Source organism: Balearica regulorum, chromosome 2 (genome assembly GCF_011004875.1).
Source record: "Balearica regulorum gibbericeps isolate bBalReg1 chromosome 2, bBalReg1.pri, whole genome shotgun sequence".
In the NCBI taxonomy this organism is placed as follows: domain Eukaryota; kingdom Metazoa; phylum Chordata; class Aves; order Gruiformes; family Gruidae; genus Balearica; species Balearica regulorum.
Genome location: NC_046185.1, coordinates 23378387 through 23450475, shown reverse-complemented (window position 1 = coordinate 23450475; position 72089 = coordinate 23378387). Strand labels below are relative to the sequence as shown.

The window sequence follows — 72089 nt, the reverse complement described above, 5'->3', positions numbered from 1 at the left end:
AATCAGTGTTATAGACTAGAGGTGTATGGACTGGGAACTGACCACTTGGACCGTGACTCACCACTTCATTGTTCTGAAGAACATTGTTCTGAATTATTTGCCACTTGATGGCTCTTCCTTCATGGGTTGCTGGTGGCCCAATCCAGAATGTGCTGGGCGCTTATGCTGACTGGTGCAAGAATCTTCACGTGCTTTATACAGGGCACGTCATCACTTTGCTGGACTGAGGGCTGGAGCACCTGGTGCGCTGTACGACAGAGCCTGCCAGGTAGACCTGTCTAGTCATTAGCTGCTCTGGCAGCAACAAGGATCGAAGCGTATCTCTCAAATTCAGTAACAATCCAGAAGGGAACGAGAGCTTATCTGCAGGAGGCTGCCTGGAGAGCTGAATGGAGAATTATAGCCCTACGACACCGTTTACAGAAGGTTGGTTCAGGAGCTTTATAGCTAATTAACACTCCCTGCAGTTTCATGGGCTTTGCCGCAGCAAGGTGTTCTTGCAGGTGGTGTATGTCCTAACCGGTGCTTTGGATTCAAAACTCTTAAGAATAGAGATGCAAACAGGGAGCCGACAGATATTCAAAAGAGGACAATCCGCTGAGGACAGGAGACAGGGCAGCCCTTCCAAAAAATGAGGTCACTGGGAACGTGTCTACATTCATGAAAGATCTGTTGCTGAGTCTGAAGCTGTTCCAGTCTGGCTCTGCCCCAAAACACTGCCTTCTCTTTTGACAAGCAAAACTATAAATTACAGGTGGACTTGAATCAGCAGCCAGGATCTCAGAAATTGCGTATGTTTCTGAAAACATCTGATTCATGTCCGAAATTTGCTGCTGGTCTCTGCTTCACTACATTTCAGGACTGAATGTGTGAGGATGGGCTCAGCTTCCCCCGGAGTTCAAGCTGTGTGGATCTGGAGACCTTTCTTGTTTCACCTGTACAACTACTACTTTAGCCTGAATCTAACCCACGTTTATTTGACAGGCTGAATTCAAGCTGCCAGTTACAAGCCTACATCCCGAGAGGTCCTTTCTCCTGGAAGTTGCAGAATCCTCCCTGCAGACCAGGGCAGCTCGTCCCCCCAAAACAACATGAGGTGGAAAGTCACATTGGGGTATGTGACTTAAAAGGGAGCTCGAGAAAGTTGTCTCTTCCAACTTTTTGTCCCGTGATGTCTTGCACCATGTAGGTGACCACAGCAATCCAGAATGGCTTATTGTATGTGAAAAAGCTGATTGCTCCTTCCTTGAACTCTCCCTCATCCTCCACTTTTTAGACAGTTAATTGCCATCACCATTCTGTGAGCAACGAATCGATGGCACACAGATCTCAGATCACAGCCTTTACCACTTCTCTGGCTTCCTCCCTGCTGCTTTGCCCCTTTCAGAGGTTTTAAAAAGAAGGTAATGGCAGAAGAGGGAAGGTTGCCCAGAACTGCTGATATCCTTTTGCTGACCCCGAAATGGTCATGTCTTGCAATCCTCAAGGAGCAAGGGACGATGCCACCTTTTGACTCACTTTATTTTCCTGGCAGTGCTGCCCCTCTGCCCAGGGAGGGGCTGAGGTCTCTTGGGGTCCTGCCACCCCCTTTCTTGTGGCACAGAGTGGGGGGGATGCTCTTCTTTCTGTATTAAAATGTGCAAAATGATGGCACTTGAGGACAGCCTCACCTCTAAATGACACGGTGCCCTGGAGGGACGTCCAAGGTTGCTCCCGGTTGGATGGGAATAACTGAATTAGAGCCTCAGCCTGCTCCCACCAGCCCAGTGGTTCATCCCCCAGGCGTGGTCCCCAGGCTATGTCCTCAAGGCCTGTCCCCCAGGCATGGCCCCTCTCTCCACAGGCTGCCAGTGACATACAGGGTGCTTGAGAGCCGGAGCTGGGTGCAGGCAGAGGAGAGGCCAGCGCTGCCGCAGCAGGCAAGGGCTCCGCAGCAGCGGGGTTTCTGCCCGGCTGGAGCTGCCTTCTGAGGGCCACCAGCTGCACATCCCCTGCACCGCACTGCCAGGACGAGAGGGGACAAGGCATACGGGAGCAAAGGCAGCCTGTCCCCATGGGTGCTGGTGGGGGCGTCGCATTCATGCCTGTAATCCTGCTACCAGCTTGTGGCCAGTGACTAAATAACCCCAAGTCAATTTTTAACTTTCCCAGCACATGAGCTCCTTTTTCAGCAAGATGACGTGGTCCCCTGGGAGGCTCAGGCACTGACGAAGCAGCCGTCTTTCTGGATTTCCCCTCCTGTGGCTGACAAAAACCACCGCTTCCTTCCCTGGCAGCGGGTGAGTGCCTCCGGCCCCCTCCCCGCCCCATTCCCTGGGGCAGCTGGGTGCCTCCCCAGTGCCTGGTACAAATACCAGGTCCCCATACCATTTTTGTGCTCCCGATCCCTCGCACCCCCAGGGGAAGGATGGTGGAAAAAGCTGTCCCAGATAGCACGTGCTAAATGCACCAAGAGGCCTTGGTGCAGCACAAGGCCGGGAAAAAGGGTTTCAAGGTTCTTGACAGCATGTGGCCATCACACCTGAGTGGCACTTGGGCACTGTCACTGTTGGTCCCACTCCAGGCAGAGGTGTCAGAGTAGTTGGTAGGCACACAGCCACCCTCCGTCTCACTTAAATGATGATTTCTTGTGCTGGGGAGCATGCCCAGCTGCTTTTGAAAGGGTGCTAAGAGCTTTCTGAAAGAACATACATGTGCTCTATTGAGACAGAGCAGTGCTGCCTCTCTTCTTCCTGAGCTGGAGGTGAGCCCTGATCAATCAAACAATTAGCACTGATTAACCAGGAGGAAGAGGAAAGTTGGCTCAGGTAACATAGCCTTGCTCCCTGAGTACTGGAGCAGAGTGCTTCAGGTCACAGCACTCCTCAATCTCAGACTTAGATGCATGGGGTAAAGCTGTTCCTGGCTGCTTTTAAAGTAGGGAATAAGTGTGAGAGCATCAGGGCTGGGCAGCGGGGAGGCCTAGGGCAGGAAGGGATGGGAGCAGGGGTGGGGGGACAGGGGTGGGGGGACAGGGGTGGGCAGTGGGATGGGGTAGGCGAGGCATGGTCATCCCACAGGGAGCTGGCTCACAGGCCTGCATTTTGAATGTACCTTATCTCGGTGGTCCCTAGTTCTCAGACATTTGTACTTTATCACTTTAATTCCTTGTTTCCTGGTTTTCAGCAATCTGACCTGTGCAGCAGCAAGGGCAGCGCTGCAGCAGCCCCAGGTTTGCTTGGTTGTTTTCAATGCAGCATTGCAAACAGACGCCGGAGGTGCCTGGCTGCAGTGCAAAACCACGAGGACTCCTCCAACCACAAGTGCGCAGCCCAGTCCCAGAAATCTGAGTTGCCTCTGCAGGTGTGGCCCCAACTGTTGAGAGGCATCAGATCCGCTCTGTGATAGCCTAAGGGCCGGGGATGTGGTTTTATTCATCAGGGAGCTCTGGTGGGTTTTGTCCGGTTGAAATCGATGGCATTGCTGGTGGGAAGCGCTGGCTGCGTGGATGAATGGGACCCGTGCGCGCTCCTGAAGAGATTCATGAAGGAATATGGGCAAATCCACTGTCTGCTCAAACTGAGAGGCCTCCAACAACCTGATTTTCACCCTTTTTTTGTTCCAGGAATGGAATTTTTAATACAATATTTTGTCAGCAGATTATCTGTCTATTTGACAGCAATTATCTGTTGAGAGCTACAAGGGCATTGCCAGGGCATGCAGAGATGCAGTTAGAAAAGCAAAAGCTCAGCTTGAATTGAAATTGGCCGGAGATGTCAAAAACTACAAGAAAGGGTTCTTCAGGGAGGTAAACAACAAGCAGAAACAGAAGGAAAATACTGTCCCGCTGTTAAACAGGAGAGGTGAATTAGTCACCAACAACGCTGAAAAGGCAGAGCTTCTCAACATTTTCTTCACCTCTATCTTTACCAGCACTGTTGGGCCTCAGGCCTTGGGAACAAAACTCCAGGTTGATGCAAACACAGAGCAGCCATCAGTGAAGGAAGAGTTGGTATGTGAACTATTGCAGGAACTTGACCCCTACAAATTGATGGGCCCTGACAATGTCCACCCGAGGGTGTTAAGAGAGCTAGTTGATGTTGTGAGGCCGTTCTCCGTAATCTTTGAGAAGTTGTGGAGATCGGGGGACATCCCAGAAGACTGAAAGAAGGCTAATGTCACCCTCATCTACAAGAAGGGCTTAAAGGAGGTTCCAGGAAATTTTAAGCCTATCAGTCTTACTTCAGTCCCTGGGAAAGTTATGGAATGAATCCTCCTGGGGGCTATCGCAAGTCAAATGAAGCACGTGATTGGGAAAAGCCATCATGGATTCACCAAGGGCAAATCGTGCTTGACAAACATGATCATCTTCTACGACAAAGTAATGCTCAGTTGATGTGGGGTGAGCAGTGGGCATTGTCTGCCTGGATTTCTCCAAGGCTTTTGATATGGTTCCCCACAGCCTCCTCCTAGAGAAACTGATGTGTTACGGTCTAGACAAGTGGTCCATGCGGTGGGTAGTGGGACCAATGTTGTTTACTGTCTTTTCCTCTTGTGTCCAACTGGAATGTCCCCAGGAGTAACTTGTACCCATTACCTGGCTGAATCTGCTCCTGGTGAGGTTCTGACTGGACACAAGAGGAAAGTTTTTTGCAATGAGAACAATCAGACATTGGAATAATCTCACCAGGGAAGTGGTAGATTCCTCAACATTGGACAATTTTTTAAGATTCAGCTGGATGGGGTGCTGGGCCATCTTGTCTAGACTGTGCTTTTGCCAAGAAAGGTTGGATGAGGTGATCCTCAAGGTACCTTCCAACCTGGTATTCTATGATTCTATGATTCACTTCATCATTAGTGGGAGCAAGAGAGACTTTTAAGCTCTCCTACCTCCAGCAGAATCCACTCGTACCCAGCACCTCAGCAGAGGCAGCCTGAGATGGCCCCACTTAGCTGTTCCTTCCCCAGCACGCTGGGGACAAGGCTGCTTGGGGGAAGCTGGGAACAACAACGCAGTGCTGCAGTATTTTAAGCACAAAGAGAAACCAGGCTATGATTATATTCCATGAAGATGTGAACAGATTGAACATGGTCTAATTTATGATTCTTATGTTAAAATTGCCATGTGTGAGCTGCTAAGGTGACTGAGGATTGAGTGACAGCAGCAAGATGCAGGTCAGATTGCAACAGGCATCAGAGCTGCACGGATGCTCAATGGCAGGTTCCTCTTGTTTCTCAGATCCACATGGCATTTGGTGAGGTTTATGTGGAGATGAATGTCTCACTCTGTTTTCAGTTGGCTTGCCCAGGAGCATCGTGGGGAGGTGTGGGGACCAAGAGCAGGTTGCGAGAACAGACCTTGCAGTGCCGTGTGTGCCTCTGTCAGCCTAATTAAAGTCTAATAATTGGAATGGCCATTCTCTTTATTTTTAATTATGAGGTAGCACTTTATTTTAGAGGGCAAAAGTAACCCTGTAATTATGTTGTACAATTACTCAGTTATTAGCCGGTCTCTGATGCTGCAGACACCCAGGAGTGCCCATGGCAGGCTGTCGTGGGCCTATCCGGGCTGGACGGGACCCCTGGCAAAACCATCCCGTCCTCTTAACCAGATCACGCACAGACCCTGCAGGGTTGAGGACAACATGAGGCTCTGAGCATGAGCGGACAACCACTGACAGTGAGGTGCAGCCGTCCGGGAGCCTTTGGCTCAGCTTCTGTGGGCTGCCGGGGCCTCACCGTCCCGCATCCCCAGCGCACCCAGCTCGGCTGCTCTCACCCACAGGCACGGGCTGGGTCTGCCAGCTCCAAGCGCCGCCCACACTGATGCCCCATGCTCGGCGGGAGCAGCCTCGTGCCGTAGGGCATTGGGGTGCACTGCAGTGTGCAAACTGCTGAGCAGCATCTGCCAAGAAACTAAGGTGTTTTAAAAACAAATTATTTAAGAAATAAAGAATGGAGGAGTGCAGAAGGCTGCTACGAGCAGCCCTGTGCTTCTCAGCCATCCGACCCCAGCCTGGGCTAGTGCATGGGGTTGTTCCTCCCCAGGGGCAGGAGATGGCATTGCCTCTGCCCAGACAGGACGCAGCCCTGCCTGCCTCCTTCGGATCTGAAGGACAGAAGAGTTTTTGTGGTTGCTGCAGCGAAAGCTAAAGGGGCTACACTGGGCATAAGGGAGGAGAGCAGTGCGTTGCTGCAGGGAGCAGCTTGGCGTCCCCTGCGGGCTCGCAGCCGTGCTTAAAACATGCTGGATGGGTTAATTTTTCTTTCTGCTGACAAGTCCTGGACAGGTGGAAACGCTGTTCTCAGCTCAGGCTCCATCACCACCTGCTGCCTGCACCCCACGCTCTGCCAGGCGTGGGCAGGTCTCTCATCCTCCCTCCCACCCCCACGGGTTTGCTGCGTTAGCTGAGCCATTCCGGAGGCTGCCTGGTATTTCAGTCACCAGAGAAATTAGTAACTGATTTATGTAACAGCTCGTGTGACTGCAGGGTCTTCACAGAGATGTGGCTGCAAACAAGTACGCTGTTGGAAGAATGATAAAAAGCTGCCAAAAAACGACCTCACAGTTAACCGTGGGGATCCCGTTGCCAGGCCAGATGCCACTCCAGTGCCTCGCAATGGTGTCCATACCTGTGCACCACAGCTGTGTCCCATTTTGCCGCACCTCAGCTCTGCAGGTGAGGCCCCGGCAGCCGCGTTATCTCGTCCTTCCCAGGGCCGGAGCAAAGCTCCCACCTTGAAAAGGAGCTTCTGGTTTCCCCCGTTTCTACATGCATCAGGTTGGGCCCTGTCTGAGCAGCGCAGTGCTTGGCACCAAGATGTCTTCTCACCCAAGGCCTGTTCACACCGCCATCGCCTGCCAGTGCTAGCAGCGCCTCTCCTGCAGCTTCTGCCTATGTGCCCAGCAATGCAGGAGGCTGTGTGTCGCCAGGCCAGCTCGCATTACAGCAGGAGCTGGGTGCTGCCTGCTCTTGCTTTCCTCCTGGCTCCCTGCCGAGGTGTCAGTGGCCATCTCTCACCTCTGGTCATCGGGACTCATGGTGGGGCAGGAGGGATGGCCTCCCCACGCATGCATGGGCAAACCTGGGCAAAGCAATGCTGGGACACCAGAGCCTGCAGCAATTCCCAACTCTCCCGGGGCTGAAGCTCTGAGCTTGGACATTCTAGGAGTTATTTTGGGCATGTGCATGTCCATGGGCCACCATCAGCAGACCTGTCGTCCCCATGCAGGAATGGAAACCCCACCGGTTCAGCAGCGGTAGGAGGGAAGGCTGAGCAGCAGTGCCAGCTCCTCTCTCAGCAGCTGTGATTTAGCAGCGAAGTCTAAGTAGGAAATAACAAAGAAATACTTGCAAAATAAAAATGCTTTTGATGTGAATAGAAATGTTTATAATAATCCAGATTTTTTTCCATGTAGATAAAGCTCAGAAAATGTATTTTGTCAAAGTGACATGCAGCGAGCTCTAGTAGGTGTACGCATTTCAGGATAAAAGGAACAGAAGCTGCTCGCTTGATGAACCTGAAAGGTTTCTTAGAATTACAAAAGGAATAAATGATCTTAATCATATTAACTCCTGGGTGGTCGCCTGAATCTTAGTAATGAATGCTGCTCACATCCCAAACAGTGGTTTTAAGCCCACACAATAGACAACTTCAGAAGATCTCATGATCTCTTTTTCAGCGCCATAAGTTACCGCTAACACCTGAAAGGCACTTTGGGTTTAATTTCCAATATGAGCATGCCTAGTTCGATAAACCTCGGTGCAGGAAGATAACCGCTGCTCTTGCCGGTGAGGGAGCGCCCTATGGCACCGGCACATCCCAGCAGCCTCCCCGTGCCTGCGCCATGGCCTCGGCATGCAGAGCATCCTTCTCACTGGCGTCTCGGAGAAGGTCCGTGGCTGACAGCTGGTGAGAGGCGAGGAGGGGCTGCGGGAGCTGAGCTGCTCGCCTCTGCCGTGCAAACGTCTGGCCTCCCATGGGTACCGGTTGCAACAGCACTACTTAAAGCAGTTCTTGCCCAGAGCCACATCAGCTTAGCGTGGCATCTTCCAAGCAGCTGCAATCAGGACATCAACTGTTGAAGCTGCTATATGGTCATGTTTATAAAGAATGAAAAGCAATGTCTAGATTGTACCTTTCCCTCCAGCACCGTGTTTTCAAAGGCAGTTTCTCAGAGTGTCTTTTGATCTCAGGTGAGTGGGGCCACTGAATTTTGCTGTGCTTCCATTGGTTCAGCAGTTGTTGACAGTCTTCTTGATTCAGGAAATCAAAATTCTTTGCCAAAGGACTTATTCAAATGCAACATAAATTAGGCTTTTTTAATCTTACTGCACATGTACTTCAGGAATTTTGGAATATTAAGAACCCCCAGAGACTCCTTTCTTCTCTCCAGTTACCATGGTTCATCTTGACAAGCAGCGATACCCCCACTTGCAGGCAGCTGCTGGCAATGCCACAAGCTTTGGGGAGCGATTAGGGCAAGCGGGAGAATCCCGTGCTGTTTGTGGAAGAGGCTCCACAGCGGGGTTGTGGTGGGTGAAGTGTTTTTAGAAAAAACATCACGGGGCAATGGAAACCAAATTAACAGCTCTCCCTTTCCCATCCCCTCTCGTAGGAGACAGCAAATGCTAGAAACTGTAAAATTCAGTTTATTCACTCAGGATCCTGACCATGTGTGATGGAAAGATTCTCAAATAAGAATGCACTGAGAAATGCTGTGCCCAACATTTACAATGTAAATTTGGTCTGATACAACATATTGTTAGTATCTCCCTACAAACATGGCCTGGCTTCTATCTCCAGCTCATCATGGTTACAGCAGCATGCAACTAAACCCATAACCCAAAATGTTAAGAGATCTCATCAGCACGCTGTTTACTGTTGAGTAACAAGGCAACATGAGGATGAGATCAACTCACTGATGAACACCATTACATGTATTGTCTACAAACAGCAAGTTCACCTTCCTCTCTCCTTAGGGGAAAGAAAGATGAAGCAATGTGATTTTTTTAGCGCCTAACCTAGTTTCTTTTCAGGTACAGAAAAAATTGTAAACATTTTTAGGCTCAATAACTATTTATATCTTATATCAAGAGAGTATGCAGGGCAGGATTCAGCACTGCATGACCTCTGTTTCACGGAGTGGCTCAAGGATGAATCAGCCCGGTTCAGGCCATAGATGCTCACAAAACCCACACCTTTGCCCCACGGGAGGGAAAAGCTGTGCGCTGCACGTGACTCTTGCAAGTTTGCAGGCTCAAGCTCTACGTGCAGGCTGTGGTTTCCTAATGGGCTGTGATCAGAAAGGGTAATCCCACACTCTTCTGGTGTTGACACTGGTGTCTTTGTGCCCTTAAGATCAGGGACCCCATCCAGTAGAAAATAAAGATTAATTAAAAAGATTTACAGCTGCATGAGTTTTCTGATTGTGAAACCACAAGAAAAGACATGTAGGAGAGCCCAGTCCTCCTGGGAAAGAAACACAGCAGAACTGTAAATCTTTCCCTCCACTGTGAACTACAACATTTGCTGTGATGCTTTTGCTTTTTAATTGCAACACATGCTTTCTGCCTTGTTGAGCTTCCAATCCAGTTTTTTCTGAAAGGCAACAGCAAGGTCCCACCTGATTTCAGAAACAGCTAATTCCCCACCAAGCATGGGGTGCACCACAGCAGCAAGGACCGGAGGCCCACTCTGACAGGTGGCTGCGTGTGGGGACTACCGCTCCTTTCCTTCACTTTGCAGTGAAGATGAGGTCAGCGTCCTGACATGCACCACTCTGTGCAGATAGCATCAATGTGCTGCAGACAACTTTGAATTAACGATAAGAAAAACTTGCCCAGGTCCCAGCTGCAGGTTTCCTGAATGCTTTTTCTGCTTGAATACTTACTCTCAGCAGCTTTGCGCGTCATTTCGCTTTAGTGCTCTGCTTCGTGTGTATGACAGGTTGAAGCATCGAGGGTTTATTATCTGCACAGCTCCTCTGCTTATTCAGAGATTATGATTTTAGCAAGAAATAGCTTCTTGAGGCCCCGGGGTGCCTGCAGGCAGAGGGATCACTGCAGGCAGGGCCTATGGAGTGGTACCATCCCCGCTGAGGGGTGGCTGATCGGCTCCACTGCCCTCCTGCCCCGGCCACGTAAGCGCAGAAGTGAGAGAAACCTGTGGGGGTTTGCAGGAGCTGCCTGCTGCCTTCCCTGCTGCTCGGCAGTGAGGGAACGGGCTATGAAAACAAGAAGGTTAGGAATCTCCCCGCTCTTCACATCGTCATCTCCAGCCACGCAGAGTGTGCCCGTTCTGGGGGCTGCTTGTGCACATCGGCTTGGGAGCGCTGTCAGAGCTGCCTGCTCCTGGGGACACGGACTTTTAAACATATCCAGCCTGGCATTGACGTGGGGGGGAAGGGCAGAGGACAAGGCTGCCCACACAAGGCAGGTGGAGGGGGCACTCCCCCTCTGTCTCCTCCATCTACAGCATCAAGTTGAAGGGTTAGATGCTTTACAGTTCAGCACGTTGCCCTCTTTTATGGCTCGATGCCAAGGAATACTGTCCAGGGGTCTTCGTGTTCAAAACTGCTCCATTAGGCTGGATGCGGTGTTGAATTTGGGGAGCCCGACATCTTTCTCCTACTACGTGACACCAGATGCTTGCTGTCATGAGATGGATAATGATGCCGTTCTATGAGCTAGGCAAAAAGAAAGATTACAGGTATCTCTGGACAGAAAACACACACGTTGCCACTCTGCTAAGAGAGCTCATGTTCATTATTTACTATAGAAAATGGAGTTTCAGTGTGGATTGCCAACAGCACTTACTTGTGGGTGCCAAGGCTTTAGTACTTGGGTCTCTGGACAATTCTCCGCTGAGGTTACATAGCAGATGGAGCTGCTGGGCAGTCACGGACAGAGACATGAACTCTAGCATTGCATCCAGCCGCTGGAGGAATTCTGTGGATGCACTGAACAACAGCTGAGAGTGTAAGCCCCCCAGGGCATGTGCTTTGTGTGCCTCTATAGAGCCCAGCACAGCATTTGCTGCCATTACCAACAGCATAAACATCTCCCAAGAGATTTCCCTCTTCTCTCAGATAATTTTGCATCTTCTGGCAATTCTGAGAAGAAACAAACCCTTCTCTTGGTGCTCCTTCCTCAGCTACAGAATCGCCAGACTTCTACACAGCATCCTCAGGCTCTCCGTCAGAGATGCAACTAAAGGTGGGTGTCAGATACTTTCAGCAGTAGCCCTTAAGTAACTACAAAAATACCTGTTTTTCCATCAACAACATAAACGTTTCCATTTTTTGAAAGGTAGATTTTATGTCTTGCTATAATATGCCACTGAAATTGCATTAGAGTATCTGATAGCTTCTCAATCTGTTGTGTTTTTTTTTAAATTGAGTTTTATCTTCAGCTGCATATGGTCTTAGCATAAGGAGTTTAAGTCTATGACACAACTGGAAACCTCAGCACATGCTACATTAAAGAAAAAACTGTAGAGAGAATCTAATATCACAAAAAATAGTATTACAGTACATTCTGTAGGGCTAACAACTAAAAGAAAATGTATCATCAGAGTGTAACAGACATTTCTTGAATCAAGAATCAAGAATCAGATGAGTCGTCTGGCTCATCCCTCTTGGACATCTTACTTCCTTGTGAAAGATACTTAATTGATTCCTTAATTTGTCCCAGGAACCTTGTTAGAGAGAGTGTGATGTAGCTTTTGCTCAGTATGCGGCATGAAGCCTGCTCCAAATTCAGCTTACATTTGCTCAAAAATATCTGTGATTTTCTATAAGATTTAAATTACTTCTTGAAGTTCTTGTTTGAATAATAAATGCTTTAATTGAACATGTCAATTAAAAGATACAAAAACCTCAAACCTGCAGACTGAAGTCCATTCTTTAGCCAGGGAATAGAGGCAGGAGCAAGGCAGGCAGCCACCCTGATTTCTCTGCCAATGTCTCAGCTGTGACCTTTGGGGACAGAGTTCAGGCTTCCTCATTATCCTTCCAAGAAAATGTGATTTCCTATTACCCTACCACAAAATATAGAGAGCACCAATGACAGATGGTGTGATTGCAGCAGAGGAGAAAGAGCTGGCCTGTTTGGTCGGCCTTTGATGGATGAATGCTGTCATCACCAGTCTGCACCGGATGCCCACAGCGAATCCATGCAGCTCCTTGGAGGTTTATCACTCGCATTGCCTTCTCAAGTGGAGGAGGAGCTGACAGGCAGGTGAAGGAGGTTGGTCACATCATCTTCCCAGGTTCAAATGAACTGAATTTCTGGGGAATCATTTTGGAATATTGCATCAGAGATGATGGCCATAAACACAGGCTCTCCATTGGCTCTCCATTTCACTCGTTGACTTGTCATTTGTACTATCAGCCTCAGGCTTTTCACGTTCCAAAGCTTTAAGGACCATAATGTGTTAACTGACTAATCTGCAAAAATGACTTGGGCATCCATCGTATCGGCCTGCGGGGAGATCTTCGTGGCTTCGTCCCTGAAACTGTTTGTTCAGAGTTTCAGAAAAGCGAATCGCAGATGAGGATGCAGCCCTCAGAGCACTGCCATGTTCAGCAAGAGTTGCTAAACATGCATATTGCCCGGTCAAGATGCTCACAGAGACAGGGAAGCAGCACAGCTTGACAATCAGGTGTGGCACAGGACAGATATTGAGCTCTTGAACTTCTTTGGGGAAGAAGATCATTCCTCTTCATTTTGCAACTAAATACCAGATATACAGTATTACCAGAAGAAAGTGAACAGACAATTCAATAATTGGCTATATTGTTTCATCCGTTTGATAGGGGAAAAAGAAAAAAAGAAAAATCTTGGAATTCAGCAACAGAAAAATGCAGTATTTTTTTTTTAGTCTGACTAAAGTTTCTTCTTAAAAAAACTTCTTGGCTGAAACCAGCACAGCAACTTCTTTTTCTCTTCCTTTTGTTATCAATCCCAATGAATTAGTAGGATAAAGCAGCAGGTGACTCATGAATCACTGTGGCTCTTCAGATGTATGAGGCACAACCTGGCGAGACTACAAACTCATTACAAATTTAATCGCGGTGATCATTAAAAGCCACCCTCCCTCTCCACACACACATTTTCTGCCACCACCATGCACCTCTGCATCAGTTTTAGCCTTTCACTTGACTTTCAGGTAGTATCCCTAATTAAGCCCGCTTTATCTGGAAGGTATCTTGGATCCATCCTTTACCTTTCCATGGGTTTGCAACATGAGGTACTACCAAAATGTTGCCAAGGGACTTCTTTGGAGATTCCCTCCCCCCCCCCCCCCCCCCCCCCCCCCCCCATTATTACTATGTTTATCCCACCATAAAAAGTCTCCACTGCATGCCATCAGACCTATTTCCTTTCCCTCCTTGAAAAACCCATCAGTCCTTTCACTTTCTGCTTGCTAATTCCACACCTCTCTCCCAATCTGCTTCCCAGGGCTTCCTTAGGCAGTCTGTCTGTCCTGGCAGTTGCTCCTGACAGCAGGAGAAGCGGAAGGCAGAGAATTGCCTCTGCTCTGCAGCTGGGTGGGTGGCAGGAGGGTAGCTTCGGCATGATGTCCTTGGCTTGTACACGCTGCAATTCGGAACATCAAGGCTGAGTTTGATTTTACTTTGTAAGCATATTCAAAACCTTGGGCCCTGTATATGCTGCAGATTCAAGAGCAGGGAAGAATCATTTCTGGTGCGTATTATATCACTGTAACGGGCATTGAAGCAAAAACTCCCTTTGCTGACCGACCTCTCAGGGTAATAATTTTAAGCTCCTGCAGTAATACAAAAGGAGAGACTGTTGAGTCTGTGCTGACATGCCCCAGTGCTCATCAGGCACTGGCAGGTTTTTAGTTAAGAAAAATCAAAATCAATTACACACTTCCTTTAAAACCCTTATCTGTGCAGCATTCAGTATCTTCACTCTGATGATGATGTCATTTTACAGGTTCCCTTATAACCTTAATTGTGACCTGAATTTCTACTGGGAATAGCAGTAAAACCAAAAACAAATTTTAGTCAAAAGCTCATCACAGTTTTGTAAGTAACATAGGCCTGACATATGCTTAACATACAAATTTTTAATTTAGAAAAAAGGCGGGGGAGGGGGAGAGAAATATATGTATATGTCTAACAAGTCTAACTCTGCTTCTCTCTGCAGGTCACATTTAATGAACCCGATCCCATTTTGCAAAAGTCCAGACCATTTTTCTAGGTCACATTCCATCTAAAGATTCCCATTTATCAAGTCCACATGTGAATAGTTTGTGAAACACCTTCTCAGCCCTACAAAATGGCAGGGTCCCACTCAACGTGCTACTCTAATCGTCCTCACTGCAACGTTCAGAGGGCTGGCTCGGAAATTGGGTCATGCCATCTCCTATGTGCTTTGAGGTTAGATTCTTGCTGCCTCACTTCCCTATCTCTCTCAGCATGCCGTCTTACTTTTTTTTTGTTGTAATCTTGTTATTAGCTTTTTCTTTGCTCACCTCACCCAAGTATCTGTTTGCATTCTTTGTAAAATAATTATTTATCTTCCACAATACATAACACCACAGACTCATCTTCCCTAATGTTTAAAAGTAAGCTATTTCTACAGCCCCAGCTGTGCAACCTTCTGTTTTGTTGGTTGGCACACAGTGGATTTCAAGCCTGACAAAGTAGACGGGGGAAAGATGGATAGTACATAAAATTTGCTATGCAAAAGTTAGACTTCTTTAATACTACTGACGGGCAGCAGTAAGCAAACCCCATCCTTATGTCTTGGCAGGTCAGGCCTAAAGTTCGAGCTATGCTAGAATTGCAGACTGACCATCAGCCTGCTTCATCTTGGAGGAAATCACTCACTGCCGATGTTTGCTGCTTTAGCTAACAGATTTACACTTGTTTTTCTGCTGTTGTTAAGAGGTAAGCACTTTGCTTCAGTAACTGAGTGATTTTTCGCTCTAGTATAAGAACTTGTCAGGCTTTCATGGCCATGGACACATGGCAGGATGAGAACATAGGAGGGGAATGGTCTGGATTCACACTGAAATGCCTTACATCATCTCAGCTATAAGCATTAAGGAATTAACCTTCTCTTCTTTGACTAGAATCATGAAACCGAGTACAGAAATGCTGTCAGGTCTCAAAAGACACACACAGATGTTTATTTAGTGTTTTCTCTACAAAGCCTACAACCCACAACCTCTGGTCATCCCAGGACACACTAAGCAACCAACTGAGCCAACGGTACATCCTTCTCTCCAGTCAGAAAAATTCTCATTCATGAAATGCCACTTGCTGGCAATCCAGAGACAAACTCACTGACCTAGAAGGGTTCTCCAGCTCCTTTTGGCAGTAGGAGTTGGAATTAGATATGCTGATGCTAAATGGCTTAGCATTAACAGCAAAACAGCTTAACTACTCTGTCCCAGAAGGTTAAACTATAATGAGCCTCTTAAAAGATACCCATTGCAATGGACAAGCACTAGGCTTTGCAGCACAGGGTTGGGCATCAGTCTTCCACTCAGTAAGTGGCCATGCAGCAGCAGAGTCAATCCAGACCAGAACATTTCTAAGTATTCCTTTTGAAATGTAAAGAAAGGAAGGAAGAAATTCTTCACTATGAGGGTGGTGAGGCACTGGTGCAGGTTGCCCAGAGAAGCTGTGGATGCCCCATCCCTGGAAGTGTTCAAGGCCAGGTTGGATGGGGCTTTGGGCAACCTGGTCTAGTGGAGGGTGTCCCTGCCCATGGCAGGGGAGTTGGAACTAGATGATTTTTGAGGTTCCTTCCAACCCAAACCATTCTATGATTCTATGAAAATTATCAAATTTAGATGTAAAAAAATCACCCAATGGAATTAAATTTGACATTCATCTATGAACGAGAATATTTTACAGTGATAAAGATTTATACTTAAATAATTCTTTCCTTTTAAAGGATCTTTAAAAATTCAGCAGCATGGGACTTGGCTTTGCAAATTCACACATGCTGACAGGCTGCTACATCTGCCCTACCAGTCACCTGGGGTCCATGCATGCTTGCCAGTCTGCCTGGGATGGTCTGCTGTGATGGCAGCTCAGGTGTATGATTCTGAGAATTTATGTAGACAGCACTCTAATCTACAGCAGTAGTGGCACTGTAAAGGAAAGCTTCCAATATGCAGATACCACTTTACTCACCACAAACTTGTAGACTCCTGATGAAACGCTCCAGCTTTAAAGCGCTACAGCACAGCTTATACAAAGGACTGGGATTAAAAGCAAGGAGAAGAAAGAACTTGGAGCGAGCAGGGGCAGCAAGAGAATAATTCCTCCCACCAAACCCAATGTTTCTTGCCAGGTAAGAAATGGCTGGTCAACAGAAATCATTTGCTAAGTTGCTTCAGGGAAGCACATCTCTAGTAGGAAAGAAAACATACAAAACGCTCACCCTAAGGTGGGGAGGGGGAAAAAAAAAAAAAAAAGGAAGCCTACAGTTAAAAATACTTGTTGTCTTCAAGTCTTCCAAGCTCTTTTAAAGACAAGCCCCAGACATGTAATCCAGAACATGACGTATTTGAAGTTCTGTCCCTGAAACCTTTTCTTTTTGCCTTCTTCCTCCCAGTCAGGAATCACATAAAATAACAGGCCTGCATGAATTACAGCATTCCAGATCTGCGTCTAGTAGTTGAGCTTGGGGGGCCTGCACGTTTCAGCTTCCTTCAAGGCTTTCAGTCACTACCATCTGGTAGTGTCTGGAGATTTTGCCAGTAGGGTTAAGCATCCATCTAAGCAGCTGCATTAGAAAAAGTTTCCTTTAAAAAAAAAAATTTTCTGCAGAACAACTCTACCAGAAAGTTCTCCAAACGTGTCTAAAACTGCCCTGCTCACTGCAGGAACCTCATATGTTCCAAAAATGTGTATTCCTGAGAGGCCAAGCAAAACTGCCCAGCTTGCACAGTGAACCACTGAAGCCCTTAGAAACTCCTACTTCCAAGCCATAAGAGTTGCTGCATTTTGCTTAAGAACAGAATCTGAAATTGCTTTTTTAGAACTAGAGAAAAAATGGCAATTTAGGACATAGCATGATTGACTTGGCTCTACCCCATAAGTATTTCACTGTTAGCCCAGTGGAAAACCAGCGGATACATCCCTCATCTATATGGTGGAGATAAGGGATGCGTAGCTACAGCCCAGTCCCACGGTCCAAGCATCCTCCTGCACCAGCCAGTGCAGATGACTGATACCCCTAATGTTCCCTCTCTTGCCTCCAAAGCAAATCTACACCTCTAAAATAGCTCATTCTGCTTCAAGCAGGCATTTAAAGACTGCTGTGCTTTGCATCTTCTAAAGCTCCATGTCAACCTTGCTGAGGAGAGGGTAGAAGGTAATTTGACCCACAACTCAAACGACTAACGATAGCGCAAAGTGCTGACTCCAGTCACCAACCCGAGGGGGATCTCTTACCCTGAGACCAAACCAGGAGAGCAGCCTCAGCTTTTCTGCTTTCAGCTGGAAACTTGGATTACATGAGGTAAGAAGTCTTTGGGGCACTCTCCTGTCACTTGTCTGTCAAAAGCAGAGCTTGGGGACAGCGGGACACAATGTAAAGAACATAGAAGTGAGCTTCATTTTCTGGATTTGCATTGAAGTTGTCTTTTGTCATGAATATTTCTGATTTTTTTTTAAAAACAAGTAATTGTTATGGCAATTAGCACTTGCCAAGTTTAAAATGAATTTGTTATTTCAGACTAGGCTACAAGAGAATAGAAAAAAAAAAGAGAAGAATCCTTAAGGCAAATGATTTTGTTAAAAGAGAAGAATAAATGAATCAAGCAACCTTTGCTGTATAATTCATAACCTCAAGAGTAAAAAGCATGCTTTGGTCTGACTCATCACAACTAGCAGCCCCTAGTATTCCAGCTAACAGGTAATACTAATTTTTCTGAGGGTGGGGTAGGCAAAAAAATTATTTTCAGTTATACCCACAAGATTAATGCAAGACCTTTGAATACAGCTCAAAGGCTACAGCAATTGTTTAGAATATTTCTCACTTTTAACAGACTCCTTACAGGAGTGTTGAGGCACCTTAAGGCCACATCAGTAGTGGGCAATTTCCCCCTTTGAAAGGGTACTTTGAGTAACCATTGGTTTAACCAGCCAGCAGCTAAAACAACCACACAGCCCTTTGCTCATCGCCCCCCCCCCCCCCGCCCAGAGGGATGGAGGAGAAAAACAAAAAGGTAAAATTCTTGGATTGAGATAAAACCAGTTTAACAGGACAGAAAAGGAAGAGAATAATAATCATAATAAAAGAATATACAAAATGAGTGATGCACAGCACAACTGCTCACCATCTGCTGACTGATGCTCAGCTAGTTTCTGAGCCGAACTGCCTCCAAGCCCACCCCCCAGTTATATAGGGAGCATGACATCATATGGTATGGAATATCCCTTTGGTCAGTTTGGGTCAGCTGTCCTGGCTGTGTCCCCTCCCAGCTTCTTGCGCACCCCAGCCTTCTCGATGGCAGGCCAGCGTGAGAAGCTGAAAAGTCCTTGACTGCTTGGCAACAACTGAAAACATCAGTATGTTATCAACATTATTCTCATCCTAAATCCAAACCACAGCACTACAGCAGCTGCTAGGAAGAAAATTAACTCTATCCCTGCCGAAACCAGGACACCATTTTCAGAAAGGCTGAGATTCCCTAACTTCCAACAACCCGTAACTACACCGAAGTAAATAAAGCTACTTACCGTAAAAAAAATCCCAAGAGAGAGTTGGGAATAGAGACTAAATCTTGACTTCCAACACATTTTCTTATCCATAGAGCTGTCCTTCCTTCTCTCCTCCATTCAGAATCTGGAGATATCAGCCTGGCAGGATCTTGCTGAGACGTGAATTACTGGAAATAAGGAAGCACACCCCGTCACACACTACCAGCTGCACGGATGGCTTACCAACAGAAGGTGTAGCTACTTCAGTGACCTGCCTTCCAAAAGGATACAAAGCAAAAGTCAAGATGAGTAGAAGGCAGGTGCTAACTGGACTGTCGGAGTCTGCTTCTGCAGCGCCTTGGACTTGCATCGTTCAAGTCTTCCCCTGAAGGAACACAAGGCTGCAGGTGGGTGCTGTGGGCTGCCCTCAGCCCAACAGCTGGCTCAGTTTAAACACCTTCCACCTTTCAGTGTTTTGCCTGTTCAACCTGTGCTGCGCAGTCCCTGGTTTGTAAGCACTACACGGTTCCCATAGAAATAGCGTTCTGCATGGCAAACGCGTGCAGTGCTACTACTGCACTAACAGCTCCAAGGATTCAAGGCCCCTCTGAGCCTTTTCTGCTCAATGAAGCAGATTACGTTGCAGAACAGGGTACGTGCTGCGTGCAAAGCAACGCAGCCACATTTTAGGAGGGTCTTCAATGTCAGAACAAAGACTAAAAGTACATGAAAATATGCCTGTAATAACAGGAGGCTGATCATTCAATACAGGACTTTTTTCATGATCAAATACTGTAGATCACTCTAGTGGAGGAATGGAGGAAATGAAGACTCATGGGTGAACCTTCTGGGACACTTAAAAGATCAGCTTAGGTACTGAAATAAGGCTTTTTTTTTTTTTAAAAAACCAACCCAAAAACCAGATACGCAACCAAAACCAACCCAAAACCTCCACACCAAAAAACCCCAATGACTTCCTATGTAAGGTACCTTCATATTTTGTGTTTAAAGACACAAGAATATAGTATTTCTTCTGCTATATTCTGCTGGTCCTTATTTGATTATGAGCTTTTTAATTTTCAGTAATGCCTTGACTTCTCCAAGTACATGGAGTAACTTTATAGAACCCTATGAACTCAAAACTTTCTTAAACAGTTGGATAAAGGTTTTTAAAAAAATAACAAAAAAACCAAAACCCAAAGAGGCACTTCCAGGTCACAGTACTTCATATAGCTTAAATTTAAACCTTTAGAGTAAAGCAGTTTACCATGCAACTTGAAAGCCAAATGCTTTCAGTAAGGGAAGCAGGGAACATCTTCATTAAAGCCTTTCCAAGAGACAGAATGCACATTTATTGTACATGACACATTTATTGTACACTCTTTCCTTTCTAAAAGTGGATCTGATATCCCCAAAGGAATTTTTTAGTCATGGTCTGCCAACTTGCCTTGCTTCCAAGCCTGGAATGTAGCCCTTTGTTTTGTAAATGTATTTGATTACTGCTTTTTCCTTTTGACAAGCCTTTCATGTATTGAAGAAGTCATCGTTTTTTTCAGTGGTAATTGAGGGATAGACTAAATTCTCCCTTAGCCTCATTAACCTTTGCTGTCCATGTTCTTTCTGTTCTTAATCAGATTCTAATTTTTATTACTTATAATAACAGATTACTAACTTTCAATTCCAGGAATGGTGACTAGTATGCCTAACTACTTTAAGGTTTAAGATTATCATACCCACCTTTTCTACCACTCTTGATCCTTAAATTCTGGGATGAAGGGCTCAGCTGCTCTAGAAATGGAACATCACATTCCAAATGCAATGACCATATGTATTTTAACTTTTTTTTTTTTAAATACAAAAACCCCACTATACTGAACTTCTGTAACTTGCTGAAGTCCGCTGCACGTGCAAAAGAGTAAAGCAATGGAGTTCACGTTCAGTGACCTGGTTCGGTTCATCTTATTCTTCCAGGTAAAAGATTAAGCTGGTGACACCAAGAAAACATTTGAGTGAAAATTACCTAGAACTAGACAATACTTACACTGTGCAGGTACAGCTCAATCGAGAAGAAGGCCACTCAAGCTCCCCTTATGCTGACTACATAAACACAACAAGAATATTTTAATACAGTTCAAGTGTTTTCCAATAGCCTCAAGTTCCTGACAGAGATGTGACACTGTGTGAAAATCAGTCTCAATTTCCCCGTAATTATTTCAGTTTCAAACCAAGTATCTACAAATGCCACAGTTATTCTGTGAGTACCATCAGCGCAGACCTCACTGGGGATGAGGAAAGGAAGAGCATCGTTACTCTGGGGAGCCTTTCCACAAACTGAGCTGCAGTGTCTGAACCCTCTGAATTCTGTGGAGGCTCCTGCTCGGTTCTCCGTTGAAGAGCTAACAGCAGCAAGCTACGGGTGTCCGTATAACTAGACCTATTCCAACAGTCAGCTCAAAGAACTTCGTATGCCTTTTGCCATAAGTCTGGGGACCAGATGTTTGTTACAGTATCTCCAGAGTACCAGCTGGACAGTCAGAAAGCTATAGGCATCTAAAAATTGTAAATTAATTAATTAGAGCAATCTTAAAACCAGATATGAAGTATTCAGTCTTGACTTTGCCGAAATTAACTAAATGACGAAATGTGTATTAAGATTTTCCGTAATAAAAATACTTCCATATTGAATTTGTGTATAATACTGTCATTACTCTAAAAGGTGTGGGAAGACAGATCACATGAAATCTACACCAAAGGTAGTTGAAAAGTCCATTCATAAAACTTTTATTCCACTTACATCAACTTAATACACATGTTCTGAACAGTTATGCTTGGATTGTTCATGAAAATTTCATAAGACATTAAACAAAGCTAGCCATCATCTCAAGTTATTTCCCTGTTAACTATTTTTACAGCACATGCATGTTAGGCAAGTATCAAAAAAAAAAATCACAAAAGCAAAAAACCTAAAAAAGTTAAATACATGGGTTTTTGTTTTACTGCTGTGCTCGATATACAGTGTCATTATGGATATCAAGCAATTCATTTTTTACTGCATCTTTACTTGTACATTTGTTCTTAGGTTGCTTAAACCATTTAAATACAAATAAAATGTGTAGCAAAAATAATGAAAGCAACAGCAGGTAACTTTACAAATAATGGAATGTGAACCGTTTCTCTGTCCTTCTCTAGAGAAAGTCGACTGGGTTATCAAACTGTCTTAAGGAACACTTCAGCTGCAATCAAAGATGTACACTTGATTGGTATATTCCACAGATTTCACATGTTGACTTGACATGCAATATCTATGGGACACCAGTTTATTCACAGCCATGTGTGCTCCGGCTTGACTACTCATGCTAACTACACCTGTGGCTGCAACCAATTATCCCTTTTTCCATCATGACAGACCAATATGCAAGCAGTCGTCTTTGCTTGACATAGAAAGCTGTTTTAACACTGGCCTTGTGGGAAACCACAATGTACCAAAAGTACTATGCCAAACATGTAAAACTTGTATAAAAATTTCACAACCCTATATTGGCCATCTCAGATGAAAACAGATAAATTCCCCAAATGTTAACTGGCTCTATTCCCCTAATATTAAACAAAACCACATGGGAAATATAGAAATCCAAATAGAAGTAACATAAACCTGTCAAATCGTAAACAAAAACTATTTGTGGGACAGCATGGATGACAAATGGTCTACTGTGTAAATTTCAGAATGAGGCAGACGAAAGTTGGAAGGCTGGTTAATTCTCCCCTCCTTCTCCTGCTTCAGCTTCATCTCCTTGGGTATCCGATGTCCACAACTGTTTCGGAAAGAAAAACAAGTAGAGTATGTAAGATATTAACATTTATGACTAATAATTAATTTTGCAAGAGGTCCTACGAAGCACCATGGGGAAAAGCACACATTAGCATTAATATATTTCTCTTTACAAGAAAGCAGACAAAGCAAATTGCTATTACTTCTACACATGACAAAACTGGAAATCTAGTCTTAGGTGATCCAACCCTACACTGCATTTATAGAATCATAGTATGGTTAGGGTTGGAAGGGACCTCAAAGACCATCCAGTTCCAACCCCCCTGCCATGGGCAGGGACACCCTCCACCAGACCACGTTGCCCAAAGCCTCATCCAACCTGGCCTTGAACATTTCCAGAGAGGGGGCATCCACAACCTCTCTGGGCAACCTGTGCCAGTACCTCACCACCCTCACAGGAAAGAATTTCTTTCTAACATCTAATCTAAACCGACCCTCCTTCAGCTTAAACCCATTCCCCCTTGTCCTGTCACTACACTCCCTCATGAACAGTCCCTCACCATCTTTCCTGTAGGCCCCCTTCAGAAACTGGTAAGCTGCAATTAGATGTCCCCGGAGCTGCCTTTTCTGCAGGCTGAACAACCCCAACTCCCTCAGCCTGTCCTCATAGGAGAGGTGCTCCAGCCCTCTGATCACCTTCGTGGCCCTCCTCTGGACTCTCTCCAACAGCTCCATGTCTCTCCTGTGCTGGGGCCCCCAGAGCTGGATGCAGTACTCCAGGTGGGGTCTCACAAGAGTGGAGTAGAGGGGCAGGATCACCTCCCTTGACCTGCCAGTCATGCTTCTTTTGATGCAGCCCAGGACATGGTTGGCTTTCTGGGCTGCAAGCGCACACTGCCGGCTCATGTTGAGCTTCTCATCAAGCAATACCCTTAAGTCCTTCTCCTCGGGGCTGCTTTCAATCCATTCCTTGCCCAGCCTATAGTTGTGCTTGGGATTGCGCCGACCCATGTGCAGGACCTTGCACTTGGTCTTGTTGAACTTCATGCAGTTTGCACGGACCCACCTCTCCAGCCTGTCCAGATCCCTCTGGATGGCATTTAATGAGGAAGTTTGTGAACAGTCAAAACCAAAGCCTCCTATCCACAAGGCTCACTAAAATACGATTAAGAACGGGTAAGAACAGACACATGAGAATGAGGAACTAAGACTACTCTGTTTCCTGTGGATTTGTACCTTCCCCTCCAGCGAGCTTTACGCTTCTTTCTGAAACAAGAGCTTAAGTAAAGGTCTCTCACATGCAACATTAGAGTGAATGCCACCTTTTCTTCAAAACAGGCATCTAAAGTTTTGTGGTGGCTTCTATTTTTTTTTGGGGGGGGGCGGAGGGGAGGGAGGGGAATGGGACAGGGGAGTTAAACCCGAAAACATTTCAGTGAAATCTCTATCCCTTGGCTCTACTCAGCCAATTGTGCCCCCTTTCAGCAACTTTTGGAACACAGTGTTTCCAAATTTGGAGGGCAGGGCAAGGAGGAAAGAAATCATGCTAAATATGCAGTATGCACAAAATCTTATTTTCAGCGCCATTAAAATATCATACTAAGGAGTCATACATCAAGATTAAGTACCAACTAATGAAACTAAGCATCAGTTCAGAGCAATGCCCAGGGCAAAGAAATTTTGTGAACCAAGTATTTCCCCACACTGACTGCTTCCAAATTATTACCAGCCCAGTATGATTTGTAATTTCTCGCTTTATGGAGTTACAGCGGCATTAACTAAATCCTCCATGCTCTGTAGCATAAGGTGGTAAAACAAAAGAACAACTAATTCTATCTCCAGTCTACTTTCTACCTACACTAAGGTCTCACAAGATGCTAAAAAAAAAATAAATCCATCATCAGAAATATTTTATCCTTTCCAGGAGTACAAGACAATAGAGAAACTTGCACAAGTAGCCTTGTTCTTGCTCTAAAAAACACACTATCTGCACTACATGTTCCTTGCTGAAGGCATTAAACAACAAGTTCATTTACTGGAGACAACAGCATACTCGCCAGTTTCTAGCCCCTGCACTACATTCTACGCTGTATTATTAGAATATTATGTTAATCTCAACTTCAGTGCTATTCTTGTAAGGAACAGTTAGTAAAAAACACTTTTAATTAGAATTTTATCAGAGGCTTCTATCCTAAATCCTCACCTCTACATATATATATATGTACATATATAAACATTTATTCATTAAATAGAAAAGGGCCTGACTGGTACGAAAGCAAGATTACCAATTGAAAGCACAGTTTAACAAATCTGCCAGGGAAAAAAACCCCTAGAGGGAAGGGATGCCTTTTTTTTAATGTGTTTTGTTTTTCAAAGAAAAAACAATTTCATAACAGAGCAAAGAAGGAATTATCCCAGTAAAACAGATTTTGACTTGATATATTAAGCAACCCTTTGAACACTTCTCTGCCTTCAGTCCCCACTGAAAACAAACACAGACTCTTCTTCAGCCATACAAGACTCAATGTAAAAATAATGATCTGAGGAAACTGCTCCTGTATACAACTGATCAACGTGCTGAATCACTGTCAAAAATTGTAACAGACTTGCGTAACTAGCAAAACAGACCTTTTTTACATTTATGAAATTCATTGCAGTCTGTCAGTCCCCATACATCAAAATTTATTTTCTACCTCAAGAAGTTGTGGAAAACCCCAGAATCAATGCGCTCATACAGGTCACGCTAAGTATTTCAGGCAAGACACATCATCCACTCAACAATATGGAATCCTGCAGCTGTCTACAGCTTTCTCTCTTATAATGGAAAGCTCACATCAATTATCAGGCCTGCTACCGTAACACTCACACTGTGGTAGCTCAGCCTAACTTTTGCTCTTACATGAAACAATTTGCCTTCCAATTGCTATGACAAGCTTTACATTATTTTTACTGGGAAGCTAGCAACTAAAGTCAGCTTCTATTCTCTATTTCAATACCACTCATTCAGAGGACAGCTCTTGAGCAATCTCAGTGAAAGGGACAGTACACACAGACATTGAGAGCAATGCCAACCCTGTATCTGTCTCCATTATAGAGGTTGAGAAATCTCTTCCATTTGTTTTGTAAGCAACAGCTGGAACAATCACAAGTAGTTTTTTCAGTAGCGTTAAGTTACCACTCTAGTGGAAAAGGCTCCAAGGAACAGGGAAATAATGTGTTAGAAACAAAAGCAGAAAATATGGCAATTGGAATTTTATGCAACTGTACGACTTCTAGTCATTTTAAAAGAAGTCCAGGTATTTTGTAAGCATCTCTGATATCAGATACACAGAACGTGAACAAGGGGTTACATCTGGCAATGAGAGATGGTACTTATTTTTTCAGATCTTGCTTGCGGATCTCCCTTCCCCCCACGAAGACCGGGGAATGAACTATGCCATTAATTGCACTATTGCATGTTTGCTTACATTTACTGTTTCATTTGCTTTAGATGTTTATCTTTGCCAGTTTTAAAGTTCAAAGTAGGTTAAAAACCCCCACACACAAGATGAAGATTTTGATTACTGACAGAGCAACACAATCTTGATCCATAACTTACACCACAGACAGCTATGAGTCCAAGGAAAGAAAAAGAATTAAGACAGTTGTTTTAGGACTGCCATGGAAATAGCCTGGCTAGCACTGATTCCAATTTCAGCTTCATCAAAATTAAAACCAAACAAAAAACCCCCAAACAACAGGCCCTTAAATGGGCTTGTTAGCTTTGTTTGTGGTTTTCATGTAGGATCTATTCCTTGCACATGCAATCACACAGAATAAGCTATATGGAATCTGATCTAAGTTTTCAAGAGGCAAACGCAACTGCATTCTCAAATACTGCTTAACGAAAGATAATAGCTTTGCTAGTCACAGTCCAAACTATGTCACTTAAACATGCTAAATTCCTTGAATAAAAAAACCTGAATAATTTGGTCATTTGTCATGTCAGAAAACAGCGTTAATTAGCATGCAGACAAAAAAGACTAGGCAGCAGAAAAAGGTATAGCTCAGAAACATGATGTAAACTCATCTGTAAGTATATGACAGACACAGCTCCACAGCTAAGAACGAACATGACAACTCTGAGTGCCACAAAGACCAATCCTGTTATCAACAATAGGCAAACTTTAATGATACTCACTGTCAAGTTGTCTCTCAGTAACTGCATTATTAGCGTGCTGTCTTTGTATGACTCTTCACTTAATGTATCAAGTTCAGCAATTGCTTCATCAAAAGCCTAGTGTTATAAAAACAAACAACTCCATTAGCCATGCAACAAAAGGTTATGCAAATAATATCAATGGAATTTCTCCCCCCCTTACACTTACCGTTTTTGCAAGGGAACAGGCTTTCTCCGGGGAATTAAGAATCTCGTAATAAAACACGGAGAAGTTTAGAGCCAGACCTAATCTGATAGGATGCGTTGGCTGCATCTCCTTTTTACTGATTTCAAAAGCTTCCTGGTATGCTTGTTGTGATTGCTCCACTATCCCTTTAGGGAAAAAAACAAACACACAAACCCCACAACAAGTAAGTAATTCACATACTATATTCAGACATACTATCAGGACTGTGTTCACGGTTGCATGAACAAAGTATCTTAAGAGTGAATGCCTGTGAATGAGCACTTTACCTAACAAGTCACTATTTTATGAAGATTTTACTAAATTACATTTTTAAATTATGAAAAAAAGGAAGTTGTCACTGACCAGATCACAGATTTGTGTCTCTCCCTGCCACCCTGTGACTACTTGTCTTTTCAAACGTTTGCAGCAGTTTTGTAGCACTTAAGGAATATAAAACCCACCACCTACACGAAAAGGTACAAAATTGAAGTTTTAACTACACACAGGTTTGAGGTAATACCACAATTTCAATGTCTTTAAACGCTGCAAAGCACTACAGATCCACATTTTAGTCACAGAAAACACTGATGACCTTTGCCTATCATGCTGAACCCTTTCAGTAACAGTCATCTATGAACTCCCATTTAAAATGCTTGGAAACCTTAAAGGAGGTTGTAGTGAGGTGGGTGTTGGTCCCTTCTCCCAAGTAACTAGCAAAAGGGCAAGAGGAAACGGTCTCAAGTTGCATCAGGGGAGATTTAGATTGGATATTAGGAAAGACTTCTTCACCAAAAGAGTGGTCAGGCATTGGAACAGGCTGCCCAGAGAGGTGGTGGAGTCACCATCCCTGGAGGTGTTAAAAAAATGTGTACACATGGCACTTCGGGACATGGTTTAGTAGACATGGTGGGGTTGGGTTGACAGTTGGACTTGATCTTAGAGGTCTCTTCCAACCTTAAAGCTTCTATGATAATAAAGTGTGGTATACCTCAACCCAAATTAAATACGTACTTTTAAAAGCTTCCAACATGATTCCATTTCCAATGCAGATATGGAAAGCATTTTTACCTAACTTAAACGTACTAGTACTTACAAACTTTGAAGTAAGGGAGAAAAATTAACAATTGGTCTTTTTTCTTTTTTTTTTTAAAGATACTAATCTTTTGCCAGTCTCTTAATTGGTTCAATTGTACAAGTTATAAATGCTTGGGGGGAAAAAACCCCAGCAAAACCAAACAACCAAAAAAACCCCCAACTATATTATGCATACCCAAATTGAAGAGCCCAGTCTCCATTCTCACTGAAGGCACTTGAATTTAGGAACAGACTGTGCCTGCACAAACCAGAGACCATGGTCTCACACAGCCCACAAGCTGGACTATACCCTTGATGACTGCAGGAGGCAAGAGACACTGAGCACAAAGGGACCATTGTTCCTGCACTCTCCAAGGCTGTTAATAGCATCTGAGAAAAAGGTGGGCAGGAAATCATTCAATTCAGATGCAAAAGGATTCCAATCCTAACATTGCTGGAGGAAACCAGAAATGCATCCAGCTTGATCTCTGCAAGAGCACCAGTCACATGTATTCAAAAATAAAGGAAGGAATTTTCAGCTAAGGACTCAAAAACACATTAGTATTTAAGTCAGAAGTACTCAAAGTCTGAGAATATCTAAACACTAATATTCAGGATGTCTATGCTATCTCTATTCACCTTTATGTATTCACAAAAATTAAAGCATCACGTTGTCCTCTTCAACATGGAAGAGGGAGGACGCTCACTGCACAATTATTCACCCATTTCTCCTCTCTACACTGATCACTAATAACGGAGTGCTTCAGAAAAATCAGACAACTGCCCTAATACCTTGAAAGCGACCAGACGTTGGTACATTACAGTTGGGAAGAACCAGGTTTACTGGAAGTTAAATTTAGAAATAGAAGTATTTTACTCTTCTCATAATGGAAAAACCTTAGAAAATGGTACTGCTTATGAAATGCAAAACATGAAAAACAAGTAACTTTGAGGAATGAAGCTGTGCATTTTATTTTGTTAAGCATTTTTATTTAATATAACATAAAAAAAGCGCATTTTTTTTCTCCTTGAGAAAATACAGCTACCTTTTGAGCAAGGAACTTAGTGCAAAATTTGATGTATTCTGTTAATTTTTAAATCAGTCACCCAGTATAAAAAAGTTGCAGGATTTTAACCTTGAATTCTTTACAAAGTGTTGCACAGTTCCAAAGTTCAAGGATAAAATACTAGGGTGAGGTACCTGCTTGAGATTCTTGTCCACTAGATTGCTGTAAGAAAACCCCAGTCAAGAAAATAAACAATCTGGTATATGAAGATAAAAACCCAGTCCTAGAGTTGGGAGCTTTATACTGTTGCTGTATTTACTGCAAAAGGCTGAAAGAATACTGTCCAACTAAATAGCCATTATTTCCTAAACAATAATTAGCAACTGCTCTTCTTCAAGGTCACAGACAGCATACAGGAAAAGCCTATGAGATGAAACACGGGGGGGAGGTGGGGAATAAAAATCTTAAGTTTAGGAGCTGTAGCAACTATGAGCTAGATGGGCTTTCAAAAAACTTCCTTCATCTGGAAACCCACTAAAACCTGCTCAGCCAGGAGACTTTGTTAAGTAAAAATGAACTTTAAAACCACTTTAAACAAGGATTTTCACAGTCTAATTTTAGAGTTTACAACTTAATTCTCAACAGAAAAAGAAACTTTGGGACTTAAAATATTGTACCTTCTATGCATGTGAATAGAGATTACTAAAAGGAAAATATAATTACTCTCTGTGCCGTAACAGATCTAAAGTACTGGTGACACATACAATTCTGCAGCCACCAAGACTGGGTCAGTTGGCACACAGTAAGCATCCGAAGCCAAATCAAGCCCTATTATACTAAGATGCAATATCTTTATGCAACTCTCTTTTATCCAGCATCCCGGGGAAACTGGGCTACCCTATGTAATATGGACATAACACATACGCCACAAAGCTAAAGCAGACACATCTATCCCCTTGAAATTATTCCAAGTCTGTTTCACTTCCATATAAGACTCAACGTAGTTTCTGTGAAGTTGCACAGACATCTTTCTGTATCGTACTGGGAGAGCTTATCAGCTTGAGAGCAGCACAAGGCCACAGGGGCACCACATGTTCAACACCACTGCAAGGAACCTACGGAGTCCTACCAAAGGGCTGAATGCTCCTGAGCAACAGCCGCACTGCTGAATGCTTCTCCAATAACCCTGAGAGTCCCAAGTCCACGCATTCAGATTGCCTGCACACTCCCAAGCATCCCATAATTTCGCAGACTAAACTGAGCCTGCAAGAAAACAGCTCAAGGCTAGTAGAAGCCACCAGACTGGGCTCTGTGCTGAAGTGCGCTGCTCTTCAGGGCGCGCTGCCACCAGTCCTAAACTGGCTCCAGGAAACAGCTTAGCACTGTTTGCAACAAGCTGTATCTAAACTTAACGTATAGCTCTGAATTGGAGGTGACGCTGTATGGAGTCAGCATGTTGTTAGGGCGTCTCTTCAACTACAGCAGTTAAGCCACCTAATATATAAGTGCCACCTCATGTTAACTTTTCTAAGTAAATTTAGGTGAAGGCAACTTAACTGCAATTACGACAAGCTGCTTAAATGAAGATACAAGAAACTTGAGAAAATAAACATTTGGACATTAAACTACCATGGTTACAGAAGAAATTATTCTAACAGTAAGATTAGTTTTATTAATCCATTTCTTCTCCAGGTGGTTTCTAGTCTCTTTGCTCACTGAACCTATGCAGACTTTTTATATTCTGTAGGAATGCAGGAGAAATAGCAGGAATAAGACTTCAAAAAGCTACAAGACTTGTCCCCCTACAAAGAGATAAAAAACTAATACTTGGCCAGGCAGAAGATGCATAAACCTGTACTTCAGTGATAAACTAGATGCGTGCATGCATAAGCTGGAATTGATTTCAAGATTTTATGACCGAACATCTGTTCCCTGCTTACAAAATCAGAGGTACATGGAAACTTTCATAACTCATCTGAAAGCTAACAACCTACGATTTTCTTCAGAAAACAGGAAGCCTATTACCAAAGAAATTTACATCCAAATCAGAATTATTCTAGAACTGGCAAAAGCAATTAATTTGACAATGTTTATCCACAAGCTGACATACCTTTTTTGTCATCTCCAGCAGCAACCTCAGCCAAGTAACGGTAGTAGTCTCCTTTCATTTTCAAATAGAAAACTTTACTTTCTGCTTGCGAAGCATTAGGGATCAAGAACTTTTCCAACAGAGACTAAACGAGAAACAAAGAACATAGTGTTTTGAACATACATACTTGTACAGCGTGTTGAACCAACATTGCAGATATACTACAGTTCATTTCAAAGTCAAGACAGCTTTACTTTTTGCCTATTTTCTTCACATCCTACAGAGCATATTCAGCTAAGGAGAACATGTTCGGGATCACAATTCTAGGTACAAAAAGGTATGCTGCACAGTGTGACTCTACGGGAAAGAGGCTGTGTTAATTTAACAGATGAGTCTTGTAAGACCATAGGGAGGGTTTCTGTAAGTCCTTATACAGTACCCTCACAAAAATAAGGCTATCCAAAGAGTCTGGGCAGAGGGTATACAATGGAAGAAAGTCTGCATCCACAGAAGATAATAAAAGGATTTGAACTATCAGCTGCCAAATCAGAGACCCAGATATCTCACATACACAGGCAATAAATAAGCCTCGTTACCCTAGCTCCCATTAACTGGAATGCTGTACTGGCATCACCAGCAAGAAACTGCAAGGTGAACCTGGATTCTTGCATTTCCAGACAGCTGACAATCTGACAGCCAGTTGTGTAGCACTGGAAAGGATCATCTATTTGACTTTATATGCTGCCCTAACAGGTGTTTCCTATATCTTCCAAAGCAAAACTCTGGAGTTATTCCACCAAATCCTCCCTGTGGGCTGCCAGTTAAGATCAGGTTTTTCTAGATTATTCTAACTGCTTATTAAATTAACACAGCAAGTTCCCAGCTGAGGCAGCCATGTAATTTAGCAAGAGTTCTATTAGGATGAAAAGAAAAAAGGAAAAAAAAATCACTAGCTTCCACACATTTAGTCAAATTAAGGTACAAGCTTGTCAAACTTCTTGATAGAGTGCTTAAATTCAGACTTTGAAAGAAAAGCCAGTTATTTAAAAGCCAGAAAGAGTGCAGAAGTGCTACCGAATACTCAAAATTAAATCAGAAGCTGTTACAAATACTTTGCTAAGGCTATGTAGCAAATAATTTTTAAAAAAGGTTTTAGTAAGTATTTTTGGGTGTCTTCCCCCCCCCCCCCAATTAGATGGCATTTCAGTTTTGCCTTGCTGGTTTTAGCTCGTATTTCCAATGACACCACAGAAATGGACAATCTAATTCAGTTCCAACCCACAGAACAATGGCTGCTCTACAGTACTTTCTTCTAGATAGCACCCTGCACGTTAAGTGAGTATCTTGCATGATGTACTCCTGGCATAGCCACACCCTGAATACGGCAGGCTGTAACCCCTGTAGTGTGACACAGGTACCCATCGTACCTGCGCTGCTTAACAGGCCAACTGACATAAAGCTACAGAAAACTGTTCATACTTCACAGAAAGAGCATGAAGAGTGAACAAGTTTGGTTGGTTGGGTGTGTGTTTTGTTTGGTTTTGTTTGTGTGTTTTAAGTACTGCTAATTCATTTATATAAATCATGTGTATTTAGCCTGGTAGCCTCAACATTGTGTGAAACCCTTCAAAATGAAGTGGCCTATGATGGCAGCTCTCTCATTTCTAACTCAGCAGACAGAGCAATGAAGAAGTCTGGCTGACAGAAACAAGCTATGCCTGTGCTCCAATGAGATAGAAACCTGTTAGTGGACTTCCTTTGTTTCAACATAATGAGAGGTATTTATTCAATTATCTTTAATATATAGATATTTCCAGTACCAGGGGAGGTTAGTTAGGCTTCATTTTATAAACATGCAGGAAGACATCGAAAGATATTGCATGCCCTTGCTTTCCATCTGAATGACGGCAGAGACAACCCTATGGCAACAAAGGAAACACAAGACAAGCAAGTCGGCAGCAGCAGCATTTTTATGGAGCCAGTGAAACGGGCTGCCAAGCTGCCTCATGCCAAGGGTACCCTTCTGGAGGGCATACCACTATGCAAGGGGAAGGGCTGAGAGCCACCTCTGTCCCAGGGCAGCTGGCACAAAGCAGAAGGCTGGAAGGTATATGGGTCACGCGCTTCAGCTCTCTGTAACTACTTACATGCTCTGTTCTCACCATTAGAGAACTTCAGGATTCACAGCTATGAGATTTTTTTTCATCAGTGCCAAGAAACTCTGACTTCAATGACAACTGAAGGTTCCCAGCTACTGAGAATAAGGCTCTTTATTAGTTTTTCTCTGTAGGACTGCAATTAAGCCAGGTGTGTCAGTCTGCACCTACCCTTCTGGCACCATGGGGAATTGCCCTCCGTCTGTACCCTCCATTAACTGGTCAGACCAAAATATTGTCAGTGATTCCAGAAACAGAAATCAGTCATCATCCATATAGAAGGTTGTTAGATTAAGAAGTACAGCTCTGCTCACTCCCATAGCAGCAACCAAACTGCCAGACTTCAATTAGGCAACAAATGAGGTAAAATTGTTTGCAAACACCTAATTGAATGGGTGAATGGGACCAGCAGATGGACAAGAGGAAAGACTATCAATTGAGAAAGTCTTCCTAATCAGATAGATAGTAGCAGAGCAACAGCAGCTCGGACAGTGCATACACCTTGTACTAAAAAAATGTTTTAAATCCATGTCGAATTTAGAAGACTGACAAACTAAGAAAATCCCTTTGAACAGCTATTCATAGAATATTGCCTATGCAAAGAGGCTCTGACTCCAAGACTGCGCTGGTAGCTTGCTCATATCTGGATGAAAGACTCTATTCTATACAAACAACACGTAGGACTGGTAGGCCACATATCTTTGTAAGAATTTTATTTATGCCAAATACTTCATAAACAGCAACAACAAAACCTGAAAGCAGATTAACATTTAAAAGCTAGCATGTGAAATTACTGAAAGATCTCCTCCCTATTATTTATCTAGTGAGATATATATATATATATATATATATTCAGTTTCTCTTGTCTGTACCAGCCTTTTTATTTCAGGATATATTTTTCCTTTACTGGCATAAGCAAACATAAAACACTCCTTTGAAGTTAGCCTGAAGATTCAGAGTACACTGAATCTTATCCTAGAGAGTGGCTGTGAAAGCTGCAGTCTGCATGGAGGTGGTGTGGCTACAGATAGCCATACAGATGAGACCAATAAAACTACTGACCTTTTAGAGTTCAATTACACAAGAGAACATAAAATGTTAGGCATAATGAAAGGCATAACCAATCTAACACTTTGTTATCTGCTAAACATCTGCTTATGGGGAATACTGTTTATCTTTTTTTTTAAATAGCTTTAACTGCAAGGCTTCTTTAGAGGATACATTTTTTCCCACGATGAGGAATACCTTGAAATTTAAATCCTATTGATTTCTGTTTGTCCAAAGCAGAAGAAACAGAAATAAGAACTCTTTCAATAGTACCACCAATATATGCCTACCTACTTCTCTCCTTTATCAGTTACCATGACAATGTTTATCAGTATAGAGCCGATCACCATATGGGCCACCGAAGTGCTAACAGCTAGTCCAAGACTGGACCAATAAGCTGATCTGTAATTACTAGGTTTGTTAGGTGATCCTATCACTGCAATGCATACAACACCCTGACAACTGAAGTCCGTACAGCACAGGTATATTATAGCTACATGGTATGTAGCTAAGCCCTCGTGCTCGTTCATGACATTCATGCTATGGTGCCAAATTCCCATCCATTTTTGATATGTACTAATAGGGGCTAACTACAACTCCATGGGCAGTTAATTACAGTGCCTCAATCAGAATCTGGTTTAAGAAGCTGTTTCTACAAAACCAAAACACTGCTCCCTGCCCCTCAAGCCTCACAACTACTCAGCCGTAAGTGTCAGAGCTTTTAATTTGACAGCAAGAATCTAAGTGCTGTGAAACAAACCATAGCACTGTAGTCAATTAGGCAGATGCAGCAGCATCTTAGAGCACTTTTCAGCCAAAACTTGTAACAGCTTGTACAAGTGCTTCTAATACTTTTCATAGCAAAGTCATACACAGTCTTTCCAGAAAGACTTAATGGAAAATTACTACTTTTTAAAAACAAACATGCATGTACTAAATTTGAATATCAACTCTTACTAATGTGCTGGCCATTAGAACATCAGGCTTCAACACCTCACATCTGCAACTGTGATTACGACCAAGTTAACAGCTTTCTGGTACTCTGGACTGGGACAGACAGCACATTTGAACTCAGGAGATGTCAGCTACGCTCACACATAGCACAAATAAGAAATCTCATGAATTTGGTACGTTCCCCCACCCCCAGTAAGTACGCACTAGAAAAGAGCCTTTGTCTCCAAAAACTTAACAGAGGCTGCATGTACACAGCTTTATTATTCTACAGGCAAACTTCAATCCTGGCTTATTTTAAACACTAAACTGGTAAGAGATTCACTTTCTTCGTTCTTACACACATTCTTTTGCTAAAGCAGGATACAGTCAACACATGGCAACATTAAACACCATGCATTTTGAGCCTATTTTGATGAAAGGCCCTATGGACTTGTTCCTGTGGTTTTGCAAGATAAAGTCTGAAAGGTAAGAGTTATCAGACTCAGGAGTGTGAAGAAAGCATAACAAGTAGTAATTCTGTGTAACAACCCCCCCCCAACTCAACCCTCTACAAAAAGTCTGCCTGCTTCTTACTCAATTTGTAAAGTTGTGGTGAGAACTACAGTTGAAGACAGGAAGCCAACCCATAAAGACTTGAATAGTCCTTTCCTGACACTTGAAACCTAAACCTACCCTTCTTTTAAAAGCATTTGCTTACATCTTTGACTTGTGTGGGCCAGAAGACTATTCCCAAATTCATCATAAGAGCATTAGAATCAATGCCTCGGTTTTGCCTTGTTGCTTATAATTCTGTGCATATTTCCCTTTATTACAAGCTCGGTCTCAGTACGTTATTGCCTGGGAACTTTAGATAATTATTAATGCACTTGAGCATTGCATCAACAGCTCTATTTTCTATTTAAGATATTTCACTCCTGACAAACAGGAGATTAAGAATAAAATCACCAGATTCTAGGGAAATATAATTGTAAAAGAGCAGGTAATATAAAGTACTGAGAGCAAGAAACTTTGTTTTTAAATGCCAAAAAATTAATTAAGATATACCACTGAATAACAACTCTAGAACTGTTGGAGAATGTGGTGGGTTAACCCTGGCTGGAGGCCAGGTGTCCACCAAAGCTGCTCTGTCACTGTCCATCCTCAGCTGGACAGGGGAGAGAAAAATATAATGAAAGGCTCATGGGTCGAGAAAAAGACAGGGAGAGATCACTCACCAATTACTGTCATGGGTAAAACAGACTCAACTCAGGAAAATTAACTGAATTTATTACCAATCAAACCAGAGTCAAGTAATGAGAAATAAACCCAAATCTTAAAACACCTCCCCCCACCCCTCCCTTCTTCCTGGGCTCAACTTCACCCCGATTTTCTCTCCCTCCCTCGCAGCGGCACAGGGGGACGAGGAATGGGGGTTGTGGTCAGTTCATCACACATTGTCTCTGCCGCTCCCTCCTCCTCAGGGGGAGGACTCCTCACACTCTGCCCCTGCTCCAGCGTGGGGTCCCTCCCACAGGAGACAGTCCTTCACAAACTGCTCCAGCGTGGGTCCCCTATGAGGTCACAAGTCATAGAATCATTTTGGTTGGAAAAGACCCTTAGGATCAAGTTCAACCATCAGCCTATCACTGCCAAGTCCAACCACTAAACCATGTCCCTAAGCACCACATCTACATGTCTTTTAAATACCTCCAGGGATGGTGACTCAACCACTTCCCTGGACAGCCTCTTCCAGGGCTTGACAACACTTTCAGTGAAGACATTCTTCCTAATATCCAATCTAAACCTCCCCTGGCACAACTTGAGGCCATTTCCTCTCATCCTATCACTTGTTACTTGGGAGACCAACCCCCTTTCAGGTAGTTGCAGAGAGCAATCAGGTCTCCTCTCAGCCTCCTTTTCTCCAGGCTAAACAACTCCAGTTCCCTCAGCTGCTTCTCGTAAGACACATGCTCTAGACCCTTCACCAGCTTCATTGCCACCTTTGGACACGCTCCAGCACCTCAATGTCTTTCTTGTGGTAAGGGGCACAAAACTGAACACAGCACTCGAGGTGGGGCCTCACCAGGGCTGAGTACAGAGGGATGATCAATTTCCTACTCCTGCTGGCCACACTATTTCCAATACAAGCCAGGATGCTGTTGGCCTTGTTGGCCACCTGGGCACACGGCTGGCTCATATTCAGCCGGCTGTTGACCAACACCCCCAGGTCCTTTACCAGTCCTGCCAGCAAACCTGCTCCAGCTTGGGCTCCTCTCTCCACGGGTCCACAGGTCCTGCCAGGAGACTGCTCCAGCACGGGCTTTCCACAGGGTCACAGCCTCCTTCAGGTGCCTCCACCTCCTCCAGTGTGGGGTCCTCCACGGGCTGCAGGTGGACATCTGCTCCACTGTTAACTTCCATGGGCTGCAGGGGGACAGCCTGCCTCCCCACGGTCTTCTCCATGGGCTGCAGGAGAATCTCTGTTCCAGTGCCTGAAACACCTCCTCCCCCTCCTTCTTTACTGACCTTGGTGTCTGCAAAGTTGTTCCTCTCACTCCTCTCTCTGGCTGCAAATGTTCCTGTTTTTTTTTTGTTTTGTTGTTTTCCCCCTTCTTAACTATGTTATCCCAGAGGCACTACCACCATCACTGATGGGCTCAGCCTTGGTCAGCAGCAGTCTTGGAGCCAGCTGGCATTGGCTCTATCGGACATGGGGAGAGCTTCTAACAGCTTCTCACAGAAGGCACCACTGTAGCCCCCCTACTACCAAAACCTTGCCATGCAAACCCAATACACCGAAACAAAAAGATACTGCTCTCACACAAAAGAGCCAAACTGCAGAATGGCAAAAATCCAAAAGAATACACTGATAAACGTTAGGTAATTTAAACAGTATCATCTTTTTTTCAGAGCTAAAAAGGCAGGCCTTTTGTTTTCATGCAGTATTGAAAGCCACCTGACATAGTTAAGATTACTTCTAGTTTTGAAGATAAATTACATAGGAGTATTAGCTGAACTTTAATTCATTTGTCATCCATCTGTGGTATATGGCACAGGGACGAAGACGACATGGAAGAATTCTTTGGTTTTTAAATTCAGGAAGACATGAAAGAAAAGTCATGGGTTTTTTTTAAGCTTAGCCTGAAACCTATTTCACACTGACAATGGCCTAATATTTTCATGATGTAAGCATCACGCCACTATCTTTCTCCAAGACGTTAGAAGACCACAGGAAGGCTTGTACTGGCTGACAGGACTCTTCTGTCTACTAACCCACCTGTAACAATACCCAAAAGAGGATGCCATTAGAAAAACAGATAAAGAAAGCAAAAAAATGTCATGCTTCCATTAGCCTCCATCAATGCCTAGGGACCTCCTGAACCAGATGTGGCTTCTCTGACTGTAGTAACCTCCAACAGGCTTCTCATCCGCATTCCACACTTGTCCAAACTCCCCTCACATCAACCCAACCTTGACACCCACAACAGACTACAGAGAAGCAGCTGGAGATAGCTGACTACCACTACCTGCACATGACAAAGTGGTACTTTTGTCTTAAACCTACTTCACAGTTTCATTTAAAAAAGTTTAGCTTATAAAAGCACTGGTATTCAAGTCTGCATTTCTTTTAGAAGACTACCAGATAGCTTCAGAGTATTTGAAGAGTTTCAGTACCATTTCCAAACAGGAATCAAAAGCCCCTGCTACACTTTCACACCATCCTGGTAGGTATTTATTTTATTCTCTACAAAGGAAGGTGAGGAGAGAAAGAAAAACAAGATGTGATGGATATTAAGAAAAGGGACATCCAGCTAAAGCACTGTGTTAAAACAAGCAATAAAATGACAGTCTACTGAATCTTAAGATTCAGCTTTCCAGATGCATCAAGATACAGTTACCAACTGCAACCCAGAGAGTACCAAGCTTTCCGTGAGTACCAAAGCTCCTAGGGCAACAATCCTTCCTTCCTGGCAGGAGACACAAAACTATCCAGACTACTGTTACCATGTTGACTTGCTGTTTTCAATCTACCTGCTCAGCAGAGCATGAGTATCTTAAAGAATTACACATATAAAGTATCAGGTGTACTTAGGTAGGCATTCAAGAGTATTGATTCAGATCAGTGTTTCTGGGGACACGCTTGGCTGGAAGAGCTACATGTACTTGGTTTCATCAAGTTGAACCCATTAACCAACGAGCACAGTAACTGTAGCACACCTTTGTTAAGTTATTCTTTAATAACTTTGTCATCAAAATAGAAGTTTGTAAAAGTAGTCCACCTGTGCTGGACAAGTTCAAGACACCTATAATTCGCCTAAAAAGCCAGTGTGTTATTTTCCAGGTGTGTGTTTTCTGCCTCAGCACCACAGTCAGTAAAGTTATTTGGGCTATAAAAAGAACACGTGCAATTACCTGCTCTGCGCAGACTGGCACACACACTACAAAGGGTTTTTAACCAAGCCATCTGTGGCCAGTAGCAACTTTATTTACACACGTCTATTTGAATTGTTGGAGAAAAGTAACAAATACTTGTATTTTTAAGAGGAATATTTTTAGCTAATCCCTTCCCAAACTCAGACTGTTTTGAGACAGGCTCATTACGCTGTTTCCAATGACAGTTCTACTCAGAGCTTGGTATAAGGACTCTGCAATTGCTGCCTCATGGGTGACCTCCAGCCCTCCTGGGGGAAAACCAAAAGGTCTGTTCCGCTGTCAGCCTTCTACTCCAGCCAAAAGCAAAGCCTCCTGTTCAAAGTTAGCTATAGATTTCTGTCTACTCATTTGCTCAGCAGAACAGAAACACAAGAAAATCTGTCAAATACTGCTGCGGCACTGGAGATCTCTCTGGCAAAATATCTGCTGAAGAAGGAAAGAAGCCTGCTGCCTGTTCTCAGTACCAGTTATTCTCCCTTCCCATCAAATTGGCCACCCACACAAACAGATACAAGTTTGAAAAAGGTGACACGAGAAGGCTGGCTGGAAGAGATGAGGTGAGAATGATGAGCCTCGGCAGGGGAGGAATTCAGAATTTGGGACAAAGGACCTTCAGGAGGCAAGGAGGAATTTGATTGTGGAGTTCATGCAACAGTGGGAGATGTGACATGCACAGGGACACATAAGAGCAGGAAAAAGGTACTGATTAGCAGTTTTGCTGTAGTCAGTCTTAAGTTCTAGAAAGGGAAACAACGGAGGAAACGAGCCCTGAGTAATAAGAGGGTAACTGAAAAAAGAACTAAAGGATTAATGGAGAAAAGGGAATGCTATGTAATAGAAAGAATGGCGAGAAATTTTACTTATGCAAAACAAATACTACTAAAAGAGTCTAAATGTGTTTCTTTAGAAAAGAGAACAAAAGCAGTATCACATATGGGCAGGCAGAAGAAAATATGAAGTAGGACACCCTAAAAAAACCATCTTCATGCCGACACACATGCTGGGGGATAGAACTAAGTCAGTAAAAAGTAGGTATACACACTAAAACGCCTACAGGGTGCTTAGAGGGAAGATATGGCACTTACAGACAGACACACCACTGGTCTGCATAAAAAGAAAAGGATGGGAACTGAGGCAATGAGAAGGAGCATCTCAGTTCACTCTTTTACAGCCATACACATAGCTCTCCTTGCAGATCTACCCTACCCAACTTAGACTATCGTGCCCTTTACTAGCTTGTTCCTTCTATCACTTCGCTTTCCAATTAGTATTTATAGCAAGGGAAGCAAGCTTCATATTAGGATATACTATTTGAGATTATTCAAAATACTTTTAAAGTCCTTCATACTAATCATTACAGGTTTTTACCAAAGTACGCTTAACGCGACAGTGAAGGAACCAAATTCTGAAGCACAGGCAAAAATACATCTCCAGTTTAGTAACCAACTCTGAGAAAACTCATACTAAAAGCAGCAGCCAATAAGACACTTTATAGAAAAATAATTAGAATTAAAGTATTTAATTTGTTGAGGCATTACTATAGACGTTAATACACAAAACAGTTTCCTCCACTGAGGATCAAAGCCAATACACAATTTTTACCTGTTGGGTTTTTTTTCTGCATCACCTCATTAATTTATTTCCTGAATATTGGGGACTTGCAACAAAAAAGAATGGTGCCAAATGCATCGATCATTATTCTTTGAAGAAACAGACATCTTCTGAGAAACTTGAGATAATACAAAATTGAAACCAATTGAGTTGGATGAGAATTTCTGCTAGACAGGTAGGTCTAAGTGATAGCTATGATGGCTGTACTCCAAACCAGGACATGTCCTAGCTGTTTTAAGACTCTACAGTTTCGTCTCTGAAGAAATACTACCAGAAAAGCCCCATAAAGATGATGTAACACTTTTTATCCTTGATAAGAAACAGAAATATGAACCATCTTTAGCAGCTTGCACTCTGAGCAGATCCAAAACCTCCTGAAGCAGACTTTGTATCTATTACGAGTTCATTATAGCATACAATGTTAACAAAAGCATTTTATTAGCAAAAATGCCATTTTAGCCTACTCTGCACTAGGAGAATCTGATCAGTTATGAGATCAGATTCCTGTTGTTAAATATTTTGTAACCTACATAATCACAACGGCCAACAACATCTAGAAGAAACCTCCAAACCAACCCACAACTACCACCTCATTTGAGCTGAAAACCAAAACAAAACCTTTAAGAATTTACTATTCATCTCAGCAGTAGCATGACTTATTATTACTTCTCATTAGAAGAGGCACTACCAATCCTCTGTCAGAATTCAAGAAAAATAAGCAACTACACAAGAGCTGACATTCAGTAAAAAAAACCCAAAAAACCAAGCTTTAGAAATAATCACAATCTTACTGCTCTTCAATCAACTTTAATAGCACTGGCTTTCTCAAACTGTTTCGAAATGATAGTCAATCACTGCCTGAATGGACAACCAGCTTCAGGTTCAGAGACAGGAGCCACTGCGTCTGCCTACTGCAAAGAACAAGTAAAGCATTTCAGAACCTGTTTCAGAAATGGTTTTCTGCCATGTGTGGTAACAAGACAGAAGTTTCCAGACAAAACCAGAGACAGCGTGGCATCTGTTTATACAGACGTACAGAGATAATGCACCAACTCTGATTATATTCTAGATTTCGTATTTCTACCACTTAGAACTTTCACAGGCACAGTAAAAGGTATCTCTACAATGCAGAGTTACTACTCTTAGCCTTCTAAGTCACCAACCAGTGAAACAAACACACTTTGCTTCACAAAATTACAAGTACACGCAGTGAAGTTCTTGCTTCAAAAGCATGCAAGGAGGAGGAGAGTATCTGTCACAGGTGACTAAACTGATCAACTTAGTTTAATTTGCTGCTTAGAAGTGTATGAACAGTAAATGCATAAAGTAATTGAATACTGAAGGCTGCTGTCATATAAAGCAAGTTGTTACTTGGATGCTTCTGAAAAGTATAAGCACAATGTACTTTTTAAAAAAGTACAACACAGCCAATTATTAAGCAATAATGCCTAGTGGAATTAATAAAGCAGCCTATTGGTTATAGTAAAGATTTTATCTACTTCCAATAAATGCAAGAGGATATAGATACATGTATATATGTGTGTACATATGTGTGCACAGTTAATGTAACTATCAGAGGTAACTGCATATTTAATTTAATTTTTCTGCATTTACGCAGAGCACCTTAGCAGATTTTATGATAAATGTGTGCATTAAACACACGTATAAACATTACGGATGCACTTCTTGCTAAAATTAGTAAGTACTAGCTCACCTTTGCTCATGCAGCCCAGCCACCAGTAAATTACTTCTATATGCTGGAATCTAAAATCCTTTCAAACATGAGCTGAAGATTCATGCATTTACAAACAATTACATGAATAATGCAGAATAAATAAAAAACAATGCACATCATCTCATATTTGAACTGATCCATAAATGATGTTCCAGTTCTCCAAGATTCAACAGATTTTCAAGTTTAATTTGCTTAAAAAAATAAAGCAAATTGCTCTAGTTTAGACAGTGTTTTCACTGCAGGGAGGAAAAAGAAAAAACCCAAACACCCCAAACCCAAAACCCAATAGATAAAAAAACAACCCCAAAACCCTGAAGGGGTGTAGCTACAATCAGGAAAGTGATTAAAGGATTAACAAAGTGAAATCATGAGGTTGATGCAAATTGTCTCAGGCTCCTACCTTCAATATAGGTGAGCAATTATACCAGACAAACCCTAACTGAAAAAGCTAGGCTTGGAGACTTAATCAAAAGCTTAAATTATAACCATTTTGGGAAGTTTGTAAACCCTGGCTACATTTTGCTCTGCAGTATATGAAAGTTCATTCAGAGAAGCATTTGTGAACCAGAGATACTCACATATTTTCATGTACACCACTAGCACATTATCAATTACCATCTTTTAATACAAATTTTAACAACTGGAGACGACATCTTGAGTTCTCTGTTGACGTCTGGGCTCCACAGTACAAGAGACCTGAATACAGTGAAATGAGTCCAGTGGAGGCCACCAGCATGATTATGGGGCTGGAACACATGATGTACAAGGCAAGGCTGAGAGCTAGGTTTCTTCAGCCTGGAAAAAGAGAAGACCAGCAGCTCTTACTGCTGTGTACAGCTGCCTAGAGAAGATAGAGCCAGACTCTTCCTGGAGGTCTACAGTGGAAAGACGAGAGGCATGAGACAAGTTGGAACGTGAGAAGTTCTGATTACATACAAGGATTTTATTTTTTTTTTTTCTTTTCTTCTTTTAACCATAAATATGACCAAATATTATGACAGGCTCTTGGGCGAGGTTTTGGAATTTCTATCCTTGAAGATATTAAAAATTTGACTGACAAGGCCTTGACCAATGTGATCTAACTGGATCTGTTCTGAGCAGAGTACTAAATGATCTCCCTTCCAACCTAAATTATTCAATCAAAACAGCTTAAAACAACAAAGACTAAATTTTTCAAAACAAAGATTTTTGGCACCTAGCTCTTAGATTTCAACAAATTAACCACCCCTCTTCTGTGATTGACATTCTGCAAATAGAAGCTTCTACAAATGCCTCCTTTTCCAAAAATATCAAATAAAGGACACGGATCTCAAAGACAGAAACAAAGTGGAGCCAAAGATAAAAAATTAACCAAGCCTGAAGGAGTCACAGAACTAAAGGTAGCAATTTTCAGTCAGAACACTGAGGTTCTTGTTAGTATCAGATGTCTTCATAGCATAGAAGGTTGCGTGGTATAATCAGTCACGTGAGCTCATAAGCAATCTACTCATCTGCTTGTAAGCACCACTTTATAGGTTAGCTGTGCTCTTTGACCATACAATGGTTGACTTTTAAAAAAAATAAACAACAAACTTGACATGTGCATGTCAAAAAGCATATGGCTTCCTGTAGGAGTGAGGACTAAATTTCCTAATCCTGTTAAGAATTAGTGCAGAAACAGGTTTTATAGATGCTAATATAGTAACCTATTAGATGTTTGCAGGCAACTAGAAAATAGTCCCACAGTACTTTGAATATGACTGCAATAGGCATTAATTCTGTGGTATGTTCTTTAAAAAGCCATTTAAATGCATTCTGAATGAAATTACGCTCCCTTTCCCCCAGTGACCTGCAGCCCCATGACAGATTACTCAACCTCCTACACCCCCCAAAACCAATATACATATGAAAGAATCACAAACCTAAAGTCACTTAGTTGAGATTTAACTGTACCTTCTCCTCTCACAAGAATTACCACTTCTAAAAAGTGAAGCATTGATAACAAGTACAAAGAAGTCTAAATAGTAGAAGCCCACAAGGAGTACCATTTTACACTGCTGAGCATGAAATTAGGAATAAATAATGTGGTGAAGAAAGCCAAGAAGGGTCCTGAACAGCACCATTAACCGTGCGCTTTTCTGGCAGGGAGGGACTGGGGGAAAAGTGTTGTGTAGCACCTATGTGCAACAGTAACTCTAGAGCACTGAAGGGCAGCCACAGTTTCGGTACCTCTCCAGACCTTAAGGGGAACAACCAAAAGGGAAAAAGCAACAGTGAAACAGAGTGCTTGGGCATTGCAAGCAAAGAGATTTACTTAAGGTATGACTGTGGGGGAACTTGGGGGAAGAAGACATCAGCCAGAAAACTGGGCATGGGGGAAGGACACGGGAACTGGGCATCCTGTGGAAGACATCTAGGGGACTACTGCGCTGCTGCAAGCACCAGCCTAGGGAAAGAGCATAACAGTCTAGAATTACATTCGTACTAAAGTGAAGATAACTAGTTGTGTTTTAAATTATTAGTTTACATTTAACTCATGTCATGTCAGAGACTGCCTGAAAGCTATGAGAACTTCTAACATGCAAAGCAGTATCAGATGCTAGCTAATTCCTCTCCATACATTCTGCTCTGTACTTCAGAATCCTCACGAGCTGAAAAAACTCACCTTACTACAGTATTTAATTCGAACTGCTTCAGTTACAGCTCTGTTTCCCATTAACGGCAAAAAGCATTTTGAAGAAAATCCACACCTCTTAGATTAATAACAGTTTTTATTATGGAAATGACAAATAAAAGATCGTTATACTAGTATTTTAGACAGACCCTCCCTTCTACTACAGAAAGTGAAACAGGACGTGAAGCACACACTTAGCTAACATGAGGAAAAGTACTTAACAGAAAGCTTAATTTCCTGTATCAATACAAAATTTCTGAGGCTGGAAATTTTCTATAATATTCAATTACATTTAAGATGCTCGAGTATGGCAACGTACTTCCTTCCCCACACACACTAGATCATTCTTGAAGAATTTGGAAATTCAGTCTTTATTGTTAAGTGTAAGGAACTTCTACTAAGCACAATGTATCACAATTATTTGCAGTTTATCAGCACTACCAGACCAACTCCAAATTAGAGTCGGTTATACCACACCTGAATATACTCCAGAGTACATCTGACAGAATTGGTACTGGGCCAAGAAATTTTAGGTGTCTCTTCTTTGCAGAGCAGCACTCTGAGGCTGCTGCAAACAAGAGGATGAGTTCAACTGTTTGTAGAGCTGCAGAGGTACTCCACAGCAGGCTCAAGTGAGGGAAGATTTAGGAAGAAGCTGATGTACATGCTGGCTTTTCCTGCTGCAAGGTCAGTGTAGAGGAGAAAAATAAATGGTCTAATAATTATGAAGCAATAAAGAAGTCCAGTATTAATTGCACTTACTCACTCTGTAAGTTAGTGGAATAGCTGGGAATAGAACCCAGGCACAGTTTAGTCTACAGTTTAGTCTGCGTCTACTGGATTAGAGGAGCTATTTCTTCCAATCCACTAGTAATTTGATTCCAACAAATGAGGGAAGAGAGTGAGAAGCAGCAGAGGAGCCAGCTTTGGCTGCATTCTGCTAGTCACAAACACATTCTATTAATTTGTTTCCTCCCTTCAACACTGAAGTTAGGATACCAGTCACTTCCACACACAACTGTGATGTAACACCCCAGGGCATTAAATATTACTTAAGAGCCTAGCAGCCAATTGAAGACACAACAACAGCTCAAACAGATTCAGAGTCTTAATAAAAGATAAAAAAAGTTTCCAAGCTACTTTTGTACTGTAATTGATAAAGCTCGTGACTGAAAACTTCGAAAGTTTGTTAACAGTTCGGGTCTTATTAACGGCACAGTTCACACCAATCAAGACTTGGTAAGCTTTGTTTTTACTTCTCTGAACAGACTAGCTTACGCTATACAAAAACCACAGAGGAACTTTTGGCAAAAAAAAACCCAAAACAACCTAGTTCTAGGCTTGCCTGTGGCATTGTGCAGACTCCTATTCATAAAAAACCCAACTAAATATGTTACCACAATTCTTTTTTCCTCTGTTAAAAAGATGATACTGACTGTATTGCTTTAAGTAAGTAAGAATGTATCTGAACAAGATATTCCCAAGAAACAAGAATATGTTTTTAAATATTAATTTAATTCTTCAATGCAATTCGCAATGGCAAAGGTAGTGCATATCATTTGAAAGCATTTTTAAATCCTCTCTCTTGAATAAAAAAAAAAGTTTTTAATTTTTTTCTTTTTAAACCCAAGTCTAAACCAGTAGTTTTATTACTGCTCATGACTGCCTAAGGCATAGTTTCTTCTGGACAGTAATTTTTTCTTAACCCATTAAGAAAAACCGGACTGGCAACACTAAAGATTACTAAGACATTAGCTGCCTAAAAGTAGTAACATGTCAAAGAATAATAATTTCTTTGAATAATGTATGTGTATCTCCTTAAATACAAAGGAGAAATTCCAGTCCATTTTGAGATTCAGAACATTTAACAAGATTCCCCGCCTGTATGCACTCACCCTGATACTTTAGCTGCTGCAGCAAACTTGAAAGCTGGGGTTTTGTTTTTGTATGTAGCATGCACAATAAAAGGTAGTTTCACCTCAATCTGGTTTCCATTATCAGAAAAGAAAATAATAGCAAACACTAAGTTCTTCTAAAAAGGAGTTTCTAAGCCAAGTGACTTAAAGTGATTTCTTAAACCCAAACGTAGTTTACAAAAGAATTTCAGATCACTCTGAACTGAAAGCATCCACTCCCAAGGACTTTCCTATTAATAAAATAAATTCATTAATTTAAAAAAAGAAATAACAAGAAATTAGAACACCAGATTTGAATCCTTATTTCCCTGGCTTAAATAGATGAGCAACCATTTAACAACACAAGAACTAGCAAATCGGTCCTTTCCTATGTGCAAGTTTGGCATTTCCATTTTTATAGTGGAAGTTTAAGAGTTATCCTTACACAAATAACAAAACATATGAAAACTGGGTGTGTTACAATAACCATGGAAGCCAGCCTAAGCTGGAAGCCAAGGCTCAGAGTTATCCATGCCAACTTTTACGCACCCTTGGAGAACCAGTCTTCTAGATGCAATTACCGTCCATGTCATTTAGTTATCTTACACAGCAAGCAAAATTGATGCTACTCATTGATCTTAATTTTCATTTGACATCAGATCTTCAAGCACATACTGAGCTATTTAACACTTCCCTCACATCACATGGCATTCTGTCACCTCCAGGTACATGATCCCTTGTCACACACATGATGACACACCAGCAGGGTCCACAGTCCAGTGGACAATTCTACTGCTGACAGTAACATCTACCTCACAAGCGCTCGCAGGACTGGACATCTGTTGATTGTGTGCTTGTTGAAGCACCACAGGTGGATGCAGTTGAAAAAACCCTGACAATCTGGAATAAGCATTTGGAAGAGGTTCGGATTTCATAAACCAGTCTCCTAACGAAAATATAGGGTTGTTTACCGGGTATATGCATGTTTTAACATAACTACAAGCCACAGAAACACCCAACTTGAACACCCTTTTAGTTTGCTACTAAAAATTTTAAGTTTAAGAGGGTATCACAGCATTTCTACTGCCTCTTCCTGCAGAGAGTTTTCTGCATGGCTGAGTCATAACTAACATTACATCATCTTGCCAAGGGAGGGGCACAATTTCCGTAGAGTAAGAACTACCTCTTACAACTAGAGCAGCATATTAAAGTTGCAGAAATCAAAGTGATCTAGGATACAAATATTGCACTGAGGAGGAGTAAATCCCAAACTAAACCTGTATCTAGTTCAGTCTCAAATAAATATGTTGACTTTTCATACCTTTTACTTTATATACAACATTTCAATATGTCTCCAAATTCACTAGCATTGAAAAGTATGATGATTTGTACATAAATAATCAATACATTAGAAGAAGAGAAAAGTCAGACTTTTTTTTAAACCTTGTCCTTCAGAAATAGCATAGGAGATCACAGCTTTACTGATAGACTAGAAGTAGTCCCAGAGGGCCCAGGACCATTTACTCTGCAACTCTAAGTAAAAATGGATCAACAGTTTCATTATTTCTCACCAGCACATCATTGCAGATGTCTCTTAGCTCAGTCTCAATTTTCTCTCTGTATTCTCGAGCCATCTGCTGTTTTTTCTCAGCGCCTTCCGTCTTTTGTTCAATACTTGAGACGACTCTCCAAGATGACCTACGGGCTCCTACAACATTTTTATAGGCAACAGAGAGAAGATTCCTCTCTTCGTTGGACAACTCAGCTCCTTGCTCAGTCACAGACTTCATGCAACTTGCCATGTCATCATATCTTTCAGCCTGCTCAGCCAGTTTGGCCTTCTGCACCAGCTCATTTTTATCCATGCTGATATTTCTAAAGAGGAAAAATAGTGAGGCATTATTCAGACATTGACCAAGGACAAAGGTGTTTTAACTTCAGATGCAGAGCAACCATTCTCTCAGTAGTTTGGAACTGTAAGTGGTACAACCGAAATCCAGAACACAAGGCATACAAGCACCCAATGCTTAAACACATGGATACATGATTAAAGAGTTAAAGTCACTGCTTCCTCCTGAAAAATTGTTAACTTTTAAAAGTATGTTATTTTAATAAATGCAAACAAAAACATCCAACAGTGAAGTCAGAGCAAATCATTCCTATCTTATGCACATAAACAATCCTAGTTCTTTGCCATCACTCTCTTACGACTACATTCAAGCTGCAGCATCAACTGCATTGAAGTATCAATATAACAAAATTGACAAAGAAAATATCCAAAAGTAAGTTTTTCACAGAAGATCAAATAAAGGCTAGACAAACAGTACCAGGCAACTCTCTGTGCCTTAACAGAATCTTACATACAGAAAGACTTAGCATAGGGATCTGCAAATCAAATCCCACACTAGGTGTTATAGAGTGCACCAATATCTAAATTTCAAGGTATACACCCTTCCAGAATGTTAATAACTTCCTTTCCCAAAATGGGATACAGTAGACATTATGAGCTGGGTACTGCCGCTCAGCCTGAGAGGCTATGCTTTCAGAGACAAAAGGAAAATTTACTATTTAAAAATATTACTTCAACATCAGTATTTGAAATAGCACGACCCAGATGAGACACTTCATAATCTGCATCTTATCAGCACTTAAAATAAATAAAATCAAGCTCTGTTGAACAGAGGTATTGGGTTGGTTTTTGGTTTTGGTACATCAGGAAAAATTAGTTCTCCCTCAATCCCCATCCTTTTACATATCTTGACTTGATCATTTTGATGCGCTGACAACGTGCTTTGGGATACACCAGCCTTTAAAAGTTCTTCCAGATTATTAAAGCAAGATGCAATTTTGGTCATGTTTGCTTTATGTATTTCTGTATGTTCCGTACACCACAATCCAGTATCTTAATCTTTAACCATTAACCCTTCTGTCATTTTACATTGTTACCACAAACAATAGCAGCACTATGTTCCATTTAGGAATAAGTTAAGCTTTTTTTAACATTCTAGTCACCTGAAAGAGAAAGTTTTAGTAGCTCCTACCCCCGATATCGGGGCATAAACTCAGCGTCTGTTCCGCAGCGTTTGCAAACGTGCGTGTAAAACTTGACCGCACCGTGAACGGCGGGGTTAAGGAGCCATTTTAAGGCAACGTTTTGGCTACGGCTATTTACCACCCGGCGCGATCAGGACGAACATAGTTAAAACGCCGGCCCCAACGCCAGTCTACTGGGCCACCGGGCCGCCCGCAGGCTGCTACGGCGGCATCCTTCCTAGGCGGCCAGGCCGCCCGCCGTTTCCGGCGGCCGAGGGGGACCGCCCGCAGGCGCGGCGAGAGCTGGGCGCTGCCCGCGATTCCCCCCCACGCGAGGTGACAGCAGAAAATGGAGAGGCCCGGGGGAGAAGCGGGCGGCGCGGTTCCCCGGGGTGAAGAAGCAAGCTCCCGGGCCGCCCCTCCCCGCGCTGCGGCCGCCGCATCCGCCCGCCGCGGGGACACCGAGCGCCTCGCCGGCCGCCTTTGTCATGGCGGATCGGCGCCGGAGCCCAGCCCACTTCAGCGCGCGTTAATCCCGCTCACCTCCGCCCAGCGCCGGGGGCGGCGGCGGAGGAGGATGCCGCGTCCCCGCCCCGGCAGCGGCCGGACGAGGGGAAGCCCGCGGGCCCAGCCTCGGGGGACGAGGCGGGGGGGGGGGAAGAAGAGGCGGCGGCGGAGGAGCCCCCTCCTGTCCCGAGGGAGCCGCCGCTATCGCCCGGACCCCTCGGCCGGGGCGAGGGGAGGAGGGGGCAAGGATGGGCGGAGGCGGGGGAGGGGGGGGGGCCGGGCAGAGGGGAGGGAAGCGAGCGCGACCGAGAGGCGGCCGCTGCGGCTCTTCCGCGCCCGGGCAGCGCTCCCGGCGGGAGACCACACCCAGCGGCGCCCGCCCGCGCCCGGCGCGCCGGCCCCCCACCCCCGCCCGACGGAGGCGGCGCCCCCCCCCAACGCGCCCACGGGCGCAGGGTCGCCCCCGCCCGCCGCTCCACGGGCGGGGCCCTCACCTGCCGCCCCCTCCCCCGCCCCACCGCCCCCAGCCGCTCTTCCCCCCCTCCACTCCCTCCTCTCCAGCGGGGAGGGGCACCCGCGGCCTCACCTGCGCGGCACCCGCCGCCCTCCGCAGCGGCCCCCGTGGGGCAGGCTGCTCCCGCCGCCCCGCTCCCTCCCCGCGGAGCCGCCCTGCTGCCGCCGCCGGCGAGGCCGGAGGGGGGGGGGGGTTAGGGAGGGATCGGCGCTGCCCGCCGGCCGCCTCGCTCGGCCCCCCCAAGCCCCCGGGGGCGGGGGGCAGAGTCCCGGAGCGGCCGCCCGGCGCGGGGGCCGGAGGCGGGGCGGCGCGGCGGGCCCCGTTACCTGTGCGCGGCGGGAGCGCGGCGGCTGGTGTCTCGGGGCGGGCGGCCGGCGCGGACTGTGCCTGTCTCGCGGCTCGCTGCGCTGCAGCCTCTCTCCCAGCGCCACACACGGCGTCTCCGCCAATCACCGCGCCGCAACGCACGGGCAGCGCACCGCCCGTGACGTCAAGCGGGGCCATGGCAACGGCGAAGGCGCGAGCACGAGCCCGCGCCTCCCCCGGCGCGCCACAGGGTGGAGGCCTCACCAACCGCCGCGGGCGCCGGCGGCGCGCGGGCCGGCGGGACACGCCTAGAACCCGCGGCCCCGCCCGCGGGCGCGCGCCTTTGCCCCCGCTCCCCCCCTCCCCCCCGACTGCGGAGCCGAGCGGGGGGGGGGGGGGGGGGGGTCGTCCGCGCTGCGGGGCTGCCGCAGGGCCGGGCCGGGCCGGGCCGGGGCGAGGCGGCGTCCCGCCCCCTCAGCCCTGGCCTCTGACACTCCGCCAGCCGCCTCGCCCGGCCCGGCCGGGCCCGCAGCCGCTCGGCGGGGAGCCCGCATCCCCTCCCCCCGCTTCTCCGCTGGTCGGCTGAGGGGATCGGCGGTGGCGGAGCTGTCCCCGGGCCTGCGGCAAAGGGCGCCGTGTGGAGGGGGGGGGGGGGGGGGGCGGCACCGCCTGATGTGGCCGTGGGTTGTGTGTGGGTGCCGCCACCGCCGCCCCCCCATCCCCCACACACCCCAAGCGACCTCTCCTGGCTTTGTGTTTCCCACGAGGGCCGCGTTTTTCCAGTTACCCCCTTGCCGAGCCCCTGCAGGGCCTGGCTGAGCATCCCCCACCCTTCCCATTGCAGGGCCACAACCTGGGGCGCCTGTGCTGGAGGGCGGGTGGTGGGTGAGCTCCGGGGTACTGAGGGGACGGGGACCGTCCCGGTGCATGCAGGTCTGTGTGACAGCCTGCTCGGTGTGGAACTGTGTGCCAGGAACCTAATCCTGGTCCAGGCGTGGGAAGGAGGTTGTGGGTCGGAAAGGCCCAGAAGGAGCCTGGGCAGCGGCACCCCCAGCCCCTGGAAGGGGCCCAGGGGTAGCAGCAGGGCCCTTCCAGACCTACCTGGGGCTGGTGGGGTGGGCACTCCAGGTGGGCTCCGCAGAGGCACAAGAGCCCTTTTGCCAGCCTCTGCCTTGGAAAGGCAAAGGGCATTTTGGCCAGCACCACACAAATGTTGATGAGAACATCCTGGCAGGAGTAGAAAAAGTATGAAAATAACAAACATTGCTGTTGTTGGAAATGCTTTTTTTGACAAGACTGTTTCCCAAAGGTGTTCAAAGCCTGCATTCACTTGTCCCCTTTTTGAACAGCATGTCCCAGCTTGAATCCCTGTCTCAAGTATGCGGTGTCCTGACCTCTCAGATGCTTTCTCCTGGCCACTGGGATCAGCACTATCTCACAGGATTAGAAATAAGATGGAGAATAAGAAACCAGATGGAGAGAGCACCTCAATATGTTTTTTGAAAAGGGTGGAGTAGGATAGAGGGGGTAGGGAGATTTTCCCTTCCAGACTCATGTTGTATCTGGCAATGCTAGGGAACAGGAGCATCTCCAGCGGGAGAGGGAGATCCCCGCCCAGGGGTTTGCTCCAGGCTCTAGTGCCTCTGGGAGACCCTGGTGAGCATACTGCCCATCCCTTTTCAATGCCAGGTCTCATGTAAAACCTCAGGCTCGGTCACACGGTGGATTACCGAATCCCAGCTGTGGAGCCGTAACTGGAGATCGAGCAGCAGCAGCTTTCTGAGCGGCTCACGCTCAGATCACAAATACTTGCTTGACTAATTGTTCAAAACAACTCACGCAGAAATAGCTACAGAGCAGGATGGACATGTATTTATGTAGACGGACCCATAAAAATTTGTTAGTAGGGCAGTAAATGGGAATAGCATAGGAAGAGTGAGGTGCTTGCTTCTCGGAAAGCCAGAGGAAGTTATGAATGCATTTGTGTTCTTGATTAGGGACTGACCGGGACCAGGTTGGTACCGTACCAGAGAAAACAACATCAACAGGTTCTTCTGCAGATCCGCTGCCTTCTGCCTCGTGCCCCCTAGTCTTGCCTGCATGCCTCTCCCTGTCTTTTCCAGGCGCTTCTGGGAGAATGTTCCTTCTCGGTGTGTTCCTTGTCTTCCGCCCTGCAGCGATGAAGTGACTGTAGACCTGACAGTGCAATGAAGTGACCAGAATGGGAGTTTTATTTCTAAATCTTCAAAACACAATCCCATGTTTTGACTGAATATCAGAAAGGTGCTATTTTAAGCTCTGCATGACAAAGTTGACTTTTTTAAGAATAGGGCTTTTTTTTCATTTACCCTAAAAATTGCATCATATAAAGAACAGTTAGGTTTTCTGTGGTGGCATTTTACCTATAGGGTTTGTTTATGGACCTCTTACTACCCTTTTTCATGGCCTAAAATGTATATTGGGGTTTGTCATAATGTACATTTTTCTCCGTGTAATTTTTGTCCAGCAACTTGTTATCTTAGACATTGATTTAACAGTGGGATATTTTTTATTATTATTACTGTTATTGTTATTATTTCCCATCAGTTCTAGTACCTTTCATTTACTTCAAGATTTAATGAATTTCACTCACGTTCTTGAGGAATATTGCTGGAATGCTTGTGAAGAGAGCTAAAAAAAAAAAAGCAAAGTGAGCAATATCGGGTAGAGCAAAGCTCACCAGAATTTACTAGCTGTGTCAGGTGAGAGCATCACCGTTGCTTAATTTAAATGTGAAGAAGAAGATAACCTTCCTTTTTACTTGCCCAGTGATGCTTTGTTGGGGTATACAGATACAGAGGAGTTCGGTTTTGAAACAAGCATCGTAACGCTCAGGTTCGTAATGTATTCCAATACACAATGCTGCTTCATCTTATCTGTTTTTATTTTTTACCATTATTTTCCACTTTAGGAAGCAATAGGAGGAGAGCTTGAGAGCTGTACTTGAACACAGATGGTATGATGGCACAGCATTTGCTGCAACTTGCTTCAAGTTATGTTACAGAGTTCATTTTTAACATAAGCTTTAAACCTTTATTTTGTAGAAAAGTCTCTTTGAAATGGCAACCACCCAAATACAGACTATACGTTTTCAGAGGTGCTTGAATATTTTGTGGTAACATGATGAAAAATTAACTGATGTGGCAAAAAGAATAATCCTTAAAAGTGCATAAAGAATCCAGACTGGAGCATATGCTAGATGAAGCACAGGTATGTGTTCCTTCTTGATGTCTCCAGGAAATATAGGGGAACCCCTTGTGAAGTAGGCTGCAATACTGTAGGCAGTATCAATAGTTTTGTGGAAGGAAAACATCAGCCTTTTCATTCAGTCCTTTCCATTATTTCTGGTTTTGGAGTGAATGGAATGTCTCCTCCAACAACCCTAATTGCCACTAACCAGAGTTTTTGTTTGCTAACAGACCCATGTGTCAATAAACGCTGCACTCAGTTCCCCTTTAAGTGGGCTATTTTTGCCAAACACCATTTCCACTCCTCTGGATTTCATGAACGCTGCCATTTGAAACAGATCCAAGGAATTACACATTACTCACCTTTGCATATGCCATCTCTTGAACAGATACTCTCCCGCTGTCTTCTATTCTTCTATTTCCTGCACTTTTCCCCCAGTGTGGAATGTTTTATTTTGTCTTGCTTACTGCAGTTTTGACCGGGAAACCTGGTCTCTTAAAAAGATAGGCTTTAAGCAGTTTCCCTTTTCTTCAAATGCATTTTCCCTGCTGCTCTCCACACAGCTTTTTGTTCGATGACTTGCACTTTCACTATCACAGACTGTCAGGCATACTTGTCAGCAGTGAGGAGCAAAAACTCATTTGTAGAGTTAGACACATTTGCATATAAAAGTACATATATGTGCGTTTACTTACAGTTGTTCTTACTTTACTTTCTTATATGAAAGGAAGAAATGGAGGGATGGGGGGTGGATGACCCCAGATAGCTTTTATTCTCCCTCTGACACAGCATTTACTTCTTTCTTCTCCCCCCCCCATCCTTTCTCCCATAAGTGCTTTGTTATTCTTCCTTGTGCCTAACCATATTTAATTAAATGTGGATGGGTAGCAAGGCAGGGTTACCCACACACTAGAAGAGGACAGCAGGGGTTTTGGGGGGTTACCCACACTCAGGCCAGGGAAGTCCGTAGGAACAACTCTTACAAGTCAGTGAATGCTGTCAGGACTCGAAGGTGCAGTGGTGGTTACTCTTGGTGCTAACCAGGCTGATGCTAGAAAATGGAGATGTTCTGATTGTTGGTTTGTTTGGTGTTTTTTTTTCCCCTGGGAACAGGAAAATGAGGAAAGACAGCCTAGCAAAGGGCATTTCTCCAGAGACCAGGAGATTCTGCAAATCTATGGCCTGCGAGGGGGAAAAAGAAGAGTTGGCAGCTCTGTTGTGTGCTCTTCTGCTGCCAGGAGTTACTTTTCTGAAAGCTGCTTGCTCAAAATCCTGACTGTTGTGACTTTTCTACATACCTTTCTGTGCTGATTCTCAGGCTACATGGTTATACTGTATATAGGGGAATTCTTACGCAGTCTTTGTGTGCTTCTGTAGGGCTTTGAGCTTCTTGCCCCCACTTAGCAAAAGCAAGATAGTTGGAGTATTACCACCTTTCTGGAATAAAACATTTATTAACATTTTTAGGAATATGTCCTAGCTACCTTTACTTCTTTCCTTGGCCACAGCCTGTGATTTACAAGCTAAACTTCAAGCTTTGCACAAAGGAATGAAATCTTTCATTCCTCTCCTTTGTAGTCTGATGGTGCTTTTGGATCAACTGACACCCTTCGTCCTCCGGACAGTCTTGTAGGTTGACCCAACTGAGACACTTTAGTGAAGGATGGATGCATTTTAGACTTATTTTCTTTTTGTTCCTTCCCCCTCCCACCCCCCAGTGGTCTAAAATGAGTCAGATTTCTGACTCTCTGTCAGGTGCCAGTGGTAAAACCTATAAATTGTGGGTAAGGTTGCTATTTTCCATCACTGAGTGGAAAGTAGAGCTGCTGTATCTCACATGACCTTTCTCTCTGCCCCATCAAAGATGTCCTCAGAACCTTCTCTAACCTCCTCACCTGTCTGTCCATAGTCTAGTTTTATAAAAAATGACACATTTAGCTGAAGAATCAAAGTACCAGTGAGTCCTGCATAAGTAATCCTGTACCTTGGGTTAAAATCCTCAAATGATTTTGTATATGGACTGGTTTAAGTATATATGTTAGAGAGTTAGTGCATGGTTGGAAGTGTCCCCAAGGATGATTCCACAGATTTGACTGTCAGTAAAATGCAAAGGTCATTTTCACAAAAACAATTTTAAAATGTTTGCAAATATCTTGTCACCAAAGTGACAAGTATCCAAGAAGGATGTCAGAATACCCACCAAATAAATGGCATAGAAGTGATGAATTGTAAGTTACCACGTTCCCTGATTCTGAAAAAAAGTAATGTAAAATGGCAACTTCCTTCACAGAACTTGTCACCAAATGACGAAGATAAATCAGCGCTGCTCTTTACTTCCTACTGGCCTTTCTGAGAAAGGAAGCTAGATGCTGTTCTTCCTTGTTTAGAAAAAGCTCCTGAAAGGTATGAAAGACCGTAAGTTTGCACAGGGGTCACTAAGAGGTGAATTTAATCTAAAGAACTTCTACTTCTGAGATTCAGTGGAGGAGAACATCAGGACCTGGCCGAACTTGAAGGGCTGCAATAACTTTCAGTAACCAGTTAGCTGGAAGGAGGGTTTGAGAGGTCTGGGTGAAGGCTGTCATGTATGTATACGTCCATATATGGATCTCATTTGGTTCCTTTCATTGTAGTGTTTAAGTGCGTTACTGACATATTGAATGTAAAAGTGTGCAAATTCTTGAATCGCTGAGAGCTCATTTTGAAAACAGGTACCTCAGCATTGCTTTGGGTGTATCTACTTTCCCATGGAAAATTCAGATTGTTTCTGTACCTGTCCTGATTTTGCAGTATTAGGTGCAAACTCAAAAGCTGTGCGGAAGAACAAAGTTCATCACTCTTGGATGAGGTTGATTAATCAGACTATTTTGAGATGCAGCTAAGGAGCGTTTTAGGAATGCTGCTGCAGTCATCAGACCCATGAAGAAATCAAATGAAATATCCCCAACATCAGCAACAAAAAGGAGATTGAACATGAGTGTTTGAAAACACTTGGCTAGACAGAGGCCTGCAAGTGGAATACATGCAGTTTATATATTATGGTTTTATTAGATTCTCACTCCTAACTGATTGCCCAATGCTAAGGTATTTGTGTGTCTTTCAAAGAAATATATATACTGAAAGATCATATCCCATATGTTTTCTTCTCCATTTCTCCCTACAGGAAGCAAGACCGATGGTGCCAAAACGGGTGTGCTTTGCCCTGGGATGCATGAAGGCGGTTGGCCACCTGCTTCGCTGGGAGCACCGACTGAACGTGGGTCCTCCGGGACTGGAACTACAAGTTTGAGTGAATTTAATACAGTGTTGATAAAATAAGTGTGTATCGGTCTTATCCCAATCCTCTACACAGGACTGAATTACACTCTGAATTACTGAATCCGGAGTAATTCTGTTGGTTTATACATGAAAACAGTTCTTTTCTTTTTGCAAACAATAGCCATTGGGATCTGGGAACTTGGAACTCTTTTTTAGCTTGTATTCATTGCCATTATGTGTAACTGCTCTTGAGTGAGCAAGATAATACTTAAAAAGTGTTACCAGAAGAGACAGGATGTCTTGAAGCAAACTTGAGACTAACATCATACTATTATACCTACTTTGATTTATTTTTGAGCTTATTTTTTATTTATTTGCACTTACTAGCTAATGTTATTTTAATGTTGGTTGTCAGGAAAAAGGCTCCATAACGTCTTGTTTCAAATCAGTTCTGCCACTTAATTTCAGAGCTTCTTGTCTTGTATGCATTTATCTTGAGTTTGTATCTTATTTTTTAAATGATCAATTATTTATTTTCTTTACATTCTTTAGAAATATACTGTAGCTGTTAGAGTTGAAGGCATCAGAAAAATGCCCTGAGGATTTCTGGAGGACCTCAGAAATGAAATAGCGTAGCTGCTATAGGATACAGGCAAACTCTCACTATAAATATTTGCCATTAAAAGGATCAATGGGTAATGTATTGAACCTGTATATTTTTATAAGGTAATTCAAGGAATTATTAATACAGTGATTTTTGTATTAGGTGATCATCTGAAGTTAAAAATACAGCACCTCAAAGTCATTTTATGAGGTGGTCTAGAGCAGAAAAATCTCATTGATCTCTTACTGGTATCTGAATGGCTCAATAGAAGTATGGATGAAGGAGAACTGACTAATATATTTTGTTTAGATTTTCACAAGCCCTTGGTAAAATTATCATAACAAGCTACTAAAGAAATTCAAGCTGTACTTTTACAAGGGCAACTTAGGCCCCTAAGTACGTATTTAAGTACCTTTATTCAAGTTATAGGCCTTAATGGCATTTGTAATCTTGAAGGTTTGCTTAATACAGTACGAATTTACAATGTCCACTGGTAAAATCGCTCAGTTCCCTTGTTTTTGCTGCCGAGCACGTGCAAAACCATCTTGGCAGCTCCAGGCTGCTAAGCCCCAAAGAAATACATAAAATAAGCATTTTCTTGCAAGTTTCCTCACAACGGCCTGTCAACTTCAGTTTTGCATCCCAGCAACCAATTTCAACTCATTTTATTTTATACTGACTACATTTATCACAATTTATTTTATATTCTTGATAGGATATTGAAAGAGGCTCTCAGGGCCACAGATTGCTGCTGAAATGTTAGACAACATTTGGCATGAACAGGATCAGAAATTAAAAACCGGCATTTTTTTTAGCCTGGTTGCCTCTGAAATGAGGTTTATGAGATTGTGTTGTTTATCTCTCTGTACATTCAGCAATTCCCCTTAAAAACTTTGGGACCCAATTTCAACCAAATTTGAAAGATGAGCTGAAATCTCAAGATAAATAAGGTCTGTGAAAAACTGCAGCTGTACAGAGGACAAAGCACGTAATTAAATGCCTGCGCTGTGGCAAAGGCAGGTGGAAGCCAGCCTTTATATAGTGGTTGAGAGCTGCCAGCCTGCCAGAGCGTGCTCAGAGATTTTTGATTGAGCATAGCATGTGCCCTATATGGAGAGTGGGCTTCGGAAGGGAACCTAAGGCTATTGGTAGAGGAGATTTTAGGAGACAAAGAACACAAGTCCATGAAAACAATCAATCAAACCCCACCTTGTTTGTTGTATTACTCGCAGAGCGACTCAATTCTCTTGCCCTGCCTCTTCTTCCTCCTTCCCACCCTGAACACCTTTTTTCCTCCCAGAATCTCCGGAGTCTGTTACTATCTTTGTATTCCCCTTGCTCTCCTGGCTCAGCATCAATTCCTGTAACTTAACCGGCCTAAGAGTTCTGTCTGATTTAGTAATGAGGTCTCAGATATACCCTGGTGGGAGCCAGTTAATGGCTGTTCTTCATCCAAAAAAGTTCAACCAGGCTGTTAGGATGTGCTCATGTAAATAGCTGTAACAAAACTAATTGGTACTAACCCCTTTCCGCCCTGACTAGAGGATCTTTTGCTTTGGTATTTATACTCATCAAACATTTGTGGATTCTTACTGTGCCCCCCTGCCAGCTACGTGATGTTTTAAAGACACAGCCGTTGTGTGATGGGACTAGTGAATCTAGTTTAAAAGCAGCTAACTACAAATAAACAAATTGTATTTTTTAAAAATCTATACACACATTTCAAATAGTATATCCAACCCAACATCACAATGATTTTAGAACATTCCTATAAAGTATGGAGGCTTATGGCTGTCCTGTAGGATCTGTATTGCTGTAAAAAAAGTGTGAGAGTTGTGTATTTTATAAATTAGCTTAGCTGGAGAAACAAAGAAAAATGCTTTGTCTCCTTTTTGTCTTTTCTGTTAGGTTCTTCCTCAAGATGGATACCTTATCTAGCATGGAAAGTTTTTGCAGCTCTTCTCTGGTCAATTATCTAAACAGGACACAATTGAGCTGATGTCAAAACAAAGAATAGACACATACATAGTACTGGGCTGTGATAAATGCTGCTCTTCTGCACAACTTCCCAGCTTGTGAAACCTGTCTGGTTTTGCATAATAGATAAGCCCCAGGAAGTATAAAATTAGTGGGAGTGCTTGCAGTGTGGCCAAGTTACAGTTTTACAGTCGTTTAAAGGTCAGCAGCAAATTGACATCTACACCCAGTCCTGCAGGATAAGGCTCTGTAAGGACAAAGCTCTCAGGCAAACGTCCTCATGATTTGTCTGAGGCCAAAGAAGGAGCTGAGATCCCACCCTGTCACTTGCAAGCCAGAGCCAGAGTTACCGAGCCAATCTTTCTCATCATTTATCTAGGGCAGACTTTGAAACCTAAGCCTCAAGGAAGGATTTTTGGAGCAAAAACTCCAGGCCTAAGGTCTCACAGGGCAGGTATTCTTTTTCTCCCCTGATTTCTGGGTTTTCTTTTACTTATTACTTAACTTGAAAATGAGGTTTTCATGAGAAGAAAGTTAAACTGCTGAAGGAGGCTACCAAGTTTATGGATGTTATTATCTCTCAAATAGTTAATGTCTCACTTCTCAGTTAAACATACTTCTTTTTCAAACTTGGCAGGCTTCTGGCTAGGCTAATTAAGAGTGCAGCTAGGCTGTAACCAAATGATCTCTATGATACAATAAGCAGCATGTGAGCAGCAATAATAGCAGTAGACTAACTTCAGAATGCAGTGAATTCCTCTGAGCTTCACCAACAGATTTGTTGATCAGCTCCAGATTTTACAATGTCATTTTTCTTCTTCTTTAACAGAAAAACTGTCACCAGAGCTGGTTACAGCTCACGCCTGCAAATGCAAAAAGTTGTATGGAGACAACGGCGTGCAGGAAGACTTGCTAGGCCATGGATTAAGATTCATACCAGTGCCAATTTTCAGAGACGATGGTTTGCACAAGGAAAGATCAGAACTGGGTGCTCTTCTAAGAAGAATAGGTAGAGAGGCAAGATTTGGGGGAAAAAACCTAAACCTAAAAAACCTGCTGTTCCACCTGCTGTGAAAACAAAACCAAAGGAGAGTATTAAAAGAAGTTCGAGGTGTATCTAGTTTCAGAATTTGGCTGAAGAAAAAGAAGCAATAAAAATCACTACTACAGATGAAAAACATAGATGGTCTTAAAGGATGGAAAGATCTGTACTGCATCCTGCAACTATCGGAAAAGCAATGGGGCAAGGATGTTGATAAGCAGATTGTAAGACAATGTGGAGATTCGGAAGTCTCCATCTAGAGCTGTGGTTGATGTTCAGGCAGGAAGTTCTCGAGATGTCCTGACCTCCACAGAGCATGCTTAAATCCCTAAGTCAGTGCGGTATATGCTACAGCTACTCAGCACTGACCAAGAAGGTCTCCAAACTATTTATTTTTTCCATCTCCTACAGATAGCTGGTGATGACGCAAATGCGGTTAGGAGTTCTCTTTCTGATGAAACTTTTAAGCTCTTGGTGCACATATCTACAATACCAAACGTACCCCTCAAACAGCTGGACACAGACTCAGGGAAGACTTTTCCTGCAGGTTCTTGGGTAAGAGGACAGGCTGACATACATGTACCTCAGCTGTAAACCAAGAAGCCTCTCCTGGCACTTGTGCAGTGTGCCACTCCCAGGAAGATCTGGGAATTTGCTGGGCATGTCCTGCCTCCAGCTCACGTGGTCCCTGGCACCACTCCGACATTCACAGAACAATTTATATCTCCAGCGTATCACCTCTCCAAGTAAATAAAGCATAGCAGCTCAGAAGGGCTCTTCAATACGTTCACTTGGATATATGTGGCAATCAAGCGCTCTTTTTCTGTGCCTTGGTGCTTTGCCACCAACCAAAAATCCACACACACCCCCGCCACGATCTTCCTCCTACAGACTGGCCTTGCTGGTGATTTTGGCCTGCTCCTCCCTTCCCCTGCACTCCCCAGCGAGCTTCTTGCTCTGACAAATTCTCCCTTGGCAACAATAGCTCCTGCTGGGTTCCTCCCAGTCTGTGGTCATGGCTACTGGGGTGTGAAGTGTTCTGCCCACCTGAGTCAGAAATGCTCGGCAGCTCCGCTGACAGCACAACAAAGAGCAAGTCACCAGCTGAATTGTACCCAGCCATCCGGACTGTCTCAGCGGAAAGGGCTGGATGTGAGAATACCTGGCCACAACGCTGCAAACTCTCAAATTATTTTTTCAGCTCTAACAGCCTGCAAACTGCTTCAAATTTATGAAGCCATCCTGACGTCGTTTAAAAGTGCATTTTCTGTAGAAAAAAATAAATTGCAAAAATAAAAATGTTTCTCTACCAATAAATGAGCCCGTGTTATGTTTTGGGAGTGAAACAGAATCCCTAAACTACATTACAAAAATACACAGTATATTATTTTGATTACAGTTGTTATAACTGAATACTTTTACAGATCTGAAAATGTTCAAAGGCATTTAAAAATAAAGGAGGCACTTTTTTTTTTTTTTTTTTTGCTCCTAGGGCTTTAAAATCTAAATTCTATCTCCATGTTTGCTAGGAATCCTCTTCTCTGCTTCTTGTATACCGAGCTTCTTAAGTCAGATACTGTTTTTCTTGGGTTTTTGGGGAGGGTCTTAATTAACCTGAATGAAACACTTTCAGAGGGGGCTGGCTGCTGCAGACCCCTGTTTGTGAGGGGTGCGGTACCAGTGGGGGCTTGATCTGTAACCTAGCGGGGGGCATCTTGGCTGGACCGAGTGTGTGTGTTCTTTTCCTGTCACACCTGTTGCATTTTCCTCGGAGCGTGTGTTCGTTACCATCAAGTTAACAACCCCGTGCAGTTGGCTGCCTGCAATGCTGAAGAGAATGCCTTTTATCAGGTTGGGGGGGGGGATTAACACGTGGTTTCCTTGCGCAGAGGAAAATGGCAGGTTTCTGCATATGTTTGTTTCTTCCCATCTTGTTTTTGTGGTGAGGTAAGTTGAGGTCTGATTTGTTATCTGTAGGATGGTTTCAGTCTTTCACCATGCTGCTTACTGCTGTGGGGAAGGTGCTAGGGAAGCCTGATACACCTCTAAAAGGGAATCTGAGTTTATTTATTTTACACAGTAATAATCATCGGACCAGATCTCCTTGCCCTTGGCTTTGAGCTCTGGCCAGCAGACCAGCAGGCTGCAATTGCTCTCAGGATCAACGTTCTGTCATTAATTTTTGGACAAATATGACAAATTTTTAGCAGGAGCTGAAGTTCCCCTTGTGTCTGGGAACAGACAGGGATCAGGCAGGAGCCTGATGTCAGGAGTGTGTTCTGAAGAAATGGGTTTGTCTTCTCACAGATGGAGGAGTGAATTGAATCTGGGTCCTCTGTGTCCTGGGTGAATGCTCTTCCCGCTAATGTGCCGGGTTAAGGTGATGGGGAAGAGAAGGTAGGCGACTTCAGTCACTGTTTGAGAGGAACACATGACACCTGGTTGCTGTTCTCCCAGCTCCATCTTCAGAAGAAGCAACTGGCTCTTAACTCCTGGCAGAGAGAGATCCTTCCCCGCAACCTGGATGCAGGCAGAATGAAGATGCACAGTTGGCAAGATGGTGCAGGAGATCTGGAGGCCAGGCCTGCAGCAACAGCGTTTTCAGGAGGCAACTGTCATGGCTCCGTTGCGGCTGCATCGTGCACAGCGAGTGCAAAGTATCCCTCTACGCAGGCAGAGAGCCTGTCCTCCGGGAAGTACCAAAATCTTGCCAGAACTTGATTTGATATGAGGTGGGTGGAGAGGAAAGGGAGGTTTCCATGTTTCACGCTGAAACGACATGCATATTTACAAGCCTCTGTGTTTGCGATCTTTCTTCCTGTGCTCCGTGTAAACAGGAGGCAGTCCCAGTTAGAAGGCAGCTGTGTCTGGGATGGGCTGTGGGTTGTCATTGTTATTTCCATAACACTTGCCTGTAAAGATGTCAACCTGTGCTGAGACCCAGTTAGGTTATAAACACAGCAAGCTGGAATCCCTTAGAGAAACAGAAAGATAGATGACTTGCCTGCAGTCAAACATAAGTCAGTGGCAAAAATAGTACCTGGGCTCTGGACTGAAAAACCAGCATGGAATCAGCCTGGTTGGTTTGGTGCTTCCCGCAGCCCACAGATGGATGTGAATGTGTTGGGCTGAATTGGGATCTGTTAGATCTAATTGAGCCTTAGTTATAATACATTAAACAATTAAAATAATGAAGATCAGGCACAATCAAATTTCAAACCAAAGAGATTTAGCAAGATTAGACTGTTAAAACTGTACAGATGATGCCATTAATCTTGGAGGAGGTCCAACATAAACCATACAATATCTAGCCAGCTGGGAAGACGGCAAACTGGAGGTAGTATCAGGTTCCCTGCATAAAGTCTAAGGGAATAAATGGATTTTCCCCTTCCATTTTACATCTTTATTTTTAGACAAGAGTGAAATACTGAACATATCGAAACATGTATATGCGTGCACATATAATATAGGTGTGATGGCTATGAGTCATGCAAATTTGTGGACTTCAAGGAGGCAGGGAGTTCACAGCTTGCAACGCTTGGCGAATGATATATACTACTGTACTTCCCATTTATGTTTTTAAGAGTTATTCTGTTATTTATAGTAACTTTAGCACTGATGAAACTGGCTTTGACTGACAACTCTGGGAGCAGAAGTTCTTTGTCCATAAACCAGGTACAGCACTTCAGGAGATGAGAGGGGGGCTTTGGGCCCCACGCTCGTTCCTTTCCTGGCCTCTCCAGGGATCTCATCATCACCATTATCAACAGTAATGCATTTATGACACTTTGTCATTTGTGAGAAGAACCCGCTGTGTTGTTCGCACGAAGCCAGGTTCCCACCAGGAAACCCAGAGCTGGTGGAAGGTCCTGGAGCCCGGGCACAAAGCCGCGGGGAGGGAGAGCTGCAAAACACCCTGAAGCTGTTTGTGGGAGGCAGAGCATGGGGAAGAACAATATGTAACAGTTGATAATGGAAAAGCAGGTAAATGTGACCAAAAGCCTGGCCTGCAGTTCACAGGTAAAATGATTTTACCAGAAAAGGAAATTCTTTTTAAAAAGCCAAAGAACAAAGACATTTGAGGCCTCCTCTGGGAAATAAGGATGAGCAATCTAAACTGCAGCTTTTCTTTGTATAATCGAACACTGTATTCCTGGAGGGATCTTTTTATTTGGTTCTTTGCTCTCTCTGATTCCTCTCGACAATGTACACAAACTGCAGTACAAAAAATAGAGATAGTCAGAGAGAGATAACACCGCACCAAGAGAATTTAATTAATAAGTCCTTGTGGGACTGTGGGTGACTATGGAAAGAATGGAGGAAGATGAGCGAAAAGAAATCCTCCTAATGTCTGAATGTATTAAATATTTCATTGAAAGAAAGCAAAAAAGCCACCAAAAGGAGTTTATAATTCTTGGAAAACCTAAAAAAAGAATATTAGGCAATGTATTCTCTTGTCTCTTTCAATTTTGCTTTAGACAGTCTTAGTACTGCACCACTTTCAAGGAGGAGAATTTGGGCCAAGGATTTAGCAACAGACATCTGAAGACCTCAGAAAAAGCAGAGGACTGGGGAACCAGAACAAAACGAAAGACTCAATCTCTTTTTCAACAACCACCACCTTTTTCTGTTCTTCAGGAGACACGTGCGAAGTCCTACGTGGGTGGATGCCATGCACACCGAGACACAAACGCTAGGCACCCGTTGCTCTACAGCAGGCAGCAGATAGACAACAGCAATGCTGCTTGATCTCAGGCTGACCCAGGAATGAGAGATTTTTGGCATACCGATCTTGACCTCTCTCTTCTGCCCTGTCAGCTGTTACCTCCCGGTGCCCTTGGGCTGGCTGAATGTGCTCTTGCTGATGGCCTTGATATCGTTCCCTGCCCTGGTACTGGTGTTGGAGCTGGGCTTTTAGGTCTTTGGGTAAATCTTGGAACTGCAGATTAAAATCCTACATCTCTGCTTTTATTAGAAGCTTTGCTGAGGTCCAGAAGTTGCTGGAAGCCTGATACTCTCCACCATTTACTGGCTGTGAATTATGTAGATACTCGTATTTTTAATTTCCTTTCATTTAGCCGTGTGTGCAGGACCTCTGTCATGACCAGCAGGGAACTCTCCCCTGGGTACAGAGAGGCAATTCAGCATCTGTGCCAACCCTGGCTTGTAAAAGCCTGGCAGCTCTTGACAAACAAAGCCTAGAAATGTTGCTATTAAAAGCATTTATTGAATAAATCCATATGTGACAAAATGATAGCTGCAAAAAGCAGTGGAATTGTTTTTTAATGGATAAATCTTATTTGAAAGGTAAAGCAGAGCTGTGAAAGCTCAGAGAACAGTCACCTGAGGATAGAGCTTTAAGCAATGTGGGAAAAATTAGAACCACTATGAACAATATAGAGGATAATAGATTTGAGAACATGTCTGCTTTGAGTGGGAGCTTTTATGTAAAGAAAAGGGAGGATAAGCCTGGATTTAACTCCGGTATTTGAACGCTCTCACAAATAGAGATAGAAGAACAAACCCTCATTCCCTCTAGCAAGCCTGCAGCAGCTAGAAACAAGAGGACCCCTGTTCTTCTACGCAGGGGTCAGCAGGCTGCGAAGGGGTGCAGTGGGCAGGCTCTGACCTCCCTGCAAGCCACGCCACTGAGCTGCAGGGCCCCCCGGTCTGCCTTTGCACCTTGGCTGCACGTCGCAGCAGCCCGTCAGTCTGCGCACAGCCTCTCTGTTTCAGGGAGGCAGGGTGCTGAGCTGGGACGGTTGAAATCTCCCTACGGGGGGATGGGGGGGAGCAAAGGAGCAGCGATTGTGTAAAAGCTGTTGCAACAACCGAAGAGCAGCTCTGCTGGAAATCCAAAATCGCCATGGGAAAGGATCCTATTTTTGTGTTTCTCTGCTTAAAGTGTCTTTGCTTTGGCCTTGCTTGGGTGATCAGAACTTGCTCTAGACACCAAAAAAGAAGAAGAAAAAAATGTCATTCTTTGAAAAGAGCATCTGGGCAGTGTTTAGCCATAAAAAATAAACAGACTTTGGCTATCTATCTGAATTGTTTCTTAGGATGCTGAAAAGAGTCTGTTGTGATGGGCTTTGGGCAGGTGATCACTGGGGGTGGATGTGGTGACCTGGAGGTGCAAAATAACCTCTCTGGGAATGAGCGGTCTCCTGCGAGGACAGACAGCTCCCGTGACTGCTGCTGACATACATGAATGCAGTATGGAAACACTCAAACTAATTCAGGAATTTCTTGGCACACATAATGTCCACATTAGGGAAATGTTTTACATCATTTGAGGGATGGTCTATCTTGTCCAGTCTCTTCAAAGAGATTATTTGAGAAACTATGAAAACATAGCATGTCAGGATTATAAAGGTTTACTGGGAGATCAGATGGAAATGAAAGGGAGGACAGAAAAATATTATGGAACAATGAAAACAAATAACATCCAAAACCATAATATCGGAACTGATCCTGCAGAGGACTCCAAGATGAATATCACATGCAAACTTGTATTTAAGAAGATATTTGGGAAGTAATGAGTTCAATCTAGCAAGGAACAGATTTTTCAGAATCAGACATAGCAAAACAGTCAGAAGCACCTACTATGTTTGGAATATTACACATGCAGGTGCAAGTGCTCAATTTAGAAATGAGTCTCTGACATTCCTGCTCACAGTCTAGGAGCAAGTGAATGTTTGTGTGCACCTATTGCTGTAAATCAGTCTCATCACTTATGAATATCTTGCTTTTGGAAATGTCAATATTTTCTGGGGAAAAAAGAAAGTTCTCTCTTCAGTTTCCTCCCAAAATAGGATGCCTAATGTTGGTAAAATTGTAGACCTTTTATTTCAAGATAGATCTACACTGGCTTTTCTGTAATAGCAGTTTTCCCATCTACTGCTTCCCAAAGTGGTTGTGGTAGAGCTGTGATATATCATCAAAGAATGTCATGTGCTCAGTACTTGTAAACCATCTTTTTATTAGAAAACATCCTAGTGAAAAAAGAACCGTTATCCAAAATTTGGGATATTTAAACTTTCAGAAGTGTCTAGGATCCTTAATTTCTACCTTACTCTTGAAAAAAAAAAGATGGCTAAAAGAAAAAAACCTCAATTCAACACCTTATCCAGGGGAGAATAGCTAGAAAATGGAGAACAGAAGCACATTGCATTTAATTCACATGTAAAATTCTCCCTTTGCATTACAAGTGAGCCAGGGTACCACTGCTATATTTCAGCCCCCAACTAAAGTAGCTGGAATCCCATGTAAATAAAGCCCAGCTCTGCTGTCTCGTCTTCCTTCCTCCTTTGCCTGGTGGTTCTGTTGTTCTGGGGGTGAACATGGGATGCTCTCCTTGCTACCAACCCCAGCCACCCCATTATGGTTTCTGTCTGTGCAGGAGAGAATAGAATAGAATAGAATAGAATAGAATAGAATAGAATAGAATAGAATAGAATAGAATAGAATAGAATAGAATAGAATAGAATAGAATAGTTCAGTTGGAAGGGACCTACAACGGCCATCTAGTCCAACTAGATATTAGATAGTAGCCAAGCCTTCTGCAGGAACCAGATGATGTTTTGCCATGGAGTGCAGATGTGGAGCAGATGCAGACCCACAGCTCCCCAGGGGAATGTACGCTGCCGCATGCACCCCACTCAGGGCGAATGCTGGGCACAGGCAGCACAGGCACAGCACGGCAGGCTGTCACTGCAACGCAATGCATCAGCCCCGGGAAACCAGGCTCACAGCCGCAACAGCCAGCACAGGAGCACAGATAGCCAGGGCAGCAGTTGCTGTTAGGGGTGAAGGGAGGGGCCCCATCCTGCAGCAGCACTTCTGTCTTCACCCTTCCTATCTCGGCAGCAGAGGCAGCAGTAACAAGCCTGGTTTTCCGTCACAGTGCTGCCCTTCCTTCCCCTTTCCTGTGGCAGGAGCAACCCAGCCCCAGCCCCTTGTCCTCAGGATGGCAATGTTCAGTCCCACCAGCTCTTCTGAGGAGCCTTTGGCTGGCTCTGCCTTGAATTCCCCGTAGCAGAGGGCTACTTTTGAAGCTGGGCACTCACAGCAGCCCATGGACCTAAGGCAGTCCACAGGAAAGGTATGAATGTGTCCCTCGTGTGAGTTCTTAGGGAAAAGTCAGATGCTTCAGCTAAATTAGGATTCAGAGCTTGCCGTCAGGTTTTGCACCAGCAGAGTAACGTCACGGTTAAGGCAAGGTCAGTGAAACCGGAGAGCTCGGCGCGTCTCAGCCTGCAGGGATCTGAATGCACACATCCTTCGGGAAGACCGTGACCACCAAACTGCGCTGCCGCTTGTCTAACAAAACCAGACCTCTTCACCACAGGGCCTGCTGAGGAGCTGCTGCCTCGTCCTCCCAGCCCTTCGCTGCCTCTTTCTGAGAGAATTTAGGCAATCTGCTCAAGCCTTGAACCTGTACTGTGAATTAGAGAAAGCACTGGACTCGGATGCCTTTGAAGTCACTTTGAGCCTTGCATTGCTCTATTTCTCCCAACAATTCCCATTTGTGTACTGTGACATTTAAGTCTCCCAGACCCTCGAAGCAGAACAGCTGGGCAATTACAAACCGCGTTTGTTGTTCAGCTTGCGCCCCCCTCCCGTGAACCGAACCGTGAAAACGGTGGTCACGCAGGCTCTGCACTTGTGACCAGGCAGCACCATTTATGAAGCTCCAGGATGAGGCTTTATGGCCTGTCCACAGTGATGGATGCACAACTCCTGCAGGTGGACAGGGCTTGATATTCAAATAGTCAATCTGTCCAGATCCTTCCTTGCACAAAGCCAAAAAAGCTTCTCAACAGAAGGGCCGAGCTGAATTTCCCATCCAAAAATCCGTCTTGGATCTCTGCAGATTCCCTTTCTTCTTGGCCTCTTCATAATGGAGGGTGCCGTATAAATGTTATTTACTATTAACCTCCCTGGGAACGGAGCGTGACCGGTTATAATAATCCCTTGCATTTCTTAAACACCTTATACCTGATTTCGTAGCCCTTGGCAAATGTTAGGACTTCTGCCTCACAGTGTCTGGTCAGGAAGGTAAGTGCTGTTATCTGTGGAATACGGGTAGGAAACCAAGGCACAAAGGTTTTAAATGGCCACTGGGATCTCTGACTGGGGTCCAGATGCGAGGCATTCCCAGCCTCAGGTCTGCGCCAGCCCTCTAATAATGGGGCCAGCAGGAAAAGATGCGTATGAAGTATTCTGCCATCCTGATATTAGCACAATTTGACAGCTTTTTTGCTCTAAACAGGACTGATAGGTTACAGGGGCTGGGGCCTGTATCACCTTCCATCACCATTGCTCTGGGGCAGAGACTGGTGGCAGAGCTGGGTGCTCAGGTGGGGACAAATGATACAACCGGCCATCGCAGAATTGCCTGGTGTTGTCTGTCAAGAGACCTCAACATGACCTAGAAGATAGATTTCTAACAGTGCCAATTCCTTTTCAACCGCAGAGGCATCCTTCCTTCCCCATGCCTCTCTGTCACTTGTTTCAATAGCTGTGGTATTTTTCCAACATGAAATAAACACATGTAACATAATTTTTTCTTCCCCCAGCTCTCGAGTTTATCTCACCTAAACATTTTTAGACACTGGATAATAGAGCAGAATGCCAGCCTCAAAATCATAATTTTTAAAGTTGGGTGAAAAATTAAAACAAATTAAAAATAGATATTAAATTTGAGAGAGGCTGAAAAAGTTCTGTTGGAACTTGGAGGAGTTTCAAATGTTATTTTTAACCATAGACATTTAGCTCTTATGGGAAACAAAACTTAGAAGGACAGATATAATTAGGTCAGATATTGAGAAACTTATTACTTGCTACAGATGATCCCAGGAGAATGTAAGTTAAGCCCTTTTTTTTTTATTAAGATTCAATCATGGTTCTTCACTTTTTTATGTAGAGTTCTGTTCAAAGAATAAAATAAAGTAGGATAGAAATATGCTTTGTATTACTGTTTCAGCATGTGAAGCAATGAATGTTTGACAAGAAATCTGAGGACAGAAGGCAAGATTTTTATTTCATTTTGCACCAAAATACATAACATTATGCTATCATCTGTGCCTGCTTTTGTTCACCGCGTCGATACAATTGATATACTGACGATACTGGTATCTCCTGGGATTATCTA

The 72089-nt window shown here is 43.8% G+C and overlaps 1 protein-coding gene and 1 long non-coding RNA gene across 2 annotated transcripts; one reads left to right on the top strand and one right to left on the bottom strand.

Moving 5' to 3' along the window:
• Positions 1-21433: 21433 nt before the first annotated feature.
• On the bottom strand, positions 21434-52003 carry YWHAZ (tyrosine 3-monooxygenase/tryptophan 5-monooxygenase activation protein zeta). The gene is made up of 6 exons (XM_075743596.1): positions 51848-52003; positions 49039-49342; positions 31025-31148; positions 26816-26979; positions 26629-26724; positions 21434-22491 (listed from the first exon to the last, which is right to left on the bottom strand). Exons 2-6 carry the CDS (start codon positions 49330-49332, stop codon positions 22432-22434), a joined length of 738 nt encoding a protein of 245 aa, XP_075599711.1. The 5' UTR covers positions 49333-49342; positions 51848-52003; the 3' UTR covers positions 21434-22431.
• Positions 52004-53862: 1859 nt separating this feature from the next.
• Positions 53863-56631, top strand: LOC142600711 (uncharacterized). Its single transcript, XR_012834271.1, has 4 exons — positions 53863-54110; positions 54778-54822; positions 54911-55076; positions 56169-56631. It is a non-coding gene; the product is annotated as an uncharacterized LOC142600711 (long non-coding RNA).
• The last annotated feature ends 15458 nt before the right edge of the window (positions 56632-72089 follow it).

What these genes read in the sequence shown, in the direction of transcription:
- YWHAZ (XM_075743596.1), bottom strand. Translation starts at nt 49,332, where the DNA reads ATGGATAAAAATGAGCTGGTGCAGAAGGCCAAACTGGCTGAGCAGGCT. An exon ending in ACATCTGCAATGATGTGCTG is followed by an intron (nt 31,149 to 49,038) that starts GTGAGAAATAAT and finishes TTTCTCGTTTAG; the next exon opens with TCTCTGTTGGAAAAGTTCTT. An exon ending in CCTGTTCCCTTGCAAAAACG is followed by an intron (nt 26,725 to 26,815) that starts GTAAGTGTAAGG and finishes TTATAACACTAG; the next exon opens with GCTTTTGATGAAGCAATTGC.